The sequence below is a fragment of the Rhamphochromis sp. 'chilingali' genome (assembly GCF_963969265.1).
Source record: "Rhamphochromis sp. 'chilingali' genome assembly, chromosome: 11".
In the NCBI taxonomy this organism is placed as follows: Eukaryota; Metazoa; Chordata; class Actinopteri; order Cichliformes; family Cichlidae; genus Rhamphochromis; species Rhamphochromis sp. 'chilingali'.
The window spans coordinates 1,776,875-1,840,321 of NC_137938.1; the positions used below are offsets into that span (position 1 = coordinate 1,776,875).

General features: G+C 44.1%; 3 protein-coding genes across 4 annotated transcripts; 2 read left to right on the plus strand and 1 right to left on the minus strand.

Annotated features, from left to right (window-relative positions):
* Positions 1–25,792: 25,792 nt before the first annotated feature.
* On the minus strand, positions 25,793–32,114 carry rrp15 (ribosomal RNA processing 15 homolog). The gene is made up of 5 exons (XM_080897575.1): positions 31,974–32,114; positions 27,187–27,434; positions 26,676–26,773; positions 26,404–26,593; positions 25,793–26,318 (listed from the first exon to the last, which is right to left on the minus strand). The coding sequence occupies exons 1-5, from the start codon at positions 32,005–32,007 to the stop codon at positions 26,181–26,183; spliced, it is 708 nt and encodes a 235-aa protein (XP_080753701.1). The 5' UTR covers positions 32,008–32,114; the 3' UTR covers positions 25,793–26,180.
* Positions 32,115–35,406: 3,292 nt separating this feature from the next.
* On the plus strand, positions 35,407–41,085 carry rwdd1 (RWD domain containing 1). Its single transcript, XM_080897574.1, has 7 exons — positions 35,407–35,629; positions 36,456–36,521; positions 37,203–37,333; positions 38,452–38,595; positions 38,678–38,810; positions 38,895–38,957; positions 40,651–41,085. Exons 1-7 carry the CDS (start codon positions 35,557–35,559, stop codon positions 40,761–40,763), a joined length of 723 nt encoding a protein of 240 aa, XP_080753700.1. The 5' UTR covers positions 35,407–35,556; the 3' UTR covers positions 40,764–41,085.
* Positions 41,086–45,985: 4,900 nt separating this feature from the next.
* On the plus strand, positions 45,986–59,436 carry kpna5 (karyopherin alpha 5 (importin alpha 6)). Of its 2 annotated transcripts, none has more exons than XM_080897572.1 (14): positions 45,986–46,125; positions 50,941–51,074; positions 51,511–51,612; positions 51,695–51,794; positions 52,249–52,343; positions 52,725–52,856; positions 53,076–53,164; positions 53,234–53,333; positions 53,468–53,631; positions 55,783–55,861; positions 55,949–56,074; positions 56,162–56,289; positions 56,699–56,877; positions 57,763–59,436. In XM_080897572.1, the coding sequence occupies exons 2-14, from the start codon at positions 50,946–50,948 to the stop codon at positions 57,948–57,950; spliced, it is 1,611 nt and encodes a 536-aa protein (XP_080753698.1). In that variant the 5' UTR covers positions 45,986–46,125; positions 50,941–50,945; the 3' UTR covers positions 57,951–59,436. The 2 variants fall into 2 exon arrangements, with proteins under 2 accessions (XP_080753698.1, XP_080753699.1); XM_080897573.1 differs by having other exon boundaries at positions 46,009–46,078.
* The last annotated feature ends 4,011 nt before the right edge of the window (positions 59,437–63,447 follow it).

Genomic DNA, 63,447 nt, shown 5'->3' on the forward strand with positions numbered 1-63,447 from the left:
TTGTTGGCTCGGATCAGATGTCCCAGCCACGAAAAATTTCCCCTCATCTTCGTCGGCACGGTGCCAACCTACACAACTTGCGGCCGCTGCGTCGGGTCTCGCAGTCAGCCACGAACACGCTGACCTCCACCAGGTTTGGATTGGTGAACACTAGATCGCTGAGTAATAAAACTTTTATTTTAAGGGATTTATTTATGACCCAAGGACTGGATTTCCTCTGTATAACTGAGACATGGTTGAGGGCCGGTGAGTCCAGCGCTTTCACAGATCTCTTACCTGATGACTGCTGCTTTTTAAACTCTCCTTGAATATCAGGCAGAGGAGGAGGACTAGCGGTTGTTTTTAAGAAGCAGTATAAATGTAAACCACTGCCATTATCAACCTCACCTAGTAGCTTTGAACTGAGCATGTTTGAGCTGGGACGCTCTCACACAGTGCTCTGTGCTGTGGTTTACAGACCCCCAAAATACAATAAGAACTTCTTAAATGACTTTTCTGATCTGTTGGCTGAAATTATGCCCAAATATGATCATGTCCTTATTAATGGGGACTTCAATATTCATGTGTGCTGCCCTGACAAGCCAATGGCAAAGGACTTTTTAAATCTTATTGACTCTTTTGATCTTGTGCAACCTGTGTCTGTGCCTACACAAAAATATGGGCACACGTTGGATCTTGTTTTAACTCACAATTTACCTGTAAAGTAAGTAAGTAAAACTTTATTTATATAGCACCTTTCAAGATAAAAATCACAAAGTGCTTCACAGAAGCTAAAACCTAAAAATAAAAATCAACTAAAAGCAAGTTTAAAAAGATGGGTTTTTAGCTGTTTTTTAAAAGTGACCACTGAGTCCACAGATCTCAGGCTCAAAGGGAGAGAGTTCCACAATCTGGGGGCCACAGTTCCAAAAGCTTTGTCGCCTTTTGTTTTCAGCCTCGTGTGCTGGACAGCAAGCAAGCCCTGGTCACATGACCTCAGGGACCTGCTGGGAATGTATGGATGCAAAAGTTCACTTATATATGTTGGTGCTTGTCCATGCAGGGCCCTGAAAGTCAAGGTCAAAACCTTAAACTGGATCCTGAATTTAACGGGGAGCCAGTGCAGCTGAATCAGCAGGGGTGTGACATGGGAGGACTTGGAGGACTTGGTCAGAAGCTTTGCAGCAGCGTTCTGAACAACTTGCAGACGATCCAAAGAGGCTTTACATAAACAAGTAAACAAAGAATTACAGTAGTCCAGACGAGATGAAACAAATGCATGAATGACAATTTCTAATTCGGAGCGCGATACAATGGGACTCAGCTTAGCAATGTTTCTCAAATGATAAAAACAGGAGCGAACCAAAGATTTTGCATGGGCGTCCAAAGTCAGAGCTGAGTCAATACTAACACCAAGGCTCCTGATAGACGGTTTTGCAAATGTAGCAAGTGGACCCAAGTTTTCCATAACACTAGGTACAAAAGTTTTAGGAGCACAAACAAGAACTTCAGTCTTCTCCTCATTTAGTTGAAGAAAGTTTCCAGCCATCCAACATCTAATGGAGTCTATGCGCTTGTGCAAAATCTGTAGCTTGGAAACATCCTGGGGCTTAAAGGAGATGTATACCTGAATATCATCTGCATAGCAGTGATACGAAATGTCCTTAAAAGTGCTTAATAAGTGTTGAAGAGAAAGTAAATACAGCAAGAACAATAAAGGCCCCAAAACTGAACCTTGTGGCACACCATAGGCAAGAAAAGTAGAAGAGGAACTGTACTTAGAGGTAGCCACAGAAAAGGATCGTTCATGCAAATAGGATTCAAACCAGTCCAAAGCAGCCCCTGATATACCCACCCAGTCTCTCAGCCTATCTAGCAGAATATGATGGTCCACAGTATCAAAGGCGGAGGTCAGGTCCAACATCAACAGAACGGAGCATTCTCCTGCATCACATCTCATTAAAATGTCGTTGGAGACTCTAAGAAGTGTAGTTTCAGTAGAGTGAGCTCTACGAAAGCCAGATTGGAATTTATCCAGAATGCTGTATTCATCTAGAACAGCTATAAGCTGCTTAGCCACAACCTTTTCTAAAATCTTAGAAATGAACGGTAATTTTGAAATCGGTCTGTAGCTACTGAGAAGAGAAGCATCAAGCTTAGGTTTTTTTAACAGTGGGTGAATAACAGCATTCTTACAATAAACAGGGACCTGACCAGAAACCAGTGAGGTATTAATAATTGTGAGCACACAGGGACCAATAGACTGAAAGACATTTTTAAACAAAGATCCAGGTAAAATATCAAGAGAGCAGGAGGATGCTTTCATTGAATTAACCAACTTGACCAGCTCAGGTAAAGACACAGGTAAAAATCTTTCTAAAATTACAGGCCTAGCTTGAGTTGGAGCAGACAAGAGAGACACAGAAGGAGAGATACTGTTCCTCACGTTACTGACTTTTTCAACGAAGAAAGAAAGAAATTTTTCACAATCTTCATTTGATGAAATTGGGACAGCAGGTGGAGCAGGAGCAACAATATCACTAATGGTGTCGAATAGTACCTTAGGGTTACCTCTGCTCTTAGACACTAAGTCTGAGAAATAGGCCGCCCTCGCATCTCGAACTGAAGTGTTAAAAGAGACTAAAAGGTCCTTTAGATAAAGGAGATGGACATGCAAACGCGTTTTCCTCCATAAACGCTCAACCTTACGACAGCAACGCTTTAAGAAGCGAATGCTGTCATTTAACCAGGGAGACGACTTTGAAACCGGAGCTAGTCTAACTTTGACAGGACAAACATTGTCTAAAATACAAAGACAATGATTATTAAAAAGATTTGTTAAAAAATGAACATCATTATAGGGAGATAAAACTAAATTAAAACCATCGGAAAATTTAACAGCACTAGAGGAAGTTAAGATGCGAGAGCTAACCACATGTCGAATAGGAGAGAGGGACAAATGAAAAGACAGATTAAAAAGAAAACAACGATGGTCCGAAATAAAAATGTCCTCAGTACAAATAAAATGAATGTTTAAACCTAAAGTAAAAACAAGGTCCAGTGTGTGTCCTTGGGTGTGTGTGGGACCAGACACATGCTGAGTAAAATGAAAAGAATCCATGACGCTAAGGAAACCTCTGGCAAAGAGGTCAGAGTCATCATCAACATGTATATTAAAATCCCCGACTATAACCAGTCTGGACAGCTTCAAAGTCGAGGATAAAAAGTCACTGAACTCCTTTAAAAACATGCTGTTTAGGCCAGGTGGACGATACACTACAGCGCAGTAAAATGGATCTTTATTTCCAATTCTAACCAGCTGTAGTTCAAAGGATGAAAAATGTCCAACCAACACTGCACGACAGTAAAACCGGCTTCCAAACACCGCAGCGACACCTCCTCCTCGACCCGACGTCCGAGGCTGGCTGATGAATGAGTACCCACTCGGACAGAGTTCAATGAAGGATGAAAAGTCACCATCGCGCTGCCAGGTTTCGGTTAGAAATAAGAAGTCCAGTTTCTTGGAAAGAATAAAATCGTTCAGCAGGAACGTTTTATTAGTCATTGATCGAGCGTTGAAAAGCGCCACTCTCAGCGAAGTAGAAGACATATTATTAACAGAAGCGGCCCGATTTAGGGGACGAAGAAACAGAGAGTTTGATCCGCGACGTTCATAACTTAGTCTCTAACTTAGAGGTTTGTGATGTTGTATGGTCAGACCATAGGCCTGTCTTGTTTGAGGTTTTCCTTCCTTGTACTAAAGTTAATCTTCCTCCTGTTGCTGCTAGGAGCTGTCGTATTTTTAACCCTTCCTCTGCTGGACAGTTCTCTATTGTTTTTAATCAGAACGGCAGCCTTCCCGATTTCATATGCAATGATACAGAAGAGCTGAGTACGTGGTTTTACTCTGTCTGTCAAACTGCTTTAGATTCAGTGGCCCCCTTTAAGCTTAGGCAACTAAAAGCCAAATCTGAACCCTGGCTGAATGAAGACACCTGGGCTGCCAGAAGAAAGTGTAGGAGAGCTGAACGTAAATGGAAGAAGGATCAACTTCAGGTGTCATACCAAATGTTACAAGACTACTGGAATTCTTACCAGAAAACTGTAAAAGATGCTAAGAGGAAACATTTCGCTGCTATTATTCAGGCAAATTGTCGTAAGCCTCATGTCTTATTTAAGACTATTGACATGGTCCTTCATGCTCCACAGACTGCTGGTGTCGAGTCTTCTCAGGAAATTTGTGAAAACTTCCTGCACTTTTTTATTGATAAAGTGCTATCTGTCAAAGCGCAGACTTCCCAGTCCGTTCTCGACCCTTCTACCCCTGTCCCTAGTTCTGCTGTCTTTGACAGGTTCGAGCCAGTTTCCTTGCTCTGCCTGCAGGAGTTGGTTGGTCACATGAAGCCCTCAGGTTCCCTTATGATGCTCTCCCTCCTCGATTTTTCAAAGAGGTTTTTCTCTTTTTGTTTTTTTTTTGCGTGTCCCGTTTGGCTCTTTTGCATCAGAATTATTGTCTAAAGGCAAACAAAGATGCCCAACGGATTTACTTTACCAAATTGACCATCCCAGCCTTGCCGTAATGGTCCATTTGATTCACCTTTTATTGTTTATTTTATTTTCACTTACTGAATACGGGACAGACTTGACTGGAGGAAAGAAGGGGAGAAAGAAAGAGGGAAAGAGAAACAGCTGAGAAGAGGGACGGGGGAGAAGGGCAAAAGACAAAAACCAACAGAACGAGCAGAAAAAAAAAGAAGAAAAAAAAAGAGAAAAAAAATGCATATATCGATCACCTGGATCACCTGTTGAGAAAGAAAAAAGAAAACAGAGTGTTGTAATAGTAATTTTACAATGTATGTTGAAGAGATATTACTGCCCTCTGTTGGTGTGTCTGTGCATTACAAGCAATAAAAGGTGTTCGTTAAAAACATCAGGTTATGGGCCCAGAGGTCGCCAAGGGAAGCTGCTAACACGTTTTCTTTTGGGAGTCATAATGTCATGGTCCTGGGTCGTTGACCCAGCGTTTTGTGTTTTGTGATTATTTCCCTCTGTTCTAGTTATTCTGTGTCCTCCCCCCTTGTGTCCGGTTCGGGTTCTAGATTTCCTGTTTTGTTCTGAAAGTCTGTGTCTGTTGTCATTGTGTTCAGCTTGTGTCCTCCAGTCATCATGTGTATTCAGATCAGCTGTTCTTCCCTCCTGTGTGCGATTACCCGATTACCGTGTGTGTGTGTGTATATATATAGTGGGTGTCGGTCTGTGTTCGTTGTCGGCTCGTCTGTGTTTCTTGGTATCCTGGTCCTTGGTCTGCGTCTCTCTGCTCCGCTCTCCGTTTTGTAAGATTTCAGGTTTGCTCTTTAGTTTCTCCCAGTTTAGGTTTGTCATTACTCATGCTTCATTGCCTGTTTTTGCCACTGCCACCGTGTAAATAAACTTCACTCGTATCATCAGTTTGCTGCATTTTGGGTCCTCCTTTTCCTCCACACCACACGGCTCACTCCGCCAGCCGTGACAGTACGAGCCGACCAAACATGGACCCAGCGGCATCCGCACCTCCCGAGGAGCTTCGGGAGGAACTAATTGACTCTGTTTCCAGGTTGGTTAACCTATGGCTCGAGCATGAGGGGGAAGAGTGTCTCCGCGCTGTAGAAGCCAGGCTACAGCAGCTCATCTCTGCTCACTCCTGGCTGCTGGACTCTCTTCACCCGCTCGCACAGGACTTCATACTCAACGAACTGCACCTTCACCCACCAGCCGCTACCGCTTCCCAACTCAGCCCGGCGGCGAAGATTTTGCCCGGCCCGCCGGAGGTTTTGCCCGGCCCGCCGGAGGTTTTGCCCGGGAGGAAGCGACGATCGCGCCGTCGGCGCATCACCCCACAGCCGAAGACTAGGACTTTGGAACTGCCAGCTGTGGTGAGTGAAAAGGACCCTTTTTCTGTTTTGGACTGTGTGTCTGTTTATTCCGGGGCTGTGTTTTTTGAGTCGGCTGCCCTGCCGGTAGCTCAGTTAGCTGCCCAGCAGCCACTAGCTCAGTTAGCCACTCAACCGTCACCCCCATTACAGTCACAGCCAGACCTATTAGACACCTTGTTACAATCCGTGGCTCAGTCAATAGCTCAGTTGGCAAGAGACTCATCAGCGTTATTACCAGCTCAGCCACCTATTCAGCCACCATCTTCACCAGCTCCGCCTGTACTACAAGTCCAGTCCATCCAACCGGAAAAGCACTGTATTTCACCTGTTCATGTCAAGCAGAGAGACACACCACATAACGCAGTAGTCAGTCCGCAACAGCTGGCCAGCCCAGAGACTGTGACGCACTCCAGGGCCTCCCCAGAGGCTGGGTCCCAGCCCCCGGCCGACTCTGGACCCCTGGAGATTAAGAAGCCAGCTGAGGACTGTATCCGGCTGTCGCTGCCCGAGCTGGGTCAATGCTCTGTGCAGCTGCAGTCTGCCTTGTGTTTGCCAGAGGCCCGTGTGCCTGCTGGTTCTGACCCGTGCCTGCCAGAGGCCCATGTGCCTGCTGGTTCTGACCCGTGCCTGCCAGAGGCCCGTATGCCTACTGGTTCTGAACTGTGCCTGCCAGAGGCCCGTGTGCCTACTGGTTCTGAACTGTGCCTGCCAGAGGCCCGTGCGCCTACTGGTTCTGACCTGTGTGTTCCAGGGGCCCCAGTGCCCACTGGTCCAGAGACTGTTTTCGCTGGGGGGCCCGAGGAGCCCGTCCAGCCTCCTGTCTCGCCAGCTGGATGGCCCGAGGAGCCCGTCCAGCCTCAAGACTCATCGGCTGGAGGTTCAGGAGAACCTAGCCAGCCTCCTGTCTCGTCAGCTGGGGGGCCCGAGGAGCCCGTCCAGCCTCAAGACTCGTCAGCTGGAGGTTCAGGAGAACCTAGCCAGCCTCCTGCCTCGTCAGCTGGAGGGCCCGAGGAGCCCGTCCAGCTGCCAACTGCAGCCTCATCATCCTCGCCAGCTGCAGCTTCATCCACGCCGCGGGCAGCAGCAGCTTCTTTCACGCCTGCAGCGCTACAGTCTCCGGCTTCCACGCCGTCGCCTGCTGCAGCCTCATCATCCTCGCCAGCTGCAGCCTCCGAGCCTTCATCCTCGCCCGGTCCAGCCTTCGTGTCTTCAGCATCGCCTGGTCCGGCTCCAGCCTTCGTGTCTTCAGCATCGCCTGGCCCGGCTCCAGCATCCTCGTCAGCATCGCCTGGTCCGGCTTCTGCTTCAGCTTCGCCTGGTCCGGCCTCTGCTTCAGCATCCTCATCAGCTGCCTCGTCTGGTCCAGCCTCTGCTTCGGTCTCGTCTGGTGCTGCGACGGCCACGCCACCTTCGGGTCCCAAACTGCCGCCTCGACATCAGCGGTCATCTGCCAGGCCGCTGGTGGAGCGTCATCGTCAACATGGACGACCTCCTAGACGCCGCCGCTGCCTTCCGCGCGGTCGGCCTCCAGACTTGTGTCATCGCCGCCGTTGCCGTCCGCACGGTCGGCCTCCAGACTTCTGTTATCGCCGCCGTTGCCGTCCGCACGGTCGGCCTCCAGACTTCTGTCATCGCCGCCGTTGCTGTCCGCACGGTCGGCCGCCTGAACGGTTTCCCTGTTGCCGCCGCTGCCGTGTGCACGGGCGGCCCCCTGAACTGCCTCCACTCCGCCACCGCTGCCTTCCGCTCGGTCGGCTTATGGATCTACGTCGCCGACGTGGCCGGCCTCAGAAGATGAACTGTCCTGGACTTCTGAGTTGTCAGCCTCCGGGCCGGCCTCCTGAACTGTGTTTTGTTCTCGTGCTCCAGCATGTGTGTTTTTGTTTTGGACAATTCTCTCGGTTCGCTGGAGCTTGTGTTGGTCCCTCCGTCCTGGGCCCCCGCCGCCCGCCCTGGGTTGGTCGTCTGTTTTTGTTTTGGGCTGTCTGGAGCCAGCCCTTGGAGGGGGGGTACTGTCATGGTCCTGGGTCGTTGACCCAGCGTTTTGTGTTTTGTGATTATTTCCCTCTGTTCTAGTTATTCTGTGTCCTCCCCCCTTGTGTCCGGTTCAGGTTCTAGATTTCCTGTTTTGTTCTGAAAGTCTGTGTCTGTTGTCATTGTGTTCAGCTTGTGTCCTCCAGTCATCATGTGTATTCAGATCAGCTGTTCTTCCCTCCTGTGTGCGATTACCCGATTACCGTGTGTGTGTGTGTGTATATATATAGTGGGTGTCGGTCTGTGTTCGTTGTCGGCTCGTCTGTGTTTCTTGGTATCCTGGTCCTTGGTCTGCGTCTCTCTGCTCCGCTCTCCGTTTTGTAAGATTTCAGGTTTGCTCTTTAGTTTCTCCCAGTTTAGGTTTGTCATTACTCATGCTTCATTGCCTGTTTTTGCCACTGCCACCGTGTAAATAAACTTCACTCGTATCATCAGTTTGCTGCATTTTGGGTCCTCCTTTTCCTCCACACCACACGGCTCACTCCGCCAGCCGTGACACATAAACAGAATTGTGGGATTCACAATGGAAGATAGACTGTTTATTGACAAGCTGAGCGGACCGAAGAATTGGGCAACATGGAAATTTCAACTGGAGCACCTGTTGAAGGCAAAAGGACTGTGGGGTATGGTACAGGAGACGGAGCAGTTAGCTGCGGATGCTAATGCCCAAGCACGAGCTGAATTTGAACGGAAGAAAGAAAAGGCATTTTCAGTGCTGGTACTGAATGTAAGTACACCCCAATTGTACTTGATAACAAACTGTAAGACCCCCAAAGAAGCATGGGAGATGCTAAAAGCACAGTTTGAAAGAGATACTGTTGCTAACAAGCTATTTCTGAAGAAGAAGTACTTCTGGTGTGAAATGAAGGAAGGAGAACATCTCAATGATCATTTAAAGAGGATGAAGGAACTTACTGATCAGCTAGGGGCAATAGGTTCTGTAATTGAAGAGGAAGATCAAATTGTCACCCTTCTAGGTAGTTTGCCACCCAGCTATGCAACTGTTGTTACTGCTTTGGAGACAAAGATGGACAGTCTGACACTACAGTTTGTTCAACAAGCCTTGATAAATGAGGAACAAAAGCGAGTGCTTACTGACAACACCACTGTGTCCAGTAGTGTATCAGCGATGTCATCTCAGATGCAAAGAAATGAGCAGAGTGGATCAAAAACACTGGGAGCAAACAGCTCCGACTCATGGAGATGTTACAAATGTGGGAAGGAAGGACATATCAAGCGTGATTGTCCAAGCATTAAAAAGAAATACAAGGCCCACAAGGCTAAAAGCGTGGTGTATAAGGACAAAGAGGACTCATATGAGGGAGCTTTTGTTGTAAATGAGTCATGTAAAAGTGATGCACAACAAGAAGAATGGTTAATTGATTCAGGAGCGTCAAAACACATGACATGGAATAAAGAAGCTCTACAAAACTACCAAGAGTTTTCAGAACCACAAACAGTGAAACTCGGTGATGGCAGAGTAGTTGAGGCTTTGGGTCTGGGCAACATAACAATGAAAATGTCATTCAGAGTTAGTGATGGAAAAGATGTCACAATGTATGATGTGCTGTATGTTCCCAAATTATCAATGAACCTTTTCTCAGTGGGAGCTGCTGCCAAGAAGGGAAACAGTGAAGTTCAAAAGGACTCATTGCTACATAAGAGGAAAGAATGGAGCTCTCCATGGAATGGGAACACAAAGATCTGACGGATTGTATCAGCTGGATATCGAGGGAAACTGCACAACCTGTCATGGAGCGTCAACTGCTTCAGTTCCAGCAAGTACACTCAACAAAAATATAAACGCAACACCTTTGTTACTGCTCCCATTCCCCATGGGATGGACGTAGAGACCTAAAATTCATTCCAGATACACAATATAACCATCCCTCCCAAACAGTGGTCACAAATCAGTCCAAATGTGTGGTAGTGGGCACATCTGCTATATTGAGATAATCCATCCCACCTCACAGGTGTGCCACATCAGGATGCTGATCTGACATCATGAGTAGTGCACAGGTGTACCTCAGACTGCCCACAACAAAAGGCCACCCTGGAATGTGCAGTTTTTTGCACTATTGGGGGTCTGGGGACCCAGAACCGGTCAGTATCTGGTGTGACCACCATTTGCCTCATGCAGTGCAACACATCGTCGCATGGAGTCTATCAGATTGTCAATTGTGGCCTGTGGAATGTTGGTCCACTCCACTTCAATGGCTGTGCGAGGTTGTTGGATATTCGTGGGAACTGGTACACGCTGTCGTATACGCCGGTCAAGCACATCCCGAACATGCTCAATGGGTGACATGTCCGGTGAGTATGCTGGCCATGCAAGAACTGGGACATTCTCAGCTGCCATCTGCCCTGAACAATGTGAACCATGATTCATCCGTGAAGCGCACACCTCTCCAACGTGCCAGACGCCATCGAATGTGAGCATTTGCCCACACAAGTCTGTTACGGCGACGAGCTGGAGTCAGGTCAAGACCCCGATGAGGACGACGGGCATGCAGTTGAGCGTCCCTGAGACGGTTTCTGACAGTTTGTGCAGAAATTGTTTGGTTGTGCAAACCAATTGTTCCAGCAGCTGTCTGGGTGGCTGGTCTCAGACGATCTTGGAGGTGAACCTGCTGGATGTGGAGGTCCTGGGCTGGTGTGGTTACACGAGGTCTGCGGTTGTGAGGCCGGTTGGATGTGCTGCCATATTCTCTGAAACGCCTGTGGAGACGGCTTATGGTTGAGAAATGAACATTCAATGCACGGGCGACAGATCTGGTTGACATTCCTGCTGTCAGCATGCCAATTGCACGCTCCCTCATTGCTTGTGGCATCTGTGGCATTTTGCTGTGAGACAAAACTGCACATTCCAGGGTGGCCTTTTGTTGTGAGCAGTCTGAGGTACACCTGTGCACTACTCATGATGTCAGATCAGCATCCTGATGTGGCACACCTGTGAGGTGGGATGGATTATCTCAATATAGCAGATGTGCCCACTACCACACATTTGGACTGATTTGTGACCACTGTTTGGGAGGGATGGTTATATTGTGTATCTGGAATGAATTTTAGGTCTCTACGTCCATCCCATGGGGAATGGGAGCAGTAACAAAGGTGTTGCGTTTATATTTTTGTTGAGTGTATATATATATACATATATATATATATATATATATATATATATATATATATAGCACTTTAGGCCTGTTAATAAATATATATATATATATATATATATTTATTAACAGGCCTAAAGTGCTATATATATATATATATATATATATATATATATAGCACTTTAGGCCTGTTAATAAATATATATATATATATATATATATATATATATATATATATATATATATATATATATATATATATATATATATATATATCCAGAAATCTTACCAGTGGCTGGACAAAGCTGGACTGAAAGACAGCACAGAGGCACTAATCATGGCAGCACAAGAACAAGCTCTGAGTACAAGATCCATAGAGGCTGGGGTCTATCACACCAGGCAAGACCCCAGGTGCAGGCTGTGTAAAGATGCCCCAGAGACAATCCAGCACATAACAGCAGGGTGCAAGATGCTAGCAGGCAAGGCATACATGGAACGCCATAACCAAGTGGCCGGCATAGTGTACAGGAACATCTGTGCCGAGTATAACCTGGAAGTCCCGAGGTCAAAATGGGAGATGCCCCCAAGGGTGGTGGAGAATGACCGAGCTAAGATCCTGTGGGACTTCCAGATACAGACGGACAAAATGGTGGTGGCTAACCAACCGGACATAGTGGTGGTAGACAAACAGAAGAAGACGGCCGTAGTGATCGATCTAGCGGTTCCGAATTACAGCAATATCAGGAAGAAGGAACACGAGAAGCTGGAGAAATACCAAGGGCTCAGAGAAGAGCTCGAGAGGATGTGGAGGGTGAAGGTAACGGTGGTCCCCGTGGTAATCGGAGCACTAGGTGCGGTGACTCCCAAGCTAGGCGAGTGGCTCCAGCAGATCCCGGGAACAACATCGGAGATCTCTGTCCAGAAGAGCGCAGTCCTGGGAACAGCTAAGATACTGCGCAGGACCCTCAAGCTCCCAGGCCTCTGGTAGAGGACCCGAGCTTGAAGGATAAACCGCCCGCAGGGGCGTGCTGGGTGTTTTGTTTATATATATATTAACCACACATTTAAATGGAAATGGCCCTTTTCTGCCGTGCATGGAGCGTTTAATTGGCCTCTGGCCCTTTAAACTCCGAGGGGCTGTAACTTTGGTTTCTTTTGGTCAATTTGCATGATTGACACCTCTTTTTAATCGTTTGAGCCAATAGAATCACAGTAACGATGCCACGTTCACGTTACTTCAACCAATCAGACGTTGCAATGCCAAAACCCATGTGGGCCCAAATTTACTGCATGTGGCGTCTGTCCAGTCACGTGTCTGTAAGTGGGTCTAAAATGGAGGTTGTTGATGGGAAACGGCTCTGATGCGGCTAGGTAGGCGTGGTAACTGCTGATAATCACGTGGCTACCAGCTACCAGCGAAAATAACAGAGGAAATCGGGACGGTAAGCTAATTTCTGTCTTAGCGCATTTGCGCCGCTGTGTGTTTTTGTGGTCTTCTTTTCCGGCTCATTCAGTGAATTTTGGTCTGATCGTGGTGAAACTTGGTGTGTGGAGTCAGTAATAGCTCTGGAAGCTAACCAGCCTGTCTTTAGCCGGTGTTCTGGGAATCCATTACCTCAAAAAACATCCTACCCAATGTTTCTGCGCAGACGCAGCGCATGCACACAACACCAAACCCAAATTAACTTCTGTTTCTCTCATCCAAGGTTGTGGTTCTTAAGGTTATGGTTAGGGGATAGTGTTAGGGTTAGTCACAAGTCAACGTCAAACTATAAGACGGGTAGGACACTTTGTCAGAGTAGGATGGCTTCTCAGAACACCTGTTACATGAAGTTTGAAGAATTTCTTGTTCGGTTTTGTTTGTTTAGCGGACTAATGCGCATTTACGTAACTGCTTGTTTAATCGTGGCTTGTTTTCGGTGTGTTTGGTGGTTGTAGAAATGGTTTATATGACATTTTAGCTGAGATTCAGAGGTTTCTGTGGATACCACACATGTCTGGACTTATATTTCTCACCCCGTGTTATAACCGATTAAACATGATCTCCTCCTTTTCGCCCCTGATACCGGGGGCGGACACTAAAACCATTAACTGAAGTATAAAAGTATGCAAGTATGTAAGGTTCCCTTCAGGGTCCATGGGGTCAGGTGTAAATTAGCTTTAGTCACTGTCTGTGGCAAATAAATTCAACTTATCATCAGAACCAACGAATATCTCCATAATTAAAACAGCAGCAAGACGTCTGCAGGGATGTTTCCTGTGCTCACTGCAGTTAAAGTAGTGTTACTAGATAAATGTCTTTAAATAAAGACAGAAATGGCAGTAACACACATTGTGTTAGGTACACTTGCTCAACTGCTCATTGTCACAAATATCTAATCAGCCAGTCACATGGCTGGAAATCAATGCATTTAGGCAAGATGACCCACAAAAGTTCAAACTGAGTATCAGAACGGAGGGAAGAAAAGGTGATTCAAGAGACTTTGAACGTGGCATGGCTGCGGGTGCGAAATCGGCTGATCTGAGTATTTCAGAAACGGCTGATCTACTGGGATTTTCCCACAGAAACCATTGCTGGAGGTGAACGACAATAGAAGTAGCAAGCCTGAAAAAAGCGTCCATAGCAGAGGAAAAGATCAGCCCATCATGATTGCAGAAAAAGAAAATACAGATCTTCAGCCTGGTTACCTACCTTTGATTTTAAAGTTCAGCTTCTTCCTTTCTGTACCAGCTTGTTGTGGTGAGATGTAAATCATGTAACTGCTTTGCTGTCTCACTTGTCAGTTACTGCCTTTAGGTGGCACTAAATGCCTGTAAGAAAGCAACATTCAAGTATTTGTAATTTTCAGTAATCTCTGTTTCATTATCAGTCTGCAAAGGCACTATATTTTTCTACACCTGCACTCGTCATACTGCGACAGAGCACTTATGTGTTCGCTGTTTCAGATCTGCTGTGTTTAGAGTGCAATATATGTTTTTACTTAACCTTTTATGTTGTTACGCAGGAAAATTGCATCACATTGACTTTTAGATGTGTTAAAATACACATTGGCTGATTTTCATGTAAACAAATAAATAAACATTTTAATGGGGAGCCATGAAGTTTTTGGAGTAACTCTCAGTAATTATTTGGACGTGAAATATTTGGTCGACATGTCTTATAACCTTATAAGAAAGCCTTTAGTTTTATTCAGGTACAGAACACCAGTGCTCCCAGTAGCAGGGGCGAAGGGGGGCAGATTGTATTTCATGGGCTGTAACACGAGCTCAGCTATGTAAGTATCAGCATGTGATTGTTTTCACAGAGTTGTAATTGCAGAGAAATACTCCATTCATTTTCAAGCAGGAACCTCTTTTGGGTTCTTTGGGGCTCCAGAGGTTAAGTGCTTCCAAGCTAACATTCACACACACTTACACTCCAAGGGATCCGAGAGCAACCTTGAGTTAGTGTTTAGCCCAAGGATATTTGGCATGCAGACTGGACCAAGCCAACAACCTTCTGATTAGCAGATGACCTGTTGTAAGCTTTAACTTCCCAGTTTATCAAATGCCCCTCAGCACTCCTTACCTTTAAATATAACCTCTTCTTTCTCTCCTATCCTGTCTGTCTTACATTTTTCTCCATCTCTGAGTGAAATCTCCTCACAAATACAGCTGCTGTATATTAGTGCTGTTGCCAAACTGCTGTTGAGTTGATCCAAACATTACATTTGAAATTACTTGCCTTATTCCCTTAATGTTCACTTCTAGCTTGTTGCTGAAGCTCCAAGACCACAGATAATGAACATCTGTACCAAAAACACTGTTTCGGATTATCCATCCATCCCTTTTCTGCTGCTTATCTGGGTTTGGATTGCAGTCTGAACATAGAAGCACAGGCTTACCTAACCCCAGCCAACACCTCCAGCTCATCCAGGGGGACACGAAGATGTTCTCCTCCCAGTAGGACTTTCCTGGAATACCTGACCAGGGACACGTCCAGGAGGCATCCTTGTCAGATGCCTGAACAATTTTAACTGGGCCCTTTCAATGTGGAGCAGCAGCAGCTCTACTCCAAGTCTGCTTACAGGCTTAAACACAGCCGTGTCATACTAATGATCATATAAAAAACTTCTATCTTTGGGCAGTTTGCAGGGTCAACATCTAGTTCTGTGTTCTGTAGGTCAGAAGGCTTCCAGCAAAAAGGCTCTCTTAGAGATAAACATATGTGGTGTCAGATGTACAGAACAACAGCAGGTATAAATGTGAATGTAGACAGGCTGTGTCTGTTGTCTTACTCTGTATGATGGGAGAGATGAGACCCAAGTGTAAATAAATACTTCAGGCCACTTGGAACTTTCTTTTTTATTGTCTCCTTCTTTAACTCAACCACCATCATTACAATAATGTTCTAAATATCTTAAGCAGGCAGCGGTGCATCACGATCAGCTCCAGTGGCTACAGGATCAGGCCAAGCATTGGACAAGAGTGTTGGAGGACCTGGTCACTTGGTCTGCCTTTCTCCCGGCACCGCCGCTGCACTCGAGGTTGATGCTCCACCAGGTGGGGGAGGGAGATGACCCCAGGCATTCCTGGAGGTTTCTTCCGGTCCATGGGGGAGGTGTGCCAGTGGCCTGAAGAAGATTCGAGGCTGCAGCTACTGCTTCTACTGTCGAGGAACCCCAGGCAGCAGCCCTGAGCCTGCCAGTGGTGGTGAGGGGCCATTTTGAGGATGTCCACCAGGCAATTATGGACCACCTGGTTGTCGTACCTGTGGAGCACTGCAACACTTCCAGGAGGGCTGAATGGGGCTGGAGGATCGGCCCTTCACCTATGTCAGGCATCTGAACAACGTGGCAGCCATGTGGCTACAGGGGGGCACAAATAAGGGGAGGCTCAGCTGGTGCATCTGATCATTCTCAGGTGGTTTCTGGAGAGACTCCAGGCAGGAGAGGCGGAGTGGGTCCACTGCACCAGCCAGTGGACCGGATGTTGCTGCAGTCCAACAGCAGTTTGCAGATGTGTACTCCCCACTTCTTGGCTGTACAAACTCACCATTTTGAATCATGCCCTGGCATGACAGTGCGTTCTCTGTCCTATCGGTTACCTGAACATAAAAGACTAGATATTCAAACAAAACCAGCTGAGATGCTGAAAATAGGAGTAATAGAGGTGCACAGTGCGTGATGTTCTTATGCTAAAGAAAGATGGGTCCATACTGTTCTGTGTTGATTACTGCAAGTGTCACAGTTTGATGCCTATACCATGCCCCAGCTTGATGGGGTCCTGGACACGTTAGGCACTGCTCGCTTGGGGACTGGATTGAACCCAGGGCAGATTCCCTGCCTGCAGAGTCCAAAGAATCATTCTCAACTTGTACAGTGTGCTGAATGGAAGTGTGACAAATTGGTCAAAGTCCAGCCACTTATAGACTCTGTGCAACATATGCTGCTGCCTACCTGGATGACATCATCATCTGTAGTGACACCTGGGCAGAACATGTGTCCGCGGTGGCCACGGTCCTGGAGTCCCCGAGGCAGGTGTGGCTTGCAGCTAACTCCAAGAGGTTTGCAGTTGGACTGAGGGAGATACAGTATCTGGGCACCACTTGGGAGGCGGGCAGGTGCAGTCGGGACACAGGCAGGATGTGATGGCTGTTGTTTTCTCCAAGAACAAAAGAGAGGTGAGACGGTTCTTGGGGTTCACTGGTTATTGACTAGGTTCGTGCTGAACTTTGCAGAAATGACCGGCACTTTGACAGCCCTGAAAGAGGGCCCCACATCTAGTCCAGTGGACCGAGCAGTGCCAGGGAGCATGAAGAAGGCTCTCTGTGGGGTCTCTATTCCACACCCCTGATTTTTTACTCCTTTTATTCTGCAGACAGATGCCTCAAGCAGAGGGCTTGGGGCCATTTTGTCCCAGCAGGTAAGGGGGGGGGGGGGTCAACCTGTCGTTGTTTACCTCATCCTAACAAACCATCACTGATTTAAGTGATCGGGGCTGCTATTTCAGTTCTCAGCTGGGACCGGAGGGGAAGTCTGCACCAGGATCAACAGCTGCACAGAGTACCTAACAGTGTGTACGTGTGGGCCCTTCATGTCACACACAGCTAATAATATACGATATGATGTAACCAAAGACAGAGTCAGTCCATCATGTAGCTGTGGATATGTACTGCAGTGAATGGGCCTCCACACATATCAAAGTTACCCTTGAATACTGTTCTAAATTTCTTTTTATTACAGTTTTAGCTTACAGATGTACACTGTTGTCTAAATATTTACATATGTTCTGACATAAATCATCAGCCTGTCTTATTAAGCCTGATACCTAAACTTTTTTTATTAATATACTTTAAAAAATAATTATGTTTAAATTCATGTCTCAGACATTTTTAAAAGCATATTTTTCTTCAGATTTTGTAATATAACTATGATAACTCATATTGTGACAGTCGTAATGCCAATATGATGATTTATCAAAGCTCCTGCTTTTAAATACAGAACTTTGAAGTTGCACCTCATGAAAGTCAATAATTCAACAATAAAAATGGCATTTTAAGACACAGAGGCACTTTGTCAGGATAATTCTGACTATAAAATCGCTGTATAGAACTGTTGACAACAGCTGAAAACATGACCACATCTCACAGCTGTGTGGTCTTATAGCCTTCAGCTGATCCAAAATGCTGCAGCAAGAGTCCTGACAGGGACTAGAAAGAGAGAGCAGATTTCTCCTGTTTTGGCTTCCTGTTAAATCCAGAATTGAATTCAAAATCCTGCTCCTCACATACAAGGTCTTAAATAATCAGGCCCCATCTTATCTTAATGACCTTGTAGTACCATATCACCCTATTAGAGCACTTCGCTCTCGCTCTGCAGGCCTACTTGTTGTTCCTAGAGTATTTAAAAGTAGAATGGGAGGCAGAGCCTTCAGTTTTCAGGCCCCTCTTCTGTGGAACCAGCTTCCAGTTTGGATTCAGGAGACAGACACTATCTCTACTTTCAAGATTAGGCTTCAAACTTTCCTTTTTGCTAAAGCATATAGTTAGGGCTGGACCAGGTGACCCTGAATCCTCCCTTAGTTATGCTGCAATAGACGTAGGCTGCCGGGGGATTCCCATGATGCATTGAGTTTTTCCTTTCCAGTAGGGCTGTTCGATATAACGATATATATCGGATGGCGATATAAAAACGTCTGTCGTTTCCTATTATGCTATCGTTTGTTTTGTGGTGTCACAAAATAAACTGTTTAATATTTTTCATGGTTTTGATGGTCACTGTAGTTATTATTAATTTCTTAAAGTTCTCTCTTTCTCTTATATTTTATATAAGTAACGCGTTACTGCCCATCTCTGGTACACTCATTCATACAAGGACTTTTTCCTTTATTCTGCTGCGTTCTCTCTATTATTCACACTCTGATGTGATTCTTAAATGTACATGCTGCTCTTCAGGATTCATATTTGAGTTGCAGCATCGATTATGGCTCACCTGGGAGGAGGCACTTGTTTTAATTACCTAGTGAATTTGATTTAATCTCCTCATTCCTTTCTTGGTAGACGCTGCAGTCTTAATGGAAAAATTTTGCTCTCTCTTCCACGTTAATGTCCTTCATTCTACCTCCAGTGCTTGAAGAACAGAAGCATATATTGCGCAAATACAGGGAGTGCAGAATTTAGTATTTAGTATTTATTTATTTATTGTCATTGTCAAGAACAATGAAATTGCGTTTGGGGCTTCCATACAACCCAAAAAAAAGAAGAAAATAATAAATACCCCTTAAAACCCAAGTGTACATATTTAACCCAGTGTGACTCCAATGCAATAAGACAATCCTTAGCAATAATGTTCGTAGAAATTCAGACAAAGACCTGAGAAACATGACAAAATACAACAATGCAACCCATTCAATATTATTGTACTGTGAGATATGATATCAGATATGATAGTTATCTATTTAAGAAAGAGGGGGGGGCAGGAGGGGGAAGAGAATAAAGATATGATGCACCAATGCAAACCAGTTCATTGCTATTAAGAAGTTGGATATGGTTATTGTCCGTGAGAGGGGGGCAGAGAGTTCAGGAGCCTCACAGCCTGTGGATACAGGCTGTTGGCCAGTCTGGATGTTCTGGCCTGTATAGACCTGTACCTTCTCCCTGAGGGCAGCAGATGGAAAAGGTGGCGCGCAGGGTGATGTTGGTCCCGCAGGATACTGTGCACCCTCCTCAGACAGCGAGTGGGGAAGATATTACTGATCTCTGGCAGACTTGTTCCAATAATTCTGCCAGCTTCTTTCACCACCCGCTGGAGTGCTTGCTGATCGGCCTTGGTGCAGCTGGGGAACCACACTAGAAATCCATACGTCAGAACGCTGCTGATGGCACAGTTGTAGAAGTTCAACATCAGAGATCTGGGAATGTGTGCGCTCCGCAGTCTCCTCAGGTAGTAGAGGCGCTGTTGGGCCTTCCGTACAACTGAGGTGATATGGTTGCCCCAGGACAGGTCCTCGGTCACAGTTACCCCCAAGAATTTAAAACTGCTCACCCTCTCCACCGCCTCACTGCCGATGAAGAGAGGCAGATGGTTGTTATGACCCCTCTTCCGGAAATCTACAATGATCTCCTTGGTCTTTTTGGTGTTTAAGACCAAGTTATTGTCGTGGCACCATGACTCTAGTTGTTGCACCTCTGTCCTATAGTTTGTCTCATCATTGTTGGATATAAGTCCGAGCACTGTGGTGTCATCTGCAAACTTAACAATGAGATTGGACGCGCAGGAGGAAATACAGTCATGGGTGAAGAGAGTGTATAGCAGAGGGCTCAGAACACACCCCTGAGGGGCACCGGTGTTGACCACAAGGGTGGAAGAGGTGTTCTTACCCACTCTGACACTCTGTCTACGGTTAGTGAGGAAGTCCACAATCCAGTTGCACAGAGAGGAGTTAAGTCCCAGTTGGTGGAGTTTGGGACGGAGTTTGTATGGCCGGATGGTATTAAAAGCCGAGCTGTAGTCTACAAAGAGGAGCCGTGCATAGGTGTTCCTGTGTTCCAAGTGCTTCAGTAATGTGTGCAGCACTGTGGCGATCGCATCCTCGGTTGACCGGTTCTCCCTGTATGCAAACTGGTGCGAGTCCAGGGATGGTGGAAAAGCAGCTCTGATGTGTTTAATGACCAGTCTCTCCAGGCATTTGGCGGGAATGGGGGTGAGTGCCACAGGTCTGAAATCGTTCAGACATGTGACATTTGACTGTTTTGGGATGGGAACGATGGTTGCTGCTTTGAAACAGGATGGTACCAGTGAACAATTATTAGGCAAATGAGTATTTTGTCCACATCATCCTCTTCCTGCATGTTGTCTTACTCCAAGCTGTATAGGCTCGAAAGCCTACTACCAATTAAGCATATTAGGTGATGTGCAACTCTGTAATGAGAAGGGGTGTGGTCTAATGACATCAACACCCTATATCAGGTGTGCATAATTATTAGGCAACGTCCTTTCCTTTGGCAAAATGGGTCAAAAGACGGACTTGACAGGCTCAGAAAAGTCAAAAATAGTGAGATATCTTGCAGAGGGATGCAGCAGTCTCAAAATTGCAAAGCTTCTGAAGCGTGATCATCGAACAATCAAGCGTTTCATTCAAAATAGTCCACAGGGTCGCAAGAAGCGTGTGGAAAAACCAAGGCGCAAAATAACTGCCAATGAACTGAGAAAAGTCAAGCGTGCAGCTGCCAAGATGCCACTTGCCACCAGTTTGGCCATATTTCAGAGCTGCAACATCACTGGAGTGCCCAAAAGCACAAGGTGTGCAATACTCAGAGACATGGCCAAGGTAAGAAAGGCTGAAAGACGACCACCACTGAACAAGACACACAAGCTGAAACGTCAAGACTGGGCCAAGAAATATCTCAAGACTGGTTTTTCTAAGGTTTTATGGACTGATGAAATGAGAGTGAGTCTTGATGGGCCAGATGGATGGGCCCGTGGCTGGATTGGTAAAGGGCAGAGAGCTCCAGTCCCACTCAGACGCCAGCAAGGTGGAGGTGGAGTACTGGTTTGGGCTGGTATCATCAAAGATGAGCTTGTGGGGCCTTTTCGGGTTGAGGATGGAGTCAAGCTCAACTCCCAGTCCTACTGCCAGTTTCTGGAAGACACCTTCTTCAAGCAGTGGTACAGGAAGAAGTCTGCATCCTTCAAGAAAAACATGATTTTCATGCAGGACAATGCTCCATCACACGCGTCCAAGTACTCCACAGCGTGGCTGCAAGAAAGGGTATAAAAGAAGAAAAACTAATGACATGGCCTCCTTGTTCACCTGATCTGAACCCCATTGAGAACCTGTGGTCCATCATCAAATGTGAGATTTACAAGGAGGGAAAACAGTACACCTCTCTGAACAGTGTCTGGGAGGCTGTGGTTGCTGCTGCACGCAATGTTGATGGTGAACAGATCAAAACACTGACAGAATCCATGGATGGCAGGCTTTTGAGTGTCCTTGCAAAGAAAGGTGGCTATATTGGTCGCTGATTTGTTTTTGTTTTGTTTTTGAATGTCAGAAATGTATATTTGTGAATGTGGAGATGTTATATTGGTTTCACTGGTAAAAATAAATAATTGAAATGGGTGTATATTTGTTTTTTGTTAAGTTGCCTAATAATTATGCACAGTAATAGTCACCTGCACACACAGATATCCCCCTAAAATAGCTGAAACTAAAAACAAACTAAAAACTACTTCCAAAAACATTCAGCTTTGATATTAATGAGTTTTTTGGGTTCATTGAGAACATGGTTGTTGTTCAATAATAAAAGTATTCCTCAAAAATACAACTTGCCTAATAATTCTGCACTCCCTGTAGACCCCAACCTCATCTCCCAATAACAGATAAGTGTTTGAGCACTGGAGACTTTCCAAGCCGTCAACTGAGACCAAAAACAATCCCAGTCGTCTGAAGCTAAGTGGGAACTGATTTCAGAAAGTCCTGTGCAGTGTAGGATGAAGACCTTCACTGCACAGTGGTTTTAAGAGCATCTGCTGGCCATGGCTCAGTCTGTCACTGAGAACAATGGACAGCTCACAGTGCTACAAACTTAACCGCTTCTTGTATGAAGCAAGCCATTTATTTATATAGCACAACTCCCAGCTGAGCACAGAGTGCTGAACACTTGACATGCTAAATGTGATGCAATGAATACGTTAAAAAATAAAGATAAAAATAAAAGAATAAGATGAGAATTAAAATAAATTTTAAAATAATGAAATTAGCACAAATACCAAAAAATAAAATAGTGTGCAGGTTTGTAAAAACGACAGGGGCGGTCTCAGTGTCTCACTCCAACTTAATTACTGAGCCAGCAGAACTTCACATACAGAAAAGCGCCAAACTCTCCACCCCAGCACTGCCCTTCCACTTGGTGTGAGTGGAGCCACCTGGTGGTCCGCCACGATAGTATAAAATGATAATTAGAATTAAATTTAAAACAACAAAATCAGGGTCAGACTGTGTCACATGCCAAGGAGTAAAAGTGGGTTTTAAGACGTGTTTTAAAAGTGGACAGTGAAGGGGCCTCTCTAATGTTCTGGGGCGGAGAAGACCCCGCCCCCTCTGAGTACCTCCAGGAGCAGCTGGTCAGCTGACCTGAGAGACCTGGGGTCTGAGTAAGGATGCAGAAGCTCAGAGAGGTAAGGTGGAGCAAAAACAAACATTAGAGTTGAAAATCTAAGATGAACAGGCAGCCAATGGAGTGAGGCCAGGATGGGAGCTATGTGCTGGTTAAAAGTCGTGCAGTAGCATTTTGGACCAGCTGCAGACGAGAGAGAAGACACCGACTAACTCCAAAACACAGCACATTACAGTAATCCAAACGAGATGAAATAACAGCACGCACTGTTTCAAAATGCGGCCTGGATAAAATAGTCTTACCTTTGCCAAACGCCTTAAATGATAAAAACTGGCCCTAATTTGAGCGTCCATCTTAAAACCCAGATTAGTGACAACAGGTTTAAAATACTCTGCCAGGGGTCCCGAGTCAATAGCAGAGGGTTAGAAGGTCTGCTAGGACCAAACACAATCACCTCAGACAAAAAGACAACCTCAGACCATCTCCAGTCACAGATGCCACTTACACTCTAGAGCAATGTTACCTGGCTTATAAACAAATGCCTACAGACCAGTGGCAACGTTTGGTCCAGTGTTAACTGTTTTTGTAGGACCACTGCAACCATAATAATAAAGAACATCAAACTTACTTTTGATTCAGGGAATGTCAGAATCCGTATTTAAGAGCCGAGAGTAGAGCAATGCCTTTGAGTGTATCAGCTCAAGATGAGAAACATCCAGATCCTCAAGCCTCAATTATTCTTTTAAACTTATTCAGAAGAATAAGTTTAAAAGAATAATTTCAACTAGTATTTTGTTTTCTTTACATTTCTTTTGCTTCATTTGATCCACATCACAGCAGCACAAGTGACAGCAGGAAACAGTGAAGCTGAAATAAAATGCTGCATACAGCTTACAGTCAAATATACCAAGATTTCTATCCTGTGCACATGAGGTGCAGCTGGAATGACAACATGTAGGTGACAGTATCTGTGGGCACTGTGCAGTCTGACAGCTGCTGGGATGAAAGACCTGTGGTAGCTGTTACAGTCTCGCCCAGTTCCTCTGTGGAGTCTGGGAACTGGCCAGGACCCAGTTGGTCCTTTTTACCAGCCTATAATCCAGTTCCTTCACCACCTGTTTTTAAGTCACTCCTGAAAACCCACCTCTCTACCCTGACCTTTGACACCACGTGAGAAGTTGCTTTTTATTGTTTAGTCTTATTTTAGTTGTTTTTAGTTGATTCTATGCTCTTTTATCTTGTTTTCTTTTTTAATATATGGCTGTTTTAATTTTTATGTGTTTTATTTAGTTATTTGTGCTGTTTTCTGTTATTCTATTGTTTTGAACTTGTACAGCACTTTGGTCCTATGCTGGGTATTTTTGCTTTAGAAATAAAATTAGACTGGAGTTCCTGTCCCTCTCCATGCTGCCACCTCCCCAGCAGACAACAAGATGCTCCACCATAGTGGCATAAAGTGGAGGGGAGTGGTCAGGGAGGGTGGCGGGAATTGTGATAGTGGAGGAGTGTGGAGCAGCCTCGGGTGGAAAGAGGGAGCGTGTCATTATCAGCCCAGCACGTGCTCCCGACGCAGGGGAAACTCTTCTGCAGGGAGACGTACCTGGGCACCAGCGTTGTGCAGCGTTCGTGTGGGAGCCCCGTCCATTGTGCTAGCAGTGTCCAAGCATTCCTTTTTTTATTCATACCCCCCCACCACACACACACACACTTTGGGAACCACTGCTTCCATATTAGTTTCTTTTATAATTCATTAAATTGCATTTTTAGAAAATGTTTTGTTTTATTCTCCCTTGGGGAGGGGGGGTCGGTGTGAAGTAGGCTGCTTCTAATAATTATGTCCCGTGGGGGACATGCGTACCTAGGTGGGCTCAGCATTTGACCTTCACTGCCCGAGGACAAAGCTGACCTTGGAACCAAATTTCAAAACACCACACTGACTAAATGGTAAATGGTAAATGGCCTGTATTTATATAGCGCTTTTACTAGTCCCTAAGGACCCCAAAGCGCTTTACATATCCAGTCATCCACCCATTCACACACACAATCACACACTGATGATGGCAAGCTACATTGTAGCCACAGCCACCCTGGGGCGCACTGACAGAGGCGAGACTAATATACTATCTCATCATATATCATATTAGTCGTAATCCATTCCTTGCAAGGTCGTGGTGATCCTCAGAATCACCTCAGATCTATGGCGTTATTTTAGTGCCTCTATTCTGAGCGCACGTAAAAATAAATAAATTTGCGAGCACAAATGTTGCGTGTTGAGGAGAAAACTATTTTGAGCGAACAAAATTCATTGCTGCGTGCAATAAATGTGTTTCGGTGTTTGCGATTATCCACACACAGAATATAGCCCCTCCCACTAACATCTCTGCTCCCTGCACGAGCAACACTGTTATAAATGTGCCACAAAACCAACCAATCACAGACTTGGATGCAAACCTTCTGATTGGCTGTTATTGTCTCCAATCAGCTCCCTAGCTACTGCAATCCAGGAACACGCTCCAGAATGTAGCTAAACCCATTTTAGGTTTGTATGTTTAATTATTTTATTTTAAAATATATAATTTTTTAGACCCTTGTTGGCAGCTGCTCTGCTCTGTGTTGGTACAGGGCACTGAAGATGATAACAGTGGGTGGATTATATTCTTAAACTTAGTTACAGCGCTTTCAGAAAGACATCTACTGTGATAAAGTCTACTCTCCACCGCTGTGTAATCAATTATTGTAAAAGTAAATGTTATCAGGAAATGATCAGACAGGAGAGGGTTTTCAGGAAACACTGTTAAATGTTCAGTTTCTATGCCATATGTTAAAACAAGATCTAGAGTGTGATTAAAGTGGTGGGTGGGTTCTTTTACATTTTGAGAGAAACCAATTGAGTCTAATAACAGATTAAATGCCATGTTGAGGCTGTCATTTTTAAGCATCTACATGGATGTTAAAATCACCCACAATAATTATTTTATCTGAGCTGAGAACTAAATTAGATATAAAGTCTGAGAAATCAGACAGAAGCTCTGTGTAAGGCCCAGGTGGACCATAGATGATAACAAGACTAGTTTTGCAGTTGCCACACCCCCTGCTTGTAGCCACACTGAGATGCCACTGCTCGACTCGTGTACTAAAATCAGTCTGAAAGCAGCTGATGTAACAGGCTGTTCCACCTGTGAGCGTGTAGTACACTCCAGCATGCACACATTTATTGTTGAATAGAAAACTGTTAACATGAAGGATGCATTTCTCCAGTGTCAACAAATAAACAGTTTTGCATTTGAATGAATCTGTGAAGAAATTTGTAGTTTAACATGTTCTCTGCTACAGTCCACATTCAGTATGTTTCACAGTCACCTGTCAAAATTTATTCAGCAACAAATATAAAACTGTACATCTCCAACGCAGCGGTGCACGTGAGCGTGCACGTGTGGGTGCACGGGCGTGTGCTGACGCTAAAGCTCGTCTTTTCAGTTCAGGGTCTCCTGTTGGTTTTTCCCAGACGGTCAGAGCTCAGCCTTTCAGTGTGCACGGCTGATGTCAGATCTGAATCGCTGCCTCACTGTTTCCCTCCTGTGGCTCGTCCTGGTCACTGCTTTTGTCCCAGTCTTTCATTGTGGCTCCCATCATGAAGTCATCTCTGAGAACAGTCCAGGCAGGCTTCTCCACAGCAGCGACCTTTGCACGAGCACACACACAGAAACATCAGGATAAACACACTGACAGCAGAGGTACAGAACGAAACAAACATCTGTCAACTCACAGCAGCCTTTTCGGTCTTGCCCGTTGCTCGGACACCTCCGTCTTCCCTCCTCAGCACATCGATGAAGTCTTTCTTTGAGACAGAACAAAGGATCTTTGCCCTCTTCCTGTCTGATCCACCAGCATCCTTCACCTTTTCCTGCACAGTTTTCTGGTGTTTCCTGACAGCGTTGAACAGCTGAACCACCCCTCTGAGTGAAGGAGGACCACATTAGAACAGATGCTCGGTTGCATATACGTCAAACAAAGACACAAAGCAAACGGAGTGGTCACCTTGTAGCAATTCTCTGTAATGCTTTCTCAGTCTCGCGGTCCGTCACTATGTCAGGTTTCTCCCTGCACATCTGCTCCCACGCTTTCTTCGCGTCAGCCTGTTAGGGACACACAATCTTTGGGTTTTCAAGGCTTAGAAATAAACGTGTTGCTTTTTTGAAAGTGTTCAACAACAAGGAGGAAATGAATGAATATATATTTTCAAACACAGCTGGTCACAGTGCAGTTTTGATTTTACATTATTATGTGGATGAACATTGTGAGCAGAGCACAGTGTCTAAGGTCTGCCTGCTTTCCTGATTGGTTCCTGTGTTCAATCACTAGTTTATACTTATGGTCGTCTTTAGAGCCAAAACATGAAAATAAACTCGCCTACTTATTATAACTTGTTATTATAAGTCGAACGTTGTCATTTCTTGTCGACAGTGATGAACAAATGTGGAAACTGTGCTCGGTGAGTGATGAACATCTGCTCGGACACATCATCCTGAGCCTGGGACTCGGCGCTCACCTGTTTCTTCCTCTCGAGCTGCTCCTGTCTCTCTGCTGCCTTCATCTTTTCCAGCTCCTTGTTCTTCTCCAGGATGCCGCTCGTGGTTTTCTTCCCGAGGATCTTTGCCATGGCTTCAGCCCATCCAGTGCTGGCATCTTCATTATGTTCATTTTCATCCTCTTCTTTCTCTTCATCATTCACTCTTTCACCTTCACTCTCTCCTTCAGAATCAACCTTGCCTTCAGACCAAAGAGCCATGCTGTCACCTGATTCACACAAAGAAATGATGCAGTGAACTACAAACTCTCGCTGACACAGTAGAAGCATTTTGATTCATGCTAAAATATCCGACAATCCCAGAAAGTTGATCCTGTCCTGATGAACCGAGCGTCTGATTTCATCCAAAGGTTACAGACGTGTTTACTCCACCACAGCGACAAGAAGACCTTAACTGGCAGAAACACATAAACACTGTTTATGTGTGGACATTAGTCCTACCACATGCAGACAGGTGATGATGGGAGTAAAGACGGTGGAGAAAAGTTGATTTATTTGACTTCTTGGATGCAAACGTTTGAAATCACATTTAAATGTTGATTGTACACAAGAAGATTTTCAGTAAAGTTTATTGAGATTCGGATGCTTAGCGATAAAAACTGTACTAATAAATGTGTGAATGAGGGAAGTTGTGCCGCGTGCAGAGAAACGCTATCTAAGAACCTTTCAACATAACAGCTGCAGTGGTGATGACACTGTGTCTACATAAAGATACCAAGAAGTGCAGAGAGGTGAAGCAAAACATCCAGAAACGGCGGCGCTCGTTACTGCGATCGATATTTAAACCTTTGCTGGAAACAGCCGGAGGGAGTCGGCTATCAAAGCACCTGACGGATAAACTCACAGTGAAGAAAAGCTACGTTTGGAACAGCTGCCATCCACGGTGTTTGTCCCACACAGCAGAACTCTACAGACGTGTAACTGATGCAGCGTTTCAATCACAGTGATCCTGGAACAACAGGGGGAGTCTAACAGGGGGTCAACTACACCCTCTTTATTTCAGCACCTCTGTCACATTATATGTTTTCACTTTAAATTCGCTAAATAAATGAGATTAATATTTCAATATATAAAAATAAAAGCTCTTTACCCCCAGACCAACAGAAATGCACCAGTACAGCTGTTTAATGAAAGTTAATGAATGACTAAGCACTACAGCAGCGGTCCCCAGCTCCCGGGACTCGGACCGGTACCGGTCCGTGAGAGTTGAGGCTCAGGTGTGAAATGTCTGGTTTTCAGTGTTTTTATCGGTTTTCAGCGTGATTTTGTTATCGTTTTTATCATTAACTTGGTTTTCCTGGGTCTTTCACGTGTGTTATGAATAAATCTTCTTTTTTCTGTACCGGTACTAGTTTTATTTTGTTGTATTTATCCGCGACACCTTAAAGGCCGGTCTGTGAAAATATTGTCGGGCATAAACTGGTCCGTGGCACAAAAAAGGTTGGAGACCGCTGGGCTACAACATCACAGCTGTAGGGCAGACTTCAGGATGCTGACGTGCTTGTTTTCACCATATACGCCTTTAAAGGCTCACAGATACAAACTCATCCATTCACTTGCACATGAACATACGTCCTCCTGTACGTCTCCACTGCCCAGAAGACAGTGGAGATTATTGTGGACTTCAGGAAGCACACAGCCCCACTCCCCCCCATCATCCTGACTGACACCCCCATCACCTCTGTGGACTCATTCCGCTTCCTGGGTACCACCATCACCCAGGACCTGAAGTGGGAGCCCACCATCACCTCCGTCATCAAGAAAGCCCAGCAGAGGATGTACTTCCTGAGGCAGCTGAAGAAATTCAACCTGCCAACACGGACGATGATGCAGTTCTACACTGCAATCATCGAGTCCATCCTCACCTCCTCCATCACCGTGTGGTACGCTGGAGCCACTATCAGGGACAAACAGAGACTGCAGCGTGTTGTGCGCTCTGCTGAGAAGGTGATTGGCTGCAGACTCCCATCTCTGCAGGACCTGTACACCTCCAGGACATTGCGGCGTGCAGCTCGGATCTCAGCTGACCCTTCTCACCCTGGACACAGTCTGTTTGACCTGCTCCCCTCAGGCAGGAGGCTCCGGTCCATTCGCACCAGAACCTCTCGCCATAAGAACAGTTTCTTCCCCTCTGCTGTTGGACACATGAACAATAACCATATGACTGTCCCCGCCACTAACACATGACCCTACGCTGTGTCACTGCATCATTCCATGTTTGGCACTGATCACCACCTGCACTCATGCACATATCTTTCTACGTAGCACTCTTAATTCTTATTCTCATGTATATATCATGTATATATCATGTATATATCATGTATATATCTATCTACGTAGCACTTTTAATTCCTATTCTTACTTTTATTTTTTCATGTCTATTTAAGTGCTATTTATGACAGTATGTTTGCACTGAAGCACCGCAGCAATTTCCTAATGTTGTAAACCTGCTCAACATTTGGCAATAAAACCCTTTCTGATTCTGATTCTGATTCACTTACGTCCTCTGTAACGGACGTCTGATTTGTGGTCTGTATCTTTTGGCTCATTCGAGCGATCCTAACAAGTCCTGATGGATGACATCGAGGACATCCTGGACTTTGAGCTCTCTTTATTTTTCCTCAGTTCTCAGAAGGATAAACTTTATTTTATTTAACATTACTGTATTTGAGATGATTTTATTTTCCCATTAATGAATATTTTCTTTAAATAATGTCATTATATCACTGCAGGCTCAGGGTTTGGGGTTTTTGTTTTTTGGACAGATGTTTTAAACAGTTCATTTTGAAGACCTGCACTTTTCCCCCCTTTGGAATATATATTATTGATCATAGTAACACAAAAGTATTTCTTACCTGATTTCTCGATTAATTAATGGAACAACTGATAGAACATTCAGTGACTAACAATCAGAGTCTACATGAGAGCAGCCAGCATAGTTCAAGAGAGAAGCACAGCGAGGTTCATGGTTTGATGAACAGTATTATTATTATTCTAAGAGTCTGTAACGATCAAACTACAAACACTTCATGAAAGCACAAAAATTAACATGACTAATCCACAACTACTGTGACAGCTTAGAGCAGCAGCACAGGTAACACTCTACAAACCATGAGTTCACTTTAAAAGGCAAAAGTCCAACTACTGCATCACTTGGAAAATTCAAGTTGGATAAACAATAATAAACAAATAATGACCTTTCAGCTGCTGGAAGCTGTTGCTGTGCTCCACAGGTGTGTCGGGGCTCGAGCCACAGATGGTTTGTGATTAGCTCTGGATCTTTAAAGAATTGTTTATTAAAGTCACACCTGAAACAGTCACATATCTGTGTGAACCAATTACAGCTGAGCATCCCTCAATAGGTCCAACCTCGTACGAGCACCTGATTGGTCTGACCAACGGGGTTTAACGATGCGTGGGACTCCAGCATAAGCATTACAACAGCGTTTATAAGAACATCAGGAGGAACTCTGAGACGCTGTGAAATCCCACAGCAGCTCAGGGTGATGTCATCCTGCAGGGATGGTTTACACATGACAGTGAGTAACCATGGAAACGCAGGGGATGTTTTAAATTTCATGAACTGAAAAATTAAGCCTTGACTTGAGTTCATTTGGTGTAATTTCTCTGTTTACTCGTGCACGTTTGACTCCTGTGCTCCTCACAAATATGCACGTTTGTGCCGTAACACAGCAGAGTGACCGCTACGATCTTTTTATGTTGCATGTTTACTGAGGATCAAAGAAAGCTATTGGACATTTGAAGATACTTCACAGAAAAGCTTGAAATAAATCAGATGTAGATTTTAACAGAGTGAAAAATGAAATCCTGCAAAATGAAGAAGAAAACATAAAATGACAAAAGAGGAAGTGCTGTGACTGAAGACAGACGTCACTGTGTGCAGTCTACCTCTGCAGCTGAACTAAATGTTGGCCTATAGCTCACATTCACCACTGACTTTGTTTGCTGTTTAGCTCTTGTGTCTTGGCAGAGTGCATGAGTCATTTTGCTTTTCTGCAGTCTGATATTTGAGGTTGAGTCAGTGTGTATAAAATAAGTTGATGCCTTAATAATCCCATCAAACTAGATGGTGGTGGCGTTTGATCGGCACATGCTGACTGCATTCTTTTCATAACCAGGTCAGGAAAGAGAACAGGAGGAGCGAGCAAAGGAGAAGAGATGCAAAATGAGGGACACCACAACAGCAGGAAAGACGAAGAAGAGGTGAGCATCAGAAAGAGGGCATACAGTTCAAACGCAGCAATCGTGGTGCAATAAAAGCTCCGAGGCTGGTAAAAACTCTGTACTGGCAAATAAAACTGTAACAAACAAGAAGGACTCAAATTAATGTTCTTCTCAAGCAGGAACCCAAAAGATTTCAGGGCTGGGCCAAGTCCTCAGTGATGCTAGCGACGCCCCTGTTGATCGTTGTTGTCTGAATACCGACGCAAATGCGGTGTTCGTGTGCGATTCACGCGTGATTTGTTACACTATTTACACTTAGTACGATGTAAACGCTCGCATTCAAAGAGCAGGTTACAGGAGAAAAGTTTCGCTCATTTTCTACCAGGTGAACAGACGGACTTTAAATCCATCCTGTAACCACAGCAGACCATTCATGTCTCGGTCTCTGCTGCTGTGTTAACAATAACAGCAGAGACCGCCTTTAGTGCTGTTGTTGTAAGAATCTTCGAGGCCGTGCGGCTACAATTAGCAGCAATAATAAAAACGTGAATTACAAAACTCACCGGAGTCCAACGCGTGTGCTTCCACCAGAGACATTGTGTGTTACACTACGTCGTTTCCGTAGAGTACAACTAACCGCCCGTCAAAGGTTCCGTCCAGGAATTCCGATTTGTTCTACACGTATGAGTAGGGTTGCCAACTCCCTGAAAAATAAATAAAGGACACCTCGTGGCCAGGGCCGGGCAACCCAGTTCACCCTTCACAGTGTGGTGAATTTTGTAGCTCTTTTTTTTTTGTGTGTGAAATTATTTTTTTAACCATTTGACTTGAACTTGATTTAAGCAGATGCATATTCTTTGTGATATGACCATATGGGAAACAAATGATCATTTAGCCATTTATTTTTAGCTCAAAATGACAACATTAACACAGTAAAACAGGTCTCTTTCTTAAACAGAAGCCTGTCATGCTTAACTTTTGAGAATATAAGTAAATCTTTCTTTAAAAGAACTCTGTCCTGCTTAACTTAAAATTATATAAATTAATAGAAAACAATAGAACGAAAAATATTCATGTAACATGTAACAGCATTTAGTACAATTGGCTTCAGTTGAAATATTATTTCAGCTTTTGCTCCCGCTTGTTCCCATGATTACGCATCATAACTCATCATCATTATTCATCTATGTATTACTTTTATGTATTAGTGATCTATTTGTTGTAATCATCTATCCTTGCAGTTGTTTATTACACAAAATAAGTTATATTATCACACTTCTGGCCACATAGCGCTGATATTCACTGCACATGCCCATATTAACCTTAACCAGAGGGTTTAAAAAAACAAACCAGTGTTTACATACCATATCTGCTTCTGCCGTTGCCTGGTGGACAAGAAATTGGTTAAGGGTTCCCCGAGCTTTCAGGCCCCTCATGTTCTTCATGTGCCCACCATTAGAAGCATGCCTATGGAAAAAGTGCTCCGGCACACAGTGCAGTGCGCTTTAAAGGTGTTATCGTGCATTTTCCCAGCCAGGTGTTTTCTTTTTCCCATTCCTCCCTGTGCTTTTGCAGCCTTTTTTTCTTTCTCTGGGCGAACAAACATTGCTGCTCTAATGCTGGGCTTACACTGTACGATTTTTGGCCCATTTTGAGACGATTTATGAGTCGTGCGACCGTTTTGGTGATCGGCCCAAATTTGGCCTTCATCGTGCGTGTAGTATACGTGGGGTAACGAGAAGCGATTAACACCTCACGACCAGCTCCCGATCATCAATCGCTCGTGAGCCGCTCACACTGCTCACGCGCAAACACGTAAACGTCGGTGAAAAAGACGGAGCAGCACGGCTGTGCAGCGTGTGATCTGGACACAAGCGATGGAGGCACAACTTGTAGAACTTTTCAAAGCTCATCCGAGCCTTTTCGATGTGGCATCACAAAATTATCACGACCACAACAACCGTGAAAATAGTTGGATTTACATGCTGCTCAGTCACAGCTGCCTGATCATGTTTTTCATTAGCAATTTAGCAAAGTTGATGGTGGTGGTGTGTCTGTGTGAGTGAAAGACAGAGAGAGCGAGCGACAGATTTTCTGTTATAACCTTCATTTTATGGAGGCACAGTGTGAGCACTCAGGTCGCATCAGAGCATCGGGCGTATAGTGTGAGACCTGCATCGTGACCTACCAACTTCTAACCCCTGCGAGTCAATCGTGCAGTTTGAGCAGGAGCTGAATAACGTGACTGAAAAAATCGCACAGTGTCTGCCCAGCTTTAGGTGTACTGTCGTCCGAGACTTGCACCGCAGTGTCGGCGTTTGTTTCCCTGTTGGCCATGCTTCTTGTTGTGGTCATCTGTTGTCTTCCGGTATTTTCTCCGTAAGCGACCTTTCCTCGACCAATGAGATAATCTGAATTGTCATACTCGAATTGTCATAAGTGTGCTGTCAGCTCATTGGTCACAAAGCAGGAGAGGGGCTGGGAATTATGTTTTCAAACAAAGCGTTAATTCCATTAACATTTATAGACTACTTTTGATTCTCACTGTATTACGGGACAAAGTGCGTCCCTTATTAGCTCAATACGGGACGTGAACTTTTGTTTCTAAATACGGGACGATTCCGTTTTTTAAGGGACGGTTGGCAACCCTACGTATGAGGAAAAAGCTTCTTCGTGTACTCGCCAATAAAACCCAGAGAAATAAACACTGCGACGTTTGTTCTGTCTGCAATGGTAATGAAATGGCTTATTCGGGCCATTAGAGGTTGAAGCGGGCCGGAAGGATCTGGAACAGGGTTCCGTGCTGTGCCAAAGTTAACCCGGTAGAAAGTGTAGCTCGGGCTGTGTCCCAGTTCAGACTTTTTTCTCTCCATCTTTATTTCAAGAGGAACAGTAACAACAAATATAAAACACGGAGGAGACAATGTACTGCAAAATTATGATACAATGGAAGAGTGCGCCAAATTAAACAGGTAAGATGCATATCAAAATTAAAAGGGGAAAATAAGAAAAAGGAATAAAAAAGAAAAGAAAAACAAGCGAGAGATACAATGACATTGAATCATTAAACACACAATCATTACATTATTACATTACAGATATTTACGGTTTTAAAAGCTTTTTTGTTGTGAGAGGAGCAAATTGTATTCACAGAGTTCAATTTCTTTCCTAAAAGTGAGAAAGTGAGGTTCATTGCTTGAGAACTTTTATGGTCTTTGGCGAGGAGTAAAATCAGATTAATGAGGTAAAAAGCATTCGAGTCTTTCCTACTAAGTCAGTGTAACCAAATAACACATTTTGGTAAAAAAGCACAAAATTTGATAAGATGTTCTTAGAGATGAAACCACAAAATCTACGTAGAGGTACAAGACCAGAATAGATGTGAGCAGGACTCTGGGGCGATCTTACAGAAGGAGCAAAGAGTGTCTACATCCCTCTTACATTTCTGAGGGAAGCATTTAACAGGGTAGAATCTATGAATTAGCTTAAATGAAATTTCCTTCACTTAGTAAGGAGGAATTTTTTTTGGCAAACACCAAACTTTCTTCCAGTCAGTGTCCTAAAAAAATAGACCAGAAAGAAATGGAAGGAGGAATGGAGACAAGTGACTCTTAAAAAAGAGACCTAATCTTGGCATTCACACCTGTACAAGAGGAGAAACTAAATAAATACCAACAAAAGTGCGAAATAAGATTTGGTAATTTGACTGGTTCTTATATCTCAAAGTCCTTTGTACAACTCGACTCATTCCCCCACTCAGACAAACACTTTCGATACGCCCCCTGTTAGTAAAACGGTTCCTTTCCCTTATCTATTTATTTATTGTTTATTTGTTTTCCTCCAAATGATGATTGGTAAACGACCATTTCCCGATTGTTTTTTTTTTCACTCATTCATAAAGAAAAATCACACGGACGCAAGTTTTTCTCTTTTTCTTGTGTGGAGCGTGTGATCTACACAAGTCCAGGAGGTGGCGGTAATGTACGTTCAAAGCTGGTTTGCGACCCCCGCTAAACCCGAAAAGAAGAAGAAGAAGAGGCGGATCGTCGAGATCGGCGATCGACTGTTTCAGCTGAGTACGCAGCACACAGCGAACGCATTGGTGATGATTTTACGAACTTCCAGATAACCTGTAGCTTCACAAACATGACAGACTACGCCGAAGAGCAGCGGAATGAACTCGAAGCCATAGAGTCCATCTACCCAGACTCCTTTACAGGTCTGAATGGCACGTAACGTTAAGTAGGATTGTAGCACGAAAGTAGTAGCTAGCTCATAGCTAGCAAGTACACGTTACTTAGCTTGCTGGTCTTGATGCATGCTCAGTGATCCAGGTAAGGAAATCCCAGAAGGTTGATTCTGTTCATCTGGACGTTTTCAGCGGGAGAAACGTTTCATCCAGGGGACTTCTTCAGTCTCAGCTGACTGCAGGTTTCCAACCTTATAAACAGAACATTTGTACAATGACTGAAACCTTTCACGTGAAAAGGGAAAGACCATCTCTGAAACGAGGAGGGGACCTAAGGGTACACCTGTGTGCATCTTACAATGCTGTGATTGCAGCCATCCCTCAACTCTCTGTGAATGACACTCACCAATGGTTGTTGATCAATGGTCATGAGAATTTGCAGAACTGACCTCCCAGCCCGTTGTTAATCAGCTGTGCTGGTTTCAGTCGTTGTACAAATGTTCTGTTTATAAGGTTGGAAACCTGCAGTCAGCTGAGACTGAAGAAGTCCCCTGCATGAAGCGTTTCTCCTGCTGAAAACGTCCAAATGAGGAGCATCAACTTTTTGGGATTAGCTTGCTGGTGTTCTTGTGTTTGTGAAAGGATGCTCATATTAATGTCAAATGTTAAAATACTAATACTATTTCTATTAGCACGCGGTAGCTGTTGGGAAAAGCAAAGCTTGCCTGAAGTCTTTGTTATTGGTATCCAAATCTTTATTATTTCTGGTTGGTAAAATCGTGAAATATGCCTTAGTTACCCAGCCACTTATGAAATCATGGTAATAGTGATGTTACTAATGAATGTGTACTTGCAGTGCTCTCAGAAGATCCAACCAGCTTCACCATCACGGTCACGTCTGATGCCGGGGAGAACGGGGAAAGTAAGTAAACTGATGAATGTGGTTGGAAAACGGTGTGTTGCTAGCACTGCAGCTGTTATTATGTCAGGTGTTTCAAACTGAACTGCTCATTGCTTTCCATTATAGAATGTGTGTGTGTGTATGCATGTGTACATTTATAGCATATATTTAAAAGCAACGTAGCATTTGAAATGGATCATGATAATAGAACAGTATTGTAAAACCTCTGGTGTGAAATCCATGACCGTTGAGCCCGTCTGTGACTACCGTCTGACAGCAGTTGAAGGAACACTGGTCCCAGTGATACTGCTTTGCTTCTAAGGATGTTCCCCTGCATGGTCGCAGGATCAGTTATGTTATCAGAACTGTTCTTGTGGGGTCTTAGTAACACAGCAAAGGCCACTTTAACGCACCCCACTCAGGGCCTCCAGGAAGGCTGGGTAGGCTGCATGGTTGATTGATGAGCACGAATAACAAGACCCTTTACTTGACCAGAATGAAAGCAATCCTCTCGTCCACTAGTGAAAACCCCACTATGCTGGCACTAAGCTGGGGGGGTACACGTATATCCACCTGTTTGACTTTACACGTAGTGAATAAAGAATAAATGAAAGTTTTATCTTTAGTTAAATAATAAAAAGAACTTTTTCATTGTGCACTTGTAAAGTTGTGGAACATGAACTGTCTGTTGTCTTTTTGCAGCTGTGGAAACAACTTTAAAGTTTACGTATGTAGACAAGTACCCAGACGAGCCCCCGCTGTGGGAAATCTATTCCCAGGAGAACTTGGAGGAGAGTGACGCAGAAGATATCCTCACACTATTACAACAGCAGGTCTGTCATTGGATTTATCTGAGCAGTCGTGGGTCTGGTGCTGGTTGAGGGCTAATTAGTGGCTTCTAGATCTTTCCAGATGCTTGGATGGAAGCCCAGTGCCTTGGATGACAGCTTCACTGTTGCGTGTCTACATTTGTGATGTAGCTGAAGCTCAAACCTCATTAAGAGGAATCTGTGAAGAAATGCTGCCGAATCTTAAAGCTTCAGACATTCGTACAGCTGGTCCATGGGCACGACTACAGTAACATTGTAATGAAATATGGGTGCATACTAATAACACAATAACAGTGTATGTTCATTGAACTGTGCAGTGATGCCTGTCAGACATGTAGCGAGATGGAGACAACTTTAAATGTTTCCAAAGCGTTTAAAAGGATTGATATATGTGTTCTTTTTATCAGTGTAACTCAGAGTATCAGATTGATGCTTTATACTGGCCATACACAAGCAGTCAGAAGCTTGGACACACCTTCTCGTGTGATGGTTTTTTACATTGTAGATTCTCACTGAAGGCATCAAAACTATGATTGAACACATGTGGAATTATGTAGTAAACAAAAAGTGTGAAACACCATAATACTGTTTCAGGCTTGAAGGAGTTCCCACAGATGCTGAGCACTCGTTGGCCCTTTGCCTTCACTCTGCGCTCCATCTCATCCCAAACCATCTCCACTGGGTGTAGGTCAGGTGACTGTGGAGGGCAGGTCACGGTGCAGCACTCCATCACCATGTGATGTCTTCATGTTGTACCTACAATGTCCAAAGTGCTAAAAATAAAGAAAAAACATTGAATGAGAAGCTGTGTCCAAACATAGATATCCATGTGACAACGCAGCAGCGGGAGGATGCACTTAATGAGAAAATTTACTTTCAATTTTGTATTTTTTTATGTGAACTGAAGAAGCTTCACAGGTGAAACATCTCCAAGAACCTTACAGAAGCTTGCTTTCCAAGCCCCTTAAACTACACAGCAATAATAACAATCAAAATGTAGGTGACGTCAGACGTCTCTCCATCGCCTTATTGCAAAAAGAAAAAGAATTGAACCAAAAGTGTTGAACTGTTCTTGGACAGTTGGTGAAATGTGGCTTTGTATGTTTGTGTTCACTGTGCAGGCAGAAGAAAACTTGGGCATGGTGATGATCTTCACCCTGGTTACAGCTGTTCAAGAGAAACTTAATACAATTGTTGATGTGATGAAAAATAGGCAAGAAGAGGAAAAGCGGAGGAAAGAGAGAGAGGCCCAGGAAGCAGAGAAGGTAGAACCCAGACGGGATTCATGACCATTCACTCTCTGCAGCCAAGGTTTTATTTTATTATAACAGTAGTTGCTTTCAACAGGTGGCTTTCCAGGGAACAGTGGTAACCATTGAAAACTTCCTGGCATGGAAAGCCAAGTTTGAGCTGGAAATGGCTGAACTGAGGAGAAAAAGACAGAAAGAGGAGGAGCAGGCAGGAAAACCCAAACTGACAGGTACACGGTGTTACTCAAAGACACCAAAAACTGTAAAGATGATGACGTACGTGTCCTGACTGAAGACTGTGCATCTGTCACCAGGTAAACAGCTGTTTGAGAGAGACCACAACCTGGACACATCTGACATTCAGTTCCTTGAAGATGGTAAGGACTGTTTCTGAGTGTTGTGCTTCTTTTTGTTGTGAGGACTAAAGTCATTTATAGGACAGTGGAATCTAAACATAACACTTGTGTGGACGTCTGTGTTTGCAGGTAATCAGTAGGCACGTGATCAGTCGTGGCCATCTTTGTGATGGGCTGATGGATCCTTGTTTCATTCGGGATGGTGGTTTCGACCTCCTTCCTTCCTCTCAGTGTGCCGTGTCTGGGGTGAAACCCTCGCTTTCTTGCCTCGGTCTCAGTGGCTTCCACCTTTTCCTTTGGCCATCCTATTATCCCAGCAGTGTTGATTGCTCGGATCTCGTTCTTCCCGTTCAGCCGATCCTCGGGGCTCGCCTTATTCTCTGCGGGTATTTGGTGGTTGCAGTTTTCCGAGGTTCCTCTTTACGGCTTCCATTTTCTCGTGGGATTAAAAGATACTTATAGCTGTACTCAGTATCTGCAATTCCCGACCAACATTTCTTTGTTACCATCCGAGTACGTTTCTCCAGTCCAAATGACATTCCGATGTCATTGCTGTAGATCCCAGCGGTGTCAGCTGACAGGTTTATCCTTCGGGAGTATGAGGTGTCTTGTCTGTCGTTACAGGGCGTTAGGTACGTGTAGCGACGGCCATGTGGTCGGCAGTTTCTGGTGGATGCTGCCCTTTGTCACAGATTCTGTTATGGACGGTATCCAGGTGTAGCAGGTAGTGGAGGGTCTCTGTTTTGGTGGCATCAGGGTTTCAGCTGTGCTTTTTGCGAATGTTGTGGTTCTGTTGGCTTCATCAGGTGGTGACCTCCAGCTTTCACTGGAGCAGTTTGCTGCTGAGTGTGAAGCAGTTGGATTCAAAATCGGCACCTCCGTTTCCGAGACCTTCTCAGCTTGAAAGGGTGGAGTCAAACTCTGTGTCAGGGACGAGTTACTACCCCGGGTGGAGGAGTAGGTCGGGGTCTCGTTTACAAGTGAGGGCAGAGTGGAGTGTGAGAACGTCAGAAGGATTGAGCCACGGACTTCGTATCATCTTGTTTTGGTGAGGAGAGCTTAAAAGCAAAGTTGTTGATTTACTGCGATCTTCCTTCCTGCCCTCACCTGTGCTCATGAGCTCAGCCTAGTGACCAAGACGACAAATTTGCAGATACAAGTGGCAGAAGTAAGCTTCCTCTCCTTTAGCGATAGACTGAGGAGCTCAGCTGAGAGTAGAGCCGCCAGCCACAGCGAAAGGAGTCAGTTTACGTGGTTCAGGCATCTGACGAGGAGGCGCCCCCCCCCGACCTCCTGGGTGAAGTATTCTGGGCGTGTCCTACTTGGTGGGTGCACTCATACAGACCCAGGACTTGCTGGACAGATTATATGTCTTGGTTGGCTTGAGAACAACTCATTGTCTGCCCAGATGAGCTGAAGAGCCAGGGTGATGGAAGTCTGGGCTTCAGACCCCGGTGACCCGAACCTGGATAAGTGGCAGAAAATGGATGGAATTGTGTTTGTGTAGCTCGGGAGAAACGGGATTGGCAGCAGGCAGACACGTGAAAGAGAGAAAAAAACGTGACTTTCTAAGATCTGATTTGCTGTGTCAGAGTCACAGATCATCTGGATCTGTTGGCTCAGTCAACAACTCCCAGTCAGAGAACAGCATTTAGTAGGAATAATCTTTTTCCTGTGAAGTTTCTTCTAACCCCGTGGCTTTCTTCTTATGCAGCTGGAAACAACGTTGAAGTGGACGAGTCACTATTCCAGGACATTGAGGACTTGGATTTGGATGAAGATGACCCAGATTTTGACCCTATAGAGATGGGTAGTGATGAAGACTAAAGGCAGAGCAGGACGGTGGAATCAAAGGCTTCAAGCATGATCAGAGGAACATGCTGCTCTTGTCCTGGACGCCGTCTTCTGGCCATTAAGGACATGTCTGCTTTTTTTTATTTTACAAAACTCCGAATGAAAGGAGAGGAAATTGTTTAAAAACACTCAACAGTTGGTGTTTATTTCAACTGCCTCGATTAAGTCTGATAAAAATGTGTGTTCCCTCTGGGGCTTTGTCTTTAAGCTCATCCCAGTATCAGCAAGTTTCTGTCCAGTTGAAGGCACTAAACTGTCAGGTATGGCCAGAGAATAAAAGTCTTGCTTTGCTGAGGTTGAAGTAACTATACTCTATTACACGTGACCGCATTTCCAGAAAAACTAGAATATTTTCCGATGTGCAGTAAAAACATTCTGTGACAATAAATCAGGTGAGCAGTTCTTTACGTGACCAAAGTAAGATTTTAGTAGTTGGACTGACCAACTCCAAATTTGAATTTGATGGCTGTAACACTGTGGGAAAGTTGGGCATGTTTAGCAGTTTCTTACATCAGTTTTCCTTCAAATAATTTAATTTAGAAGTGAGTCTAAGATGTGTAGCAGTGGTTAGCATTGTTGCTTCAATGGATAAGGTCCTGGGCCGGAGCCTTTCTGCATGCATACACACACGCACACACACACACACACACACACACACACACACACACTACCGATTAAAAAGTTTTGAACAGCCCAATTTTTCCAGTTATTTATTGCAATTCAAGTTTAAGTCCACTAAATATCTTGAAATAGAACAAACAAGTGGTGAACTGCCAGGTTAAAATAAAAGATACCCAAAAGTGAAAAATAATGTACATTTCAGAATTATACAAAAAGGTCTTTTTCAGGGAACACAACATGGGTTAACAATTTAAAGCTGCTCTGCAGCAATTGAGACTCAGGTTAGTGCTACTAATTCCTGCAGGTACAGCCCCTCTGTGTGCTGGGCACACTGTGGTACCAGACCCTCGTGAGCATCAGTTGAACATTATTGTACTGCAGAAAGTACCGTGTTGGTACAGAAATGGTGACAACAAGACGATTAACAATGGAAGAGAGACAGACCATCATAACACTTCAAATGTAGGTTTGTCCTACAGAGAAACTGCAAAGAGTGAGTCCAGTTTCCTTCATCATCCAAAGGCTCAGAAACAAACTGTGACAGGAGGAGGTCTGCAGACCCAAAGACACGACTGTATCAGTTACAGTGTGATGGCGGCTCACAGGACAACAGCTACAAGCAGCTTAATCGTGGTCGTAGTGAGAAGTCTCAGTTTCAGCTGTGAAGAGAAGACTTCCTGCTGCAGGTTTGACAGGACGAGCTGCAGCAACATCACAATAAGACAAAGAGGCTTGGCTGGGCCATAAACTCCACCACTGGACTACTGCAGACTGGAAGAAGGTCTTATGGACTGATGGATCAGAATTTGGAATCTTTGGTTAAGTGTTATCAAACACAGAGGTGATCACTGAGCAGCTATGTGGTTTCACTCCATATGTGACGTTTCCTTTGACAGTGTTGATGAAGACTGAAGGTGTTGCACTGTCTCTTTAGACAAGAACTGTGTGTATGACAAGGTTCCTATATAGTACATTTCTGGTGTACTTGACCCCAAGTATTTTATTCAAGGTCTCATTCACAGCATTTACTTACACATTCACACTACAATGAATGCATTGGGAGCAGCACGGGTTTAGTCTCTTGCCCAAGGATACTTTGGCATACAGTTTGTATGGAGATGAGTGTTTTTTGGTGATTGGTGACAGAAGGATGGCAACAAGGAAAGTCCACAAGTGGACATATTACACAAAGGATGTTGAAGCTACCAGGTGGAAGGAAAAGAGGAAGACCTCAGAAGAGTTTTTGAATGTAATGGGACATACAGAGGGCATATGTGACGGATGCTAGATGATGCTAATGATGGAGTTAGATGGAGGCAGGTGATCCAATACGGCAACCCCTTAAAGGAGCAGCTGAAAGATGAAGACTGTTCTGAGTAACCAGTTTCTCAGTTTTTCTCATTGCTTCTCTCCGTACATATTCAAAATGTTTACCATTTGATGTAGCTGTCCCTCTCAGTCAGATGGGTGTCTGCAGTGCTTTTCCCAGCTCTTTGGGTGTGGACATCTATTAAAGACTACAGAGAAACCATGGTGGGATCATCAGCTGACGGATGGTGACGAGGTGAGGTGATCGTCCTGGTTATACTAAAGTTAAAGACAAAAAGTCAAAATGATTGATCATCCATGCTGTCACATAGACTCAGATCTGCACGGCTTCTGTTTTAAACACTGTAGTCAGCTGCAGAAAGAGGACATGAGATTTTCTCTGACAGCATTCAATACAACCTGATGTAAGGTCAAAGGTCGTCACTTGATGATGAAATAAAAACTTGAGCAAGGAATTCTTTCACACTGGGTCTTGCCAATAGTGTGTTACTTACCATAAAGTAATTCAGAGTCAGTCATATCTGAGTAATGACATTGTAATGTATATACATTGTTACTGTATAGCTTTCTACAGGACTGAAGGAGGTGCTGGTAAAGACTACGAGTCCTGCTTGATCCCTGCGCCGAGATCTGGTACAGGACAGCTGTGATGATGCATCCAGGAGACGCAGCTCGGTCCTGATGGTCTTCTCATTAGTGCTTTTCCAGGGTGAATGTTGATGATGATAATATCATCATATATATTTAATCTCGGTAATATTCAACACCATTCTTCCCTCGGTTCTAAAGGACAAGCTGGTGAACTCTGGAGTGGACCATCACCTCACTACCTGGATCCTGGACTACCTCACCGACCGACCACAGTATGTGAGGACTCAGGGCTGTGTGTTGGACAGGGTCGTCTGCAGTACGGGGGCCCCACAGGGAACGGTTCTGGCTCCGTTCCTCTTCACCATCTACACTGCAGACTTCTCCCACAATTCCACCCAGTGCTTCCTGCAGAAGTTCTCTGATGACTCTGCAATAGTCGGCCTCATCACTGATGGGGACGACAAGGAGTACAGAGGTCTGACCCAAGACTTTGTGGACTGGTGCCAGCTGAACTACCTCCAGATCAACGCCAGTAAAACCAAGGAACTGGTGGTAGACTTCCGCAGGCACAAGCATTCTCCACTGCAACCACTGAACATCCAAGGTATGGACATTGAGGCTGTGGACAGCTACAGGTACCTTGGTGTTCATCTGAACAATAGACTGGACTGGACTCATAACTCAGACGCCCTCTACAGGAAAGGGCAGAGCAGGCTGTACCTGCTGCGGAGACTCAGGTCGTTTGGGGTGGAGGGCCCACTCCTGAAGACCTTCTATGACTCTGTGGTGGCTTCTGCTATCTTTTATGGTGTGGTCTGCTGGGGCGGCAGCATCTCTGCTGGGGACAGGAAGAGACTGAACAGGGTGATCCGCAGGGCCAGCTCTGTTCTAGGATGCCCTCTGGACCCAGTGGAGGTGGTGAGTGACAGGAGAACGGCGGCTAAGCTGTCATCCCTGATGGACAACATCTCCCACCCCATGCAGCAGACTGTGACAGCACTGAGCAGCTCCTTCAGTGGGAGACTGCGGCACCCACGGTGTGGGACGGAGAGATTTCGCAGGTCTTTCCTCCCCACTGCTGTCAGACTCCATAATAAAGACTTTAACTGATCAAGCACACACATCCATACATATGCAATAATACTAAGTGCAATAATCCTTTCTGTCATCGTTGTATTTTTACTCAGTTGTATATAGTATTTGTATTTGTATTCTATTTTTATCTTATTGTATATTTATTTTATTTTATTCTACTGTATATAGTATTTTATTTTATTCTATTCTGTACAGCTGTGTACTGTATTTATTCTTATTGTATTCTAATTTTTGCCTCATAACTTTTGCACTGTCCACTTCCTGCTGTGACAAAACAAATTTCCCACGTGTGGGACTAATAAAGGTTATCTTATCTTATCTTATCTTATTCTGGGTATTTATATTTGAGCTATTTCTTCTATTTTGTAGCTTTGTTACATAATGTATTATTTGATTTAGTTCAGGCTCTTGCTGTTCTTATTGTGTTGAATGAAATGAAAAGAACAAATTACACTTGTATGAAACCTGCTGCTGCTGTGTTTTTAAATCTAACGAGCTGTAGAGTGCTCATGGATCTAAAACTTTAAATCTTCAGTTTTATATCATCTTCAGTCTTGTCTCAAGTACAATGTTTAATTTCCAGGTAATTCTTTAACAGTACTCTGTGGAGTGTGCAGCTCATGTCATCTCTGTCTAAGGGAGAGTGCTGAAGCATTCAAACATAGACTATTAGAGTAGCACAGGTGTGTAGCATTGCTATCTAATTAACAACAGGGATACAGAGTGAGTGATTCTTATAGTATCAAGTGTTAGATTATAATATTATTTTATGCCATGTTATACCCCTAACTAAAGATTGTGAATTATTATGTAGTTTTAGTTTGCATTAGTCTCCTGAATTAGAAGAAGCTGATAACTATTGCATTCGTTAAACTGATTTGCATTACATTAGACTGCTGATTTATTGTGGATGAATGATATTGTTTTATGATGTTATAAGAAATACTGTTTGCAGAAAGTCATCGCCTTATTTGTCTGATTAGAACAGAACAGAATATACTGGAGTTTTCTGCCCCAACTCAGCAGGAGCAGATAAACGGGGAGCCAAGGTCGTAGCTTAGGCGCCGTGTGAGAGAAAAGCATGTGAATGTTTAGGCTTTTATGATAAGGTGGGAGAACCAGAGGCTATAAGAGTTTGAGCAATGCTCCACCATTTTGAGATCTGAGGCTGTCTGCATACGGTGTCCATCTCCCACGCGTGTGTTCATTAAAATCATCGTTTGACTCAACCCGGCCGGACCAGTGTTGTTATTGTGGTTTTTCATCCCCAATATGTTGAACCTTAACACAAGTTAACAATCAGAATCTAATCGAATGCGAAAGAAGACCCCTGGACACAAATCAGCGTGATGAGAATGACTAATAATGGCAGACAAGCATATTTGGGAAAAATGAGAAGAACTCTCGTCCCGTCCGCTGATCTATGACCTATACCGCATCAGACACCAGGGGGCGAAAGAGACGTTTTGGCTTCATGTTTGTGGAGCTCTAGGTCGTCCATGGGGAAAAGGGGGCGGATTTGGCTCTTTCGGCTTCCCGTACTATACCGGTGGACGGAAACGGAGGTGTTGTTGACGCGCGGGGTTTGCTGGGAAAGTTTTAGTTTGACGCCATTTTGGATTAAGAAACAGAGGGAGTAGTCGAAGTTGCAGGTATTTCACAGCCGTGCGTGTTTTCAGCTACATCAGATCTTCACTGGGTAAGAATCGGGGAAGGTTATGTAATAAGGGTAGAGTTAGTAAAACCGCTGCATTGAATTTACAGCAGAGATGTTGACCACAAGTTAGCATTAGCTATCGAGTTGTCCGGGAAGCTAATTTAGGGTCTAACCAGGAATAAGTTGGCCAAAATCCGTTTTGTTCTGTTTCACGGAGTGAGGTTAGTTCCTGCAAGCTAGTAAAACGACGTGTTACGAAATCGGATAACGTGGGTATTCACTGTTCATGTTGTCTGTTAAATGTGTGCCTATACTCTCAGGAGTGGAGGGATTTAAGCAGTTAGGAATGACCTCCTTCCTGACCGGGAAAGCGGGTCGTGTCCACTTCCCTGATAAAGAAATATCCTAGTTTAGGAGCGGCTATCGCTGTCATTGTTTGCAACGCTTCAGTTTAGAAGAAGGTGAACGTTAGCGCTCATCATCTGTGGAGGTCCTCTTAAGATCTCGGGTAGGAGAACTGGAGGTGGAGATTGCTGTGACCTTAAATACTCTACAGTTTTCCAGGTGGTGCTGCATGTCTTCTCCGACTTGCTGAATATTCCCGAAACGATTCAAACTTGGTGTCGATTTAGATGGAGACGTGGTTCCGAAGGTGAAGCCGTTGTTCTAAACAGCGCTTTACTTTGGAGGTGTGGTTCGTTGTGTGGCAGTGATGTACCGTTTCTAGCACATTCTGTGGGAGACTTGGACTATTGTTCTCTAATTGCTGTTGAATTGCTTCTGTTGTACTATTTTCTGTGGCTACAATAATAAAAAACAATAGTGCACTCTAATTTTGAAATTAAGTTAAATAGTAAAGGGTTGAAAGTAGGACTGCAACGATTAATGCGAATAATTTGATTATAAAATTGACTCAAATGCTTCGTTGAATGCATGGCTCTGAATTATGCAGATGAAATGTTAACTTCAGTTACAGCTCGGACGGAAGCGATACCTGCAGCAAACGGGGGTTTGAGTCTAAAGGGCGGCATTCATGTCGAGCCTTTCGTAACATTTTTTCAGATTGAAAGTGGCATTGGGTTAATATTTAAACATATTAAAATAAAAGCTTGTTTTCGGACACTTGGTGTCGTAAGCCCCGCCCTCTGTTCAAAGATGGCCGTTCACAGTGGACACAGATGCCTCTTTCACTCCTCTTTCCAATCATCTGTGTTCTCTGTTCAAAATGTGAACATTGGCATCCTTGAAAGAGTGACCTTCGACCTTTAGATGATGATGTCCAGCCCACAGAAACAAAGGTCTAGATAGTGACTATAAAATCTTCTGCAGAGCTATCAAAACTCTGTATTCCAATGCTAATAGTTCTATTAGAATGAAAAATGGCACCACTTCTCGTTTTAGTCTTAATCGAGGTGTACGCCAAGGTTGCCCGATTAGCCCTTATCTTTTTTTACTTTGCACCCAAATTCTTGCCTCTCATATTTCGAATAGCCCTGTGAAGGGTATAAACATAGCAGACAGAGAGATTGTCATCAGTCAATTGGCAGATGATACCACAATTTTTCTTAAAAATGCCAGCCAAGTGCCAATTGCTTTACGTGTAATAGAGGATTTCTCAAAAGGGTCTGGATCGGTCCTAAACTTAAATAAATGTCAGTTATTACCTGTCAAAGAGTGTAATGTTCAGAGTATTTGTAATATAACAGTTAAAAATGAAGCAACATATTTAGGTCTGATTATCTGCAAAGATACAAAAGACAGAATTTTACTAAATTTTCCCCCAATTATTAAAAAATCTCAAACCAAATTAAATCAATGGTTGCAGAGAGATTTAAGTTTAAGAGGAAGGGTATTGCTCTCAAAAGCAGAAGGTCTGTCTCGACTGACTTATGCAGCAATTTCTCTGCATGTGGACGGCAAAACTTGTAAGGATATCGACCGAATGCTCTTCAACTTGCTCTGGAAAAACCGGACACATTACATCAGAAAAAGTGTATTGATGAATGACTATGAACACGGTGGTCTCAATGTTTTGGATTTTACTACTCTAAACAATACATTTAAGATTAATTGGGCTAAACATTTTCTTAAAAATCCGGTATCCATTTGGAATTTTATTCCTCACTACATTTTCTCTAAGTTTGGTGGTCTAAGTTTTATCTTAGGTTGTGATTATAATATAGATAAGCTTCCAGAAAAGCTCTCGATGTTTCACAAACAAGTTCTATTAGCTTGGTCCCTTATATATAAACACAACTTTACACCCCATACGTATTCAATTTGGAATAATAGGAACATAGTGTATAAAAATAAATCATTATTTTTTTCTAGGTGGGTTGAGAAACGGATTGTTTTAGTGAATCAGCTGTTTAATCCTAATGGGCAGCTCATGTCCTACTCAGAATTCTTAAACACCTATAAATTTCCAGCCACGCCCAAAGAATATGCCATATTATTTGATGCAATACCTACGGGTATTATAATGCTTTTTAAAGGTATTCAACCTTGCATATCATTGTTTCTCTCCCCAACCCTTTAGATTCACACATAGGAAGAATCTGTCTAACAAACCACAGTAAAAGTAATAAGAATATTCGTGCTTTGTTCCAGACAGAATCTCTAACTGTCCCACATGTGGTCTCTTATTGGAATTTCTTTGTCAGTGACATTAACTGGAAAAGAGTATGGACAATTCCTAACAAGTATCTGGTAACGAATAAAGTGAAGGAAGTCCCATTTAAAATACTGCATAAATTTTATCCTGCTAATCATTACATGACAAAGTTCAAAAGGGACATAAATGTGAGCTGTGGATTTTGTGGAAGCCATCCTGAGACTGTGCAGCACCTCTTCTGGATCTGTTCATACGCTAGAACATTTTGGAAAGACTTCAGTAGATTCATTGCTGGACATCTCTACAAAGACTTTACTGGGAAATGGGAAAATGTTGTATTTTGTTTCTTTCGAAGGCAAAAAAAAGGAGATGTTTACTTTATAATAAACTTGTTAGTTATCTTAGCTAAATTTTATTTTCACAAATGCAAATACAGTAACAAAAACCTAATTTTAAACATTACTTTAATGATGTTTTATGTTACATAAAATTGATTAGTGGATCACTTAACAAAAAGGCTATGAAAACTATTACTATTTGTAGTAATTACAAATTATTTGAATGTTTGTAATTCTTTGTATTACACCCCCTGGCATATGTTAATTTTGTTCTGATTGTATACATGTTCTGTATACTGTTTCTTAATAAAGTTTAATATTTGGAAAAAAAAAAAAAAAAAGATAGTGACTATAAAAGCCACCGACCGAGAGCAGTCACAGGGATCACAGCTGGTGTGTTTGACGTGTTCTTTGGTGTGCGGGGAGCTTACCACAGGCTTCATTTTGACTTTTGAGCTGGTGGAATAAATTTGTGGTACTGCTGCCTTTTGTGGCATAGTTTTATGGCATGTTTTGAAAAATACTGCATTTTGTTCGACATCCAAACGACAGCGAGTCTCATTCCTTCGCTCATCTGAGACTTCTGCTGTCCCTGTCCGGCAGCATAGAAACTAGGGCTGTCACGATTATGTCGACTATCAAAATAATCGTTTGTGGCAGCCCTAATAGAAACACGCCTGCTCGGCGCGTTCCAGCCGGGAGACATGTTTCCAGTTGGCAGGTGTGAATAAATGATGCATTTGCAGCCTGTGGTAGGAAAACAACCTCACAGTGAATTACATGCAGGCAGCTTTTACGATGCAACCATTGAACCCATGTACATGGAAAAACTCAGGATACATCGAGTATATTCGATATATCGCCCGCCCCTACCCGAGGGTTGTTAGGTTGGACGCTGATTATTGATATTACCATCTACACCATCACGTCTTGTTTTCAGCAGCACAAAAGTGTTGCATCAAAGCACAGGGCAAACTTGAGAATGCTAATATGTTTGCTTTCCTTCATTGCAGACACGCTTGGTCTTTTAAAGGTTTACAGACACAAGCTCACTCGCTCGTCCCATCAATCGTCCCTTCAAGGCGGTGAATCGCCCGTTTAACGAACTAGTGAAACGGCCCCAAAGCATAATCTGTCAGTGCCATCAACTCCTACGGTGCTTTACCAGCTCCTTTTTTTTCAAGCAGTTTTGAATGTATTGGGAGAGAGAATAACAATCATTGACTCCGTATATAGAAATAATAATCATTGCATTACTATAAGGACTCACAAATGTCAGCAGATTTGTGAAGGCCGATTGCTGAAATGATTGAATGGACATAAGAGAATGTAGTGCACTGGGAAAGTATTCCAGGTGTGTTGCTAGCAGCCTGGACAACCACAGATGGTCCCACAGCCACTCTGTGCTTAGGTGGTTCCTGGTTTGACACTTGGCATTCAAGTTCGGTCTTTGTTTGATCAGACCAGAGAATTTTCCCAAGTCCTTCAGGTGCTTTTTTGGCACTCCAGGTGTCTTTCACCTCTTACAGAGTCACTTCTGTCAGGTGACTTTACCATGCAGGCCTAATTCTCGTAGTGCTGCAGAAATGGTTGTCCTTTGCAAAGTTCTGCTGGAGCTCTGTCAGCGTGACCATCAGGTCTCTGTCCCCTGCCTGACTAAAGCCCTCGTACCGTGACTGCTCAGATTGGCAGGGCGGCCACCTCTAAGAAGAGTCCAGGTGGTTCCAAACTTCTTCCACGGAGGCCAGTGTGCTAACTTCAAGCTGCAACAAGTTTTATGCACCATTCCCCAGTCTATTTCTCCCGCGCACACTCTGCTTGTTGATGTCATTTCGTATGTTGTAAAGTAAAATGTACCGAGGCTTCAGCACGGTGGTGACTGCATCAATCTGCTTAAATCCTCAGACACAATGGCGAGTCCAGGGAAAGACAACTACAGGATGAAGAGCTATAAGAACAAAGCGCTGAATCCTCAGGAAATGCGTCGAAGGAGAGAAGAGGAAGGAATTCAGCTACGCAAACAAAAAAGAGAGGAGCAGGTGATCTTTGCTAACGTTTGGTGTATAAAATGGAATTAAGCTAACAGAGTTCAACATGTGTGTGGGACTGTTATGGTCCTGTTAGCACCTGCTGTGTTTTTCCTATCAGGGTGTGAGTTCTGCTCTCCTGCCTTTGCTACCAGCTAACTGCACTCAGCAACTGGGGCTCAAGTTCCCATTAAAGAGTTGTGTCCATGTGGCTTCTTGCTCACTCTGTGTCTGTGTGTTTGGTTAACATTGATTTTGCTGAGCTTTTGTTTTTTGACTGGTTTGTGTTTCTCTCTTTACTTTGGTCCTGATTCTTCTCCGTCTCCATTTTCAGTCTGGACTTCTTTACAATATTCAGGCTGCATCTCTGCTCCGATCACCGCCGTCTCCTGCAGCCTTTCATTTGTGCGTCTGTGCATTTATTTAATGTGTGTCTGTATGACTGCAGCTGTTCAAGAGAAGAAATGTCTGCATACCTTCAGCTGATGACTCCATGCAGGAATGTCCGATCCAAGATCCAGACATCAGCTCCACAGTACCCATCACAGCTGTAAGTGTAAGCTGCCTCTCTCCTGTAGGTTTGCTGTGCTGTAGTCTGAACTAAACATGAACTCTCTGATGCGTTTGTGCAGGATGGAGTCATAACAGCAGATATGATTCAGATGATCTTTTCTGAAGACCCCGACCATCAACTAATTGCTACACAGAAATTCAGAAAATTGCTTTCCAAAGGTGTGTCTCTGTGACGTTTAATGGAAGATTCGTGTTTCTGTAGTCGGTTTACTAAAAGAGAAATAACTGTTTGGACCAAAGTTGAACAGAGAAGCTGCCAAGTTATTTTATTCTGCTTCCACCTGGCTGTCAACAACAGGCTCTGCTCTGTGTGCAGCTTCTGCAACGCCTCGTTTCTACAGGCGCAGTGCTGCCTCAGTATCAAAATACTAAAGTAATCATTTCCCACAACTTTATCAATGTTGCACCACACCTGTGCTGGCTTACACAACAGAGATTAAACCAAGAGAAACACACAAAATGACCTGAAAAAGAAATCTTGCTCTTTGAGGTGTTTTTCTGCAGAACACAAATTGAATTGGTTTTGTGAAACAGCCTGTTGCTCTGTCTGTGAAATGCCTTTAACCCTTTAGCAGGTTTGTGCTCAAAGTGTTCACTTGTTTCTTTTGCACAGAACCCAGCCCCCCCATAGATGAAGTGATTTCCACTCCTGGTGTTGTGACTCGGTTTGTGGATTTTCTGCAGCGGAGTGAAAACTGCACACTGCAGGTCAGAGAATCCAACACTGTACACCTGAGAGTATCAGGACATCTGGATGTCCCACTATCAGATAACAGATGTGTTCCTGTGTCACGTGTTCACCTCAGCAGACGTCTACAGTCAGATTATTGCTCGTATTTCATTTATTGTTTCATTTTGTCCTTTTCTAATTTGTTATTAGTCTCAAAGCGAGTGGGTGACATGGTGCTTCACAGGGCAGCAATTTACATGTTGCTTTGTTATGAGTCATATTTATATGTATTTAATAATAATAGCTAGAATGTTGAAATGATTGGTAGGCGTTACACAGCTATTGTGAGCATTGAACCTCCAGTTGTATCGGGTAAAACTGTTGTTGTTGTCATATTGTCCACGGTGTGCTCGTAACAGTTCGAAGCGGCCTGGGCACTGACCAACATCGCCTCTGGGACCTTCTTGCACACCAAGGTTGTGATTGAAACAGGAGCTGTTCCCATTTTCATTGAACTGCTGAACTCAGAGTACGAGGATGTGCAGGAACAGGTGAGAGTCACATGATAACACCTGCTTAGTTACAGGTAACCTGCTCATCTATAGTGAGTGAGTTGAGATGTTGAGCTTTTCTAACAGTTTCAGGACTTTTGAGAGGCACAAACCTGAATGTGTGTAAACTGCTGTGGTAGTGTTTGACAGGACGAGTTTTAGTGTCAAAGGCGGTCTGTTGGGCTGTGACGTAGTTGAAGCATGTTGGCTGTTTTCCAGGCAGTGTGGGCACTGGGGAACATAGCGGGCGACAACGCTGAGTGCAGAGACTACGTACTCAACTGTGGCATCCTCCCGTCTTTACAGCAGTAAGTGTTCGTCGTCTGTCTGCGTTTGTGTGTCAGAGCTGCACTAACAGCTGGCTCTGCTCTGTGCAGGCTGCTCGCTAAATCCAACCGTCTCACAACAACCCGAAATGCAGTGTGGGCTCTGTCCAACCTGTGCAGAGGGAAAAACCCACCACCAGATTTTGCAAAGGTCAGCCCCGTCATTGTTGTTGAGTCACTGAATACTGGAGCTCATTCGCCTTCCTCCTCCTTAAAGTCATATTTCCTGTACTGATCATGTGGTTCCAATATTAAATTGTCCCCTTGTCTGTGTTATTTTGTCAGGTGTCTCCTTGTCTCAACGTTTTGTCCAGGCTGCTGTTCAGCAGTGATCCAGATGTGCTGGCCGATGCGTGTTGGGCTCTCTCCTACCTGTCTGACGGCCCCAATGAAAAGATCCAGACGGTCATCGACTCCGGGGTCTGCCGCAGGCTCGTTGAGCTGCTCATGTACGACACTGACATACTCTTTGGTTGTTGTTGTTGTTTTTTGCACATTTGTTGAACATAAATGAAAATTGCTCCCTAAATGTAAGAGCTGATTGTGCTGTGACAAGCTTTGAGTGTTCCACGTAGCTGTGAAGCAGTTTCAGCCCCCTGTTCTTTGCAGAATTGAAGGGCTGTTGAGCCAAAACGTAACGTTGGATTGGATTTAAGTGTCATGAGTGTAGCTGAGTTTCCAGTACGAACTGGCTGGACATGGTCCTTCACAATTTTCTGGGAGACAGCTGAAATGATTCTTGCGTCAAGTCACTGGCCATTTGCCCAGTTGGGTTAATTGAAGGGACGCTCCACACCAGCCCTGTAAGTGCTGACACGAGCCCATTCGTTCATTTTCATTGCTGATGCTGTATTGCCCAATCAACACACTTAAGTGCCACAAAGTAAATAAACGGCAGACGAAAATGACGCAGACTGAATCATCAGCACGCGAGCATGAGCGTTTTCAGTGGGGATGAAAACAATAGTGTGGCCGCGGAGACCAAAACGCTGTTTTCAAGTTTATCCAGGTTGGTGTAGCTGAGAGGATTATTCCTGTGTATAGTGAAGGGGGCATGTTGAGTGCTGGGTATCGGCTTGGACTGAGAGCAGGTCAGATCGGGGGTGGTGACACTTAAAGGCAGCCAAAAGAAGAAAACTGAAACATTAATAAACGAAGTACTGTGGTGAATAAAAACTGCTGTTGGGTGGTGCTGGATTTAAAAAGAAGGGATCAGCGTGTTGAACAGAAATGTTGGATTAACAGTCGGCGGTATTAGTTTCCCTTGCAATGAGCCTATTCATGCACAGTGTCTAAGCTCCAGCTTTCAGTCCTTTGAGTTTCTTATTGGTGGTATGAAACTTCCAGAGTCACAGGTTCTTTTCTGATATTTTCTTGTCTGAGAGCGTCTGTTCTGTTCGTCTGTTTTCTTTGGGAGACGCAGCGTCCAGTAGAACACAATCAGCTTCCTCTGATTTCGTTCCCTGGACGATTTGAAGCATCAAACGTTGTTTTCTTTTGATGGCGTAACATTGTTGCCAGTGTTGGTCAAGTTACTTGAAAAAAGTAATCAGTAATTAATTACTGATTACTTCCCCCAAAAAGTAATCCCGTTACTTTACTGATTACTTATTTTCAAAAGTAATTAATTACTTAGTTACTTAGTTACTTTTTAAAAACACGATTCACAACCTGAGTAGGTGATAAAGCGATAGATCTTTCAGCCCAATTCTACTTTTTCTGCATAATCCATCATACAAAATGTAATCAAATGGAAAAGTCTCTTTTTAAAACTTGTTTTATTAGTTTTAATCTTTTAACTTTATGGATCAAGCAAAAATTTAATTATATGCAACATTCTCTGACTTGAATAAATTAGTTTAACATTTAAACCTATTTTCTGCACATTCCAGCTCATAAAATAAAATATTTTTTGTGTTTTCACTCACTCTTTCAAACAGATGCAAGTAAAACACAGCAGAAAATAAATAAAGTCAAAGACTCAGCGGTCCTGTTGCTCTATTTTCACCTGTAAAGCAGGAGCAGGGCAGGCGGAGGTTTACCCTGGTGTAGGTGTGCCGCGGTCAGTGGAAGAATCCGTGAGTTTCTCTGTGAGTTTCCCATTACGTCGTAGCTACTCGGTGCTTGTTGGAAGTTTAGAGGTTTTTTCACTGTAAAAAGAAGTTTTCTTCCCACGCACAGCGGACACTAATGTTTTTGTCACTTTTTATGGAATCAAACTCAAAGTAAGGTCAGTACTTCCACGCTTTAAACGCTGCACGCTCATACTCTCTCTGCACTCGATATATTATCCATTGTTGATCTGCACACAGCTGTTGTCACCAACGTCGCACTCGCTTACGTCACTGTCGTGAGACATTCTCGCAAAAAATCACGGTTTTAGTAACGCAGTAACGCAGCGTTCCTACGGGAAAGTAACGGTAATCTAATTACCGATTTTGCAATAGTAATCCCTTACTTTACTCGTTACTTGAAAAAAGTAATCAGATTACAGTAACGCGTAACGCGTTACTGCCCATCTCTGATTGTTGCACAAAGAATCTGTCGTTTCTGATCCCGTCCACGCTTTGCACGTCTCACTGTGTGCCTCCTGTTTCCAGGCACGGCGACTACAAGGTTGTTTCTCCTGCCTTGCGTGCAGTGGGAAACATCGTGACAGGAGATGACATCCAGACTCAGGTACAGCCTCTGTTTCTTCCATCGGTGCTGCTTGGCCTTTTCTCATTGACAGCATTAAGATCTTTGGCTCCTCTGCTTTCGTCTCAGGTAATCTTGAACTGTTCAGCACTGCCGTGTTTGCTCCACCTTCTCAGCAGCCCTAAGGAATCCATCAAGAAGGAGGCCTGCTGGACTGTGTCCAACATCACCGCAGGAAACCGAGCTCAGATTCAGGTATTCTGCTGCGGCGTCTCCGTTTGTCGTGGCGAGATGAAGAGCTGCTGTTCTTTGCTGCTGACCACATTTTTCTGTTTTTGTCAGAACGTCATTGACGCCAACATCTTTCCAGTACTGATCGAGATCCTTCAGAAGGCCGAGTTCCGCACAAGAAAGGAGGCTGCGTGGGCAATTACCAACGCCACCTCTGGGGGCACTCCCTCACAGATAAAGTGTGTTTACCAGACGTCTTAAAAACACTTGATGTGAAGATTCCTCCTTACGTAGTTCTGGTGCCGTGTTTCCCACAAATACAAACTTGAGTCACAGTTCAGTGCGAGTAGTTGCACCATGTGATGAGTCATTAAAATCCACCAATGTTAGCTGAGCACTGCTTCAGATGGTGCACCACACTCTTTCCTACAAACACCACATGGATGTTAATGTGACTCATTCAGACTGTTAAATCAACAGCGCTGGTTTCATTTTACATGTTCATATATTTGGTTTGTCAGATTTCACTGTGCTGGGACTTCTCTGCACATTTGCACAGCAGGAATTGGTGGAAATCCAAAAATCAGTCGAGCTTTATAAACAAAGTGAAATGCTGCTGAGGACTAACGTCTGTGCTTTCCGTGACAGGTATCTGGTGTCCCTGAATGCCATCAAACCTATGTGCGATCTGCTGACAGTGATGGACTCTAAGATTGTTCAGGTGTCACTGAACGGTTTAGAGAACATCCTCAGACTGGGAGAACAGGAAGCCAAACAGAATGGAACTGGCATCAATCCGTACTGCGCTCTGATTGAGGAAGCTTACGGTAATGCTCGCAAACCACCAACAGAACATTCACGAGCTTTCATTCACTCAGAAAAGTGGACACGTTCTTTTGTGTCGCGTTTGGTTCCACACCCACCGAGTGTTCACTGCACCTCGGTGGGGTTGCTTCTTTCTCGGCACTTCTTTGTAACCGAGCGTGTTTGCAAGAACGTCTAAGTTTAAAAAAGTGTCAAATAAAAGTGAAAGCTTTGTTTAGGAAGTTTGTACGTGAGGGCAGAAGGCAAAGTTTGGACATTTTAAGAATCACAAGCTTTATAGGCATGCTGGTATTTTTGTCTCTCTCACACACACACACACACACACACACACACACACACACACACACACACACACACACACACACACACACACACACACACACACACACACAGCCTCCATCTTCCCTGACTATAGTCTCAGGTGTGTCATTTGTAACATCAAAGGTTGGAGGTTAGACCCTCTGTCCACATCTTTGGAATTAAATCATTTCTGATCACTTACAAGAAATTTAAATTGGCAGCATTTCTGCATCGATGATTAAAATGAATGAAGAAGATAAACGGGCTGGTTCTTGTGTAGCATGTTTCTAATTTGCTCGCAGACTCCCAAGGTTTTTTACCACACACACACACACACACACACACACACACACACACACACACACACACACACACACACACACACACACACACACGCTGCTGGATGCAGGAGAGGAACTCGGGGTTCAGTATCTGGCCCTGCCGTACTTTGGCACACAGACAGGGATGGAAACAGCAGCACTTTGATTAGAAATGCCTGCTGTAACTATATTCACAGGAGCTTTTTGTCACTCAGTGTTGAAACTTCTGTCGTGTGAAGATTTGTGCGTTTGCTTCCATTCTTTCAGGATTGGACAAGATTGAGTTTTTACAGAGCCACGAGAACCAGGAGATCTACCAGAAGGCCTTTGACCTGATTGAACACTACTTCGGTGTGGAGGAAGAGGATGCCAGCCTGGCTCCACAGGTGGATCAGAATCAAGGCCAGTTTGTCTTCCAGCAACAGGAAGGACCCATGGAGGGTTTCCAGCTTTAATCCCACTGCACTTCCTTAGTTCGGTCTTGTTGGACTTGGAACGTCTCTGCAGCAGACCCGTCTCTTCTCTGCTGTGCAGGATCTTCACGTGTACTATGCCTGAGATTTGTGAAAATAGAGATCAAGCGTTTGGCTCCTCTGGAGTCCTAAATAGAGAGCTGAGCTTTACCCGTTTCCGTACCGTTGATAAAATGTCTCTGCCATCGAAAGCCGACTCAAGTCAAAAGGTTTTGAAACCTTGTTTTCAAATTTAGTGCAAAATCACAACGTTAAGCTTTCAGTGGTGTTTTTTTAATCATTCAAAATGATGTTAATATTTATGTCTCCAAGCCATCATCCATATCCCTTTGTGAATGTGAAACTACCTCTTCAGTCTCCAGAAAGAAGAGTGAAAAGGGAGAGAAAAGAACACCGAGCATTGCTTCATTTTTCCATTGATGTGGAAATCTGAAAGGAAATCCGGATCCGAAATGTTCAGATCAGGGTCACCTGTAGAACAACACTACTGTATGTCCCAGCGCTGCCGTCTGGAGCAGCGGCACATCCACCTTTTACTTCTAAAGGACTTGAAGAACGGAGGACTGCTGTGTCTGCTGAGCTCGTTAGAAACAGAAGAGTCGGAGCTTTTTTCCTGCATCGAGCAGCGGCCTGAGTTAGTCTGTGACAGTGTTAGCTTTTCATTGCTGCTAATTTCAAACGTTCTTTCAGTTGATCCGCAAGTTATCAGGACGTGGCAGGTAATGTCTGTGACACGATGCTGTGTGCAAAACTCTTTCCCGTGAGATTGTTCAGTTGTCTGGTTTGCCAGTTATCTGTCTTAAATTATTTCTGCCTGGTGTGATGGGATTTCCTGAGCGACCTGGAGGGTTTTGTATATTATATATACATGTAAGTGCAAAGACGATATTTAAGTGGCTGTGGGAATAGGTTATATGCAATATTTTTTCTGCTTGATATGCAGTTTTGACAGTTTCATTTTGAACTTTGAATATTTCCACTTTATTTTTTCATGTTTTGTTGTGGTCGAGGTCTTAAGGAGGAAGCGGAGGCTTCTTTCCTTCTTCGAGCTCCGCCCCCGAACACTTTTGATACGTGTCGATTTGAGTACAGTGACATCAACTGGACGCAAAATCAGTCTATATTTATGTGAAGTAAAACTATTTGTAATGCAGAATTTACATCAAGCACATTCAATCATATAGTTTTCTAATATTTCTGGTTTCTCTGTTTTTCTTTTTTTTTGTAGTTTTTGGGTTTTTTGCTTTTGGAAGTTCATTTGCTGTGTTCTCGTCGCTCGTGGATTCATGTGTTTAATTGTCAACAGCCGATGTACAATAGTGTGATACTATAATATGCAGCCTGTGGTTCCTGACACACGGAGACCTGATGGTGGAAGCTGTTGTAGTCACTGATCACGTGTGAGGCTGCAGCTATATGATGTAAAAAAAAATAATAATAATTAAATGCATCCATTGGATAAAAACGATGTGAGCTGTGGTGTGCTGTGAGTATCTGGAGGAAAGTTCTCGTCCTGTTTGACTTTGGTGTTTAGTCTGTGAGGAGGACGACCAGCAGGTGTCCCTGTGCAGATGAGTCAGATTGTCTCAAAGCCTCGCTGCGACCTGTGCCGGCTCGTTTGAAGCTGAAGCTCCGGCACGAGTCAGTCACACAGCTTCAGAAACACTGGGCCGAGGCGGGGGCTGAACAGAGTCACGTGATCGATGACGTCCGAAGCTTCGTCACTGCTTCAGCACCTTATTCAGTGTTTTGTAAGGAACTGAATCACTGGCAGGATGTGTGCTGTGTTTGGGTGATTTAGCGCGAGGTTGCGTGCCACATAATTAGAGACATGAAGCCAAGAAGAGCTCTGCCTGTTTCTAAATAAAAACCAGTTCAATTTTATTTAGCAACAGTCACCTCAAGACGTGTTATAGTGTAAGGTAGACCCTACAGTAATAACTGCTGGTAATAAATCATCAGCGATTCTGCTCCCAGCTCTAAAGACAAACACTGCAATTATAGAAGTTATAGTTTATATAAAAGCATCTCCTGGTAAATTACATAATCAGGTGGAGGCAGGGACCTCACTTCACCTACTACAGAGGTTCCCAAAGTGTGGGGCCCGCCCCCTAGGGAGGTGCAGAGCCATTGCAGGGGGGGTGTGGTATGAAAAGGAAAAAAAAAAAAACGCTTGGACACTGCTAACATCATGGACAGGTTTGTTGACGAGGCGCCCACAGAAACGCAAAGCAGGAGATGAAGCGTCGCTGCACATGTTTCCAAACCAACTTCATTCTGAGCCAAAGACTAGAAAACATGGTGAAGAAAATCTTCCCTTTGGCTTCACCTGCACAGGTGCTGAGGTAGGTCTCCCTGCAGAACTGGTTTCCCTGCGTCAGGAGCAGCGCTGGGCTCTTCAAATCACGGACAAACAGGATCCCACATTCTTGATTTTTAGTTCACAAACACTTGTTGTAATGACTAACTGCTCCTGACATGTTGGAGATGTTTGCTCTTTATACAGTAAAGTTACAGCTGGATACAAATAATATCAGGCTGATCCTGCTACGATTTTGTGTTTAAACCCATTTTGCACAGAGAGGCATTTTTTGAAAAATGTATTGATAGCAATGTTGAATATTATTACACAGGAAAAAACAACTACACGTAAAATAATCCCACCGTGACGCCTCTGCCTTTGTAAATGGAGGGACAGTAACTGCGTGTAAACCTGCAGACAGTCAGATTAACAGTATTTTGTCTCTATCTGCTATTCTGCAGTTCATCCCATGTAAACAATAACGTGGCCACAGCGTGACGTGGAAAAAGGCACATACCTCTGACGTTGGGTGACGAACTCTGTATTCCTCGTCCACACGTAAACGCAAAAAAGGAGTTTTAAAAAAAAATCTGTTTTCGGTGATTGGAAACGCCGTTTACGTGGATGAAACAGCTGCGTGTTCAAAAATACCCGTGTAGATGTGGACGTAAAAGAGTAGTTTATTTCATTGCTACCTGTAATTTATTGCAGATTACTTTTATTTGCTTAATTATTTACTAAATGTTTGTGGTGTGAAATAAACCACAATGGAGCAAAATATGGGGGTGTGTGGTTGGAGGATGTGGGGGGGGGGGGGCATTTTTCTTGTAAAACAAAGGGGGCCCAGCGAAAAAGTTTGGGAACCACTGACCTACTGTAAGACTGTGCTGTACATTGTTATATATAGTGGGGGGTTATTAGTAATAACCATCAAGCAGAAGAAGAACACACCATGTGTTTAAACAAAGGTTTATTAATTGAAAATGATTTTATTAGAATAGACATATCATCATTTTTTCACTCAAAGAAACACATGTTCAAAGCCTCAGCTGTCCTCGGGGTCGGTGTATCTGTTGTTGTTCATTGTGGTAGGTGATGGACTTTATAGTCATCGAGAGGACAAGAATCAAATTCTGCGGTCTGAAGATCGCAGCTCTTCTGTTTTTAAGATGATGCATTTGGCTTCATTGAGCTCATGCAAAGGTGGTTTACGACCAAATATTTTGGCTGCAATGACAGTTAGCATCTTCCCACGCCTTTTCCACGGGTGAGGGAAGGAAGGAGCAGGAGATCGATGGACTAATGGATGTAGCATCTGCAGTAATGTGTTAGTCTGAGTCATAAGGTGCCAGCAGAGGTGGCTCACAGTTTGTAGCATAAAGGTCTGAATTAACTGAGACTTACTGCTGTTTTCTGTGTTTTTATATTTGACCCTGTGATGGTTTTGTTAACTTCACATTTCGATCATAAGATTTCATGTCCGTCAAAATGTGTAAACGTCCCAAGATCCAGTCGCCTGCTTTTGTGCTTGGATACAGTATGCATTGGTACATATTTTTCTCTACCATTTATTTTTTGTGCAGGAATTATATTAATTATGGAATTCTGTTATGGGCTTAGAAGATAGTGAAAATAACATTTAGGAGCCAAATTACCACTCAGTGGATGCTCAACACAGTCACGATTTGTGAAGCTGATGAGAAACAGATCATCTTGACACTAAGACCTTACCTGATAGAAGACTGCAGGTGTCGAGCAAAGGTTTTGTTCTTTGTCCCCACGTCTTTGTCAATGGGAAAAATTCCTCCAAACAAAATATCTCCTGGAACTGGAACTCCTGGTTTCCTGGTATCCATTCCAGTAGCATGTCCACTTTGCAGGCTATCCGCCATCCAAGATGGCGCCACGGTAGGCAGCCTGTTTCCTCAGCTCCCAGCTTTTTCCTTTCCTTTCTGTTTTTTCTTGTGCTTTAAGCTTTTTTTACCCGACACTCTTGGTCGTGTTTTATTTGTTGTGCAACGGGACATGGACCCACAAATTTTCATGAGAGTAGTAGTATGTCTTCTACTCTTTTTGGGACTTTTTACCACCACTTCTGGAGAATCTGTAAGCCAAGCCATTGTTTACAGTACGGAGCAGCTGCTAGCACTGGGCAACAGGAAAGTACTCCCGGAGGAGCGACCCAAGATTCCAAAGGAATTACAACGTTGGAGGAGGGGACGCAGGGCTGGAGTGAAGTACCCACTGGTGTCAAGACAACCATCTCACCCTCAACGTCGCAAAGACAAAGGAGTTGATAGTGGACTTCCGGAGGTGCAGAGAAGTACACACCCCCATCACCATCAACGGCGCTGCTGTGGAGAGAGTGAGCAGCTTCCGGTTCCTTGGCGTACACCTGGCTGAGGATCTTACGTGGTCAGTACACACAAACAAAACAGTGAAGAAGGCGCAGCAGCGCCTCTTCTTTCTCAGGAGACTGAAAAGATTCGGCATGAGCCCCCGCATCCTCAGGACCTTCTATCACTGTGCCATTGAGAGCATCCTCACTGGATGCATCACCACCTGGTATGGCAACAGCACCGCCTACAACTGCAAAGCTCTCCAGCGAGTAGTGCGGTGCTCTGAACGGATAATTGGAGGTGAGCTTCCCTCCCTCCAAGACATCTACAGGAAGCGGTGCCTGAGGAAAGCGGGGAGGATCATCAAGGACTCCAGTCACCCCAGCCATAAACTGTTCAGACTGCTTCCATCAGGAAGGAGGTTCTGCAGCATCCGGTCCCGTACCAGCAGACTGAGAGACAGCTTCTTCCACCAGGCCATCAGACTGCTGAACACGTCATAGACACCTCAGCTTCACTACTGGAACTTTAACATTATGCACTCCACACTGTATATAAATGCCACTTGTTTTGCACATATTCAACTCTGTATATTTTATATATTTTATTATTATTATTATTATTATTATTTTATTTTATTTTTTTACTATTTAATTTGTAAAAATGTGTATACACACACACACACACACACACACACGTAGGAAAATATTTAGTATACACATCCAGAAATGCATACACTATTATATATTGTACATATATTTATTAGTTTCAGGTTGGCCATTCTTGTATTTTGCTCGTTTGTGTTGTTGTGTTTGCACATCTCTGTTGCTTGTGGGGC

Bases quoted from the DNA above. Each gene is read 5' to 3' on its own strand.
- rrp15 (XM_080897575.1), bottom strand. From the start codon at position 32,007: ATGTCTCTGGTGGAAGCACACGCGTTGGACTCCG. The intron at 27,435-31,973 runs GTGAGTTTTGTA...TGTGTGAATCAG, and splicing joins AGCACACGCGTTGGACTCCG to GTGACAGCATGGCTCTTTGG. The intron at 26,594-26,675 runs GTGACCACTCCG...TCCTTCACTCAG, and splicing joins TTACAGAGAATTGCTACAAG to AGGGGTGGTTCAGCTGTTCA.
- rwdd1 (XM_080897574.1), top strand. From the start codon at position 35,557: ATGACAGACTACGCCGAAGAGCAGCGGAATGAACTCGAAGCCATAGAG. The intron at 38,596-38,677 runs GTAGAACCCAGA...TGCTTTCAACAG, and splicing joins AGGCCCAGGAAGCAGAGAAG to GTGGCTTTCCAGGGAACAGT. The intron at 38,958-40,650 runs GTAAGGACTGTT...CTTCTTATGCAG, and splicing joins CATTCAGTTCCTTGAAGATG to CTGGAAACAACGTTGAAGTG.
- kpna5 (XM_080897572.1), top strand. From the start codon at position 50,946: ATGGCGAGTCCAGGGAAAGACAACTACAGGATGAAGAGCTATAAGAAC. The intron at 55,862-55,948 runs GTACAGCCTCTG...CTTTCGTCTCAG, and splicing joins GAGATGACATCCAGACTCAG to GTAATCTTGAACTGTTCAGC. The intron at 56,075-56,161 runs GTATTCTGCTGC...TGTTTTTGTCAG, and splicing joins GAAACCGAGCTCAGATTCAG to AACGTCATTGACGCCAACAT.